Genomic DNA, 72,089 nt, shown 5'->3' on the forward strand with positions numbered 1-72,089 from the left:
CTCTCCGTGTTTCTCCGTGTCTCTGTGTCTCCGTGTCACTCCTTGTCTCTGTGTCACTCAGTGGCTCCATGTCATTCCTTATCGCCATCTCCGTGTCTCTCCATGTCTCAGTGTCTCTCTGTCAGCAGAGCTGACGATTTTAAAGCATAGCTCATAATTTTCTTACAACAAACTAATATTGTTCCTCTGGTAGTTGGATAGGCATCCCTCTCAAAATATCTATGGCAATTATATATTACATCTGCTACATTACAGAGGTTGGAATTCCATCAATCTCTTCCCATTTTACTCCTGCTTTTAGTAAGGCCGTAAATAATTCTCGCCTAGACAATCTGCTTTGACTGCTGTTAGTTGGCTTGGACCAATAATCATTGCCTGTAGGAGCAAGCCTGAACTCCCCCAGATTTTTTGAGTTATTTTATCTATTACTGTCCCTTAAATTTTCTCCCATGGCTACCAACAGCCAAGTGAGCATGACACGTTTGTAAGCAGGAAGTGCACTTTTAATTACTGGGTTGTGATGGAGAGCTATTATGGGACTGTTAGTGTCTATGTACCAGTGTCTCCCTTCATTATAGCAGTTCTCATGACCTCCTCTTCTAACCTCTGAATATCATCTTTCAGGGGGTACCAAGCTCTCTATTTGGCCACATTTTAGTATCAGGATATTGGTTCTTCAAACCCTCACAAACTATCTCCAAAAGGGAAGTGATTATGGGAGCACTGGCAGCATCATTTGTATTAGCACAGTCTCTAAATGCGTGTTGTACAAAGGGACTAGAACACATACTTTGATGCAATTTTTGGAGTCCAGCTGAATTCCTCCCGCTCCTCCATCACTAAGATGGACTACCCAGGTAATTAAGGACTCTCCTGACTTTTGGGAGAAGTAGGCAATAATTTCAGTTAACCTCTTGCTGTGTAAAATCCTCAGTGACCTTCTTAGTCCTTTGAGCCCTATTTGGGCCCTCTTCTAACCTCCTCCTATATAATTGCCATGCAGTCAAATCATCTGGGTATTTTCCTCATGCTCTTTCCATGCTTCCTCTTCTAAATCATCCTCCTCACTTTCATCCCATACATCACCATCCTATTTATGTGGACCCCAGTTAATTGGGGCTGAAGCTATCACACACACCATGCACTTCCCCTTCCTTTTCTTATATTTATAGTCTCCCTTACTACAGCCTTTTCTGCTATGTTCTGATAATTTCTAGCTTGATCTCCCAACATAAAGTTTTGACACTGCAACATAGATAACTCCCTTTGTAACTCAGCAAGTTCTTGTTCCAATTCCACTTTCTCTAATATTTTCTGGTCCCTATCATCACAAACGGTATGGTAGGCAGTTAACAGAGCCCAACCCCTCCTACAAATACCTGCCATTTCTTTCCCTTTTTCAACAGGAATTTGTTGCAAACATTTTGTTACCTGTGTTTGGGATTCTTTCTTTACAGGAGACCCCCAGTCCCCACATGTTCCAGTTCCCTGTGCCTAAACTTTGCTCAGGGACAAATAAGGCAAATCGTCCCAACTGGGAATAGATATCTTTTTTCTCCCAATCTTATCTTTTTGAAAAGCAGCTTGCTATTCAGCAAATCAATCATGTTTGTGACACCAATCATGTTAGGCTAAGATTTATGATTTGCTCCTACAGAATGGCTCACTCCCAAAACAAGACCTAAGATAACAGGTTGTATGAAAATGTTTAATATCACAATGAATTATAAAAAAGGAAAACAAGAATTGACAGTGCAGGTCTTATAACAAAAGCACTTAATGCATCCTATGATAAATATAATTAGTACAATACAAAGAGATTGAGTAGAGGAAGAGAGAAGAAAGAATACATCACCAATTCAGGGAGGGTCCCAGGCAGAACGTCCTCTCCATGGGTGAGATTTCAATTTGGGTATCAATCTATCATGACTTAACCAACCCAGGGAACAAAAGTGGCTAAATGCCACCAATACAGACTTCACTTCCTTGAGTGAATCCAGAAGGGGGGGCAATCCTGCCAAAGTCTGTCAAGAGTGAAGCTTTGCAGTAATGAATTGAAGCAGATACACCCAGTGAAAGAACTCTGGGAGATGAGTATGAACCATTACATAGAATTCACAATACCTCTATTTTTGTCCACCTACATTTTTCATTTCCTTCACAGGTTAATTGTACACTGTTTCAAAGTCTGATTCTTTTTGTACAGCAAAATAACTGTTTGGACACGTATATATATATTGTATTTAATTTATATTTAATATATTTAACATGTATTGGTTAACCTGCCATCTAAGGGTGGGAGTAGGGGGAAGGAGGGGAAAAATTACCCATGCATATATCATGTAAATAAAAAGCTATTAAAATTTAAAAAAAGAAAATATACCAATAAAGATTTACTACAGTGGATAGAGCGGAAAAAAGAGTGAAAGTTTACTCCTGAATGGCTAGTGCCAGTATATAGGAAACACGTCCCTGGTGGATTGGGCCAGAATCCACTCAGGATCATGTTCTTTTAACTATAATTGTTTCCAGGGTTAATCAGCAGCTGTAAAACAGGGGTGAAAAATAGTTTACTGTCCTGCAATTATCCATGAACATGGAGAGAAACTGAAGTCCAAGACCTGCAGACTCTTATTGTTCTACCTGTATCTTTCAGGGACTTCCACAGAAGGAACATCTCGCCACATTTTCAAGTCAGCCCAAAGTCTGTCTCCCTGGTCTGGAGAGACTAGTAACCATGGTCTTCTACTTGGATAACAGAGAGGCAGCCATGTCAGAGGTGACAAGCAGGTGAGTCCAAAAAAAGTAGAAGGAGCCAAGCCCAGAGGCCATGCACCAAGCAAAATTTTAGTGTTGGCCATTGACTAAACATGGAGGAAATATGTACAAGAAAAAGGCTGTTCAGAGCTAGGAAAGAGATCTGTTAAAGAACTAGCCAGTTTGGGCCAGAACTTTCCCAGGGTCAAATCAGAAATGCCCGGGCCTGGTGTAAAAGAAAACTTACCCTTGCAGTATACAGAAAATCAGACACTGAGGAAGACTTGAGATGTATCTTTGTGTCAGTTGTAGAGCTGGAACTCCAAGCTAGCTCCTCTAATTCCATATACACTAATCTTGCCACTGAACCATGGTCTCCTCCCAAACAAAGCTTCCCCTTCAAGTCTCTTATGAGTGTGCTATATCTGCTGCCTCAATTGTCTCTTCACCCAGTTTTTACTTCAAGCCACCAAATGGGTCCAGAGACGCCAGAATGGTGGTGGGAGGTGTCTGAGGTCACACAGCAAGCTAGTGTCCACTGCATGTACAAAAGGAAGTCAACCCAGATTTTGCCCACTCAAAATGGACCAGTTTGGCCATTGAGTTCTGTTGACTCTTATTCTCCCATCTCCCTAGTGTACCCTGTACCCTCATCTCTCTGTTTTTTGTTGTAAGACTAGAAGTATGAGGGGTTTCTTTTCAAATGTCATTTCCAAAATAGTACCCACTTTCACCTCATGAATGTTCAACAGTCACTTGTTGCCCTGAATTCATGTCTTTGGCAGAATTCCTGACTACATCCTAGGCTTTCTCAATCAACTGGAGAATGGCTGAATAAATTGTGGCATATGAATATTTTGGAATATTATTGTCCTATAAGAAACGACCAGCAGGATGATTTCAGAAAGGCCTGGAGAGACTTACATGATGTGATGCTGAGTGAAATGAGGGGGACTAGGAGATCATTATATACTTCAACAACAATACTGTATGAGGATCAATTCTGATGGACAAGGCCCTCTCCAACAATGAGATGAACCCAGTAAGTTCCAATAGAGCAGTTATGAACTGAACCAGCTGCACCCAGAGAAAGAACTCTGGGAGATGACTATGAACCACTACATAGAATTCCCAATTCCTATATTTTTGTCCACCCGTATTTCTGATTTCCTTCATAGGCTAATTGTACACTATTTCAAATTTCGATTCTTTTTGCACAGAAAAACAACTGTTTGGACATGTATACATATATTGTATTTAACATATACTTTAACATATTTAACATGTATTGGTCAACCTGGCTTCTGGGGGGAGGGGTAGGCGGAAGGAGGGGAAAAAGTTGTAACAAAAGGTTTTCCAATTGTCAATGCTATAAAATTAACCATGCATATATCTTGTAAATAAAAAACTATAAAAAAATAAATTGAAAATTAAAAAAAAATATATACAGAGAATTGACTCTAATTTATAAGAAATCAAGCCATTCTTCAATTGATAGATGGCCAAAGGCTATGAACAGACAATTTTTAGATGATGCAATTGAAAGTATTTGTACTCATATGGAAGAGTGTTCCAAATCACTATTAATCAGAGAAATGCAAATTAAGACAGCTCTGAGATACCACTACACACCTGTCAGATTGGCTAAGATGACAAGAAAAGATAATGATGAATGTTGCAGAGGATGCAGGAAAACTGGGACACTGATGCATTGTTGGTGGAACTGTGAACGAATCCAACCATTCTGGAGAGCAATTTGAAATTATGCCCAAAAAGTTATCAAACGAGCATACCCTTTGATCAAGCAGTGTTACTATCGGGCTTGTATCTCTCTGGGATATCTCCCAGAGAGATATTAAAGAAGGGAGGGACCTGTATGTGCAAGAATATTTGTAGCAGCCTTCTTTGTAGTGGCTAGAAACTGGAAAATGAATGAGTGCCCATCAATTGGAGAATGGTTGGGTAAATTATGGTGTATGAATGTTATGGAATATTAGTGTTGTGTAAGAAATGACCATCAGGATGAATACAGAGAGGCTCGGAGAGACTTACATGAACTGATGCTAAATAAAATGAGCAGAGCCAAGAGATCATTATACACTTCAACAACAATACTGAATGAGGATACATTCTGATGGAAGTGGATATATTTGACAAAGTGAAGATCCAATTCAGTTCCAATTGATCAATGAAGGACAGAATCAGCCACACCCAGAGAAAGAATAATGGGAAATGAATGTGGACTACTTGCATTATTGGTTTTTTTTTTTTCCCCCAAGTTATTTTTATTTTCTGAATCCAATTCTTCTTGTACAACAAGAGAACTGTATGGATCCGCACACATATATTGTATTTAGGATATACTATAACATATCTAACATGTATAAGACTGCCTGCCATCTAGGGGAGGGGGTGAAGAGAGTGAAGGGAAAAGTTGGAACAGAAATGAGTGCAAGGGACAATGTTGTAAAAAATTACCCATACATATGTTCTGTAAATTAAAAAAAAAACTATAATTTAAAAAGGTGCTCTAATCTTAAGGGAGGGAAAGGGACCCACATGGCCAAAATGTTTGTGGTGGCAAGAAACTGCAAACTGAGTGGATGCCCATCAGTAGGAATGTGGCAGAATAATTTGTGGTATATGAATGTTGTGGAATATTATTATTCTATAGGAAATGACGGGGAGTCTGATTTAAGGGAGGCCTGGAGACACTCACATGAACTGCTGCTAAATGAAATGATCAGAACCAGGAGATCTTTATACATGGCAACAAAATTGTATGATTCTAACGGACATGACTTTTTCCAACAATGACAAGAACACTGTGTGATTCTGATTGACGTGTATTTTTCCAGCAATGAGATGACTCAGGCCACTTCCAATGATCTTGTGATGAAGAGAGCCATGTACAACTAGAGAGAGGACTACGGGGACTGTGGATCACCACGTAGCATTTTCACTCTTTTTGCTGTTGTTTGCTTGCATTTTGTTTTCTTTCTCATTTTTTCCCCTTTTTGACCTGATTTTTCTTTTGCAGCACGATAAATGTAGAAATATGCATAGAAGAATTGCACATATTTACCATATATGGGATTACTAGCCATCTAGGGGAGGAGTTGGGGGAAAATTTGGAACACAAGATTTTGCAAGGGTCAATGTTGAAAAATTCTCCATGCAGATGTTTTGAAAATATAAAAGCTTTAATAAAAAAAGAAATTTTTCATCTCTCTTGAAATCTCCTGAAATCTCCTTCCCACTCATCCCCATGGTCTCAGTTGAGAACTTGTCTGATATTTTCCTGAAAATATGTAGGTCATTCTGAGAGCTCCCTCTTGTTCCCTCCTCTTCCTCACAAATCACTCAGAGAGCCTCTGCCACTGTCTCCTCCTCCATGCTTTTTTCACACCTAAAGATGAGCTTACAGCTTACTGATCCAAATTCCTCTCTACCTGCATGATGGGCCCTTCCAACCCATTTCCTCCAGGAGACCACTTCCTCTAGCATGTCTATTCTCTCAGATCAGTATCTCCCTGGATATTGGCTACTTCCCCCTGCCTGTAAACCTGTCTTGGTCTCTCCTTCCCCTGTGATTATCCTCCCATTTATCAGAGTCACCTCTGCTTGTTCTCCCTTCTCACTTATCAACAATCTATGTTCTGCTCTCACATTGGTCATCATCTCTTTGATGGCAAATCCCATGTCCTTTTCTTCATCCTCACCTTTCCTCATTACTTTGCAGCCTTTGGCACTGTTATTAGCCCTTCTCTTGATACTTTTCTCTAAGTTCTTCTAAAATTACACCTTTTAATCATTAAACAAAACATTCATGAAGTGCCGATTATGTGCCAGGTTCAGAGCTAAGCCCTGGAAACATAAGAAAGCTAAAAACAGCACCAGCTGAGTACCCCCTAAACTCCTCAATGTCCTCAGTAGGACCCCCATCCAGGTCGTTCCTAGTGTCCCACTGGGGCAGTCCTGGGCTGCCTTCCATTCTATCCTAATGGCCCTATTCCCAACAGCTCCTTTATCTTCAATTCTTACCACTTCCTCCTGTTGTCCCTTACTCTTTAGGTGTTTGTTTCTTAGTTCCTTTTTTTGCCTCATTTTTCCCATTATTTGCTTCTTCCCCCTTTTGCATCCTCAAGTAGATTCCTCCTTCCACTACCAAAACAAGGCCTCTCCCATTCCCTTTTTAAATCTTTCCTCCCTCGACATCCTCTCCCATCCCCTGAAGACTCTTCAGTTCTTGAGACTACAAGGCTTCACTTGCCCTCCTTGTCAATGCTGTTTGACCGACAGGCATCCCACACTCCCTTTTATTCTCTTCCCATTTACCATCCCTTCTGTTCTCCCACCAATATCACCGATTGGCATGAATTATTAAATTCCAACAAGATGTGTCTTGGGAATTGCACCCTTGCTGTTTCTTCTCCAGAGGTCATCTGTGTGTTTGGTTACTTGGTATTTCATTAGTTGTCTCAGGAATGTCTGCAGAGGTATCAAGTATATCTTCCTGTATTACACTTTTGGGTTTTGTTTTTATTTTTAAAGCTTTTGTTTTCAAAAGATATTTATGGATAATGTTCTATTCACCCTTATCGACCTAGCTGTTGTATTATTTGTTGAAGGTAAATCAGAAAGGATTTCAGTGGGGTTTGGAGAAGAGACTTTTAGGGCTCTCAGTTTTCTTACAAGATGTGGCCCACAGTGACCACTCAGCCTCCACAGACCACCTCACTCTCAGGGCTGGCCCCTCTCCTCTGGAGCCCCTTCATTACCACCACCTGTGGTTTCACTGCTGCCAAGGATCCTGTCCATCTCACCATGTCTAATGGGACTGGGAAGCCTGAGCACATTCTCATTGCAAAAGATATGGTTTTGATGAGCAGGGGTGACTCCACTGTAACCCCAACACCCCCAGTTTTAATTTCATAAGATTTGTGTCTTCCAGACTTGCCTCAATGACTTTTCTCATGGCCTTGCAGGAGGGATGTCACTGCATGCCTCAGCCTCTACAGGGGACACTTCACCTTTGGATGCTAATTGGGCACATGCACATCCATCTCCACCCTTATCAGTCAGGAGCTGTTGTGGATGAGGATGAGTCCTCCATCTCTAGCCCCAAATGAATTTGGGTCTCACTTCTTTGGGATGGGAATGATGGAGTCACAGCATCTGCCCCAGCCCAGATATCCTGTCCCTGGAACTTCACTGGACCAACAGGACCCTTTAGCTTTTCCATGCACAGGTAGCTTCTGCTTCGGCCCCAGAAGAATGCCTACCCCATCCAACCCCAGGGACATTTCCCACGCATGCCTTACCCGAGATTGTCCAAAGATGCACAACCTTCTGAGATCCTCAGATTTCCCTGCTCTGCCCAGTTCTCCCAGATGAGCCACGAAAACTGGGTGGGTCAGAAGTCCATTAAAAAGAGAGGTATTGCAATGCAGAAAACCGAACCTTTATTTAATCACATCTCAGGAGAACTGGGCATCAACCCTGACCAGGGAGGACTGGCAGTAAGAAGAGACAGTGTACAGAAAACAAACAGAGGGTTATGTACCCAAACATAACAAATCTGGTTGGACAGATTTGTAGCTCACATTGAACTATGAACAAGGAAATATCTCTTACCCAGTCCTAACAAAGAAATCTTAAGAGATTTAGTATTGTTTCAAGCATTCTCCTTTTCTTTTTCTTTATTCTTGTCCTCTACCTCTTTAACAACCAATTTACTTAATTCAGTACTCAGACAATCTTCCAAGGCCTCCTGAGCATTATGTATCTCCCTGACCATTGAATTCATAATTTCATACTGAGAGGACCTCTCACTTGGGCTCACTTCTGAGTAAGGAGATGTTTGTTGCAAATGCTTCAGAAAAGCGGTGTTTGTCTCTCTAACGTTCTCAACTAATGCTTTTGTCTGCTCAATCAGTGCTTCTGACATCTGTAAGGTAGAAAGAGGCCTTGGTGCAGTATCAGGGGAAGGATTATCCACCTGCTGTGCCTCTTCAGCAGAGCTTCCCTGTTTTAATTTCTCAGATTGGTCACACTTGTTACCACTCTTGTCACTTACTAACTTCCTCTTTTTAGCCTGCTGATCAAAGAATGCTAAATTCTCAAATATACAATCACATATGGCAACCAAATCCATTAAAGGCTCTGGCTGACAAATGTAACAACTCCACTTAGTGTTTTTATCCATCACTCTTGACAGCTCTTTTTCCCCTAGATTGCGACGAATACATTTTGTACAGAAACTATTATTACAGAAATCACAGAAAATGAGACGTCCACTTTCTGCACACCATCTGAAAGGTAAAAAACAAATAAAAACATTGAAGCATCATTCTTAGTCAACTAATTAAAGACTTTAAAAAAAGTTAATCAGGAACAAAAATTTACTAATGAAAGAAAATTTAATATACCTTAATATAACTAAATATACCTCAACATATATTCTTTTACATTATTCATGAACTTATAAAAGTAAAAGCAGGAACTCATCCCAATCTCTGTTAATGGAACATCTTTACAATTTTAAAATCCTGCCCCAAATTAATTGTGGAATGGAAAGAACCAACAAATGAAAAGGTTAAAACCAACATAATGTGGCCATTCCTGGGTCTCCCACACAAGACCTTGAAAGGCAACTGAATCAGCAGCAGCTGAGGCTTCCAGGGCTCTCAGCAAGGACTGAGAAACTCGTCAGAAAGTGGATCATTAGCCGGCACTGGGCCCAGGACTCTGTTGCATTGGCCATATGGAGGTCCCCATTACCATCCTAAGGCAAGAAGACTAGCAGCCAAGGGCGTGGTTCACAGATCCAGTTCAGCAAAGAGAGCTTATGGTCACTCACAGATTTCTAAAAGTTCAGACCAGAAAACCAGTGACTACACCTCTCCTTAGACCATAACACCTTAGAAAAGCAGAAAACCTACAGATGCTCAGGAACAGCTCTGAACCAATAGAACAAAAACTTGAAGCTTGGGGCAATGCTCTCTTCATTCAGTACCCAATTTTATTATAAATGTACAACTTTTTTTTTTTTTTTCTTTTGAGGCTGGGGTTAAGTGACTTGCCCAGAGTCACATAGCTAGGAAGTCCAAGTGTCTGAGACCAGATTTGAACTCAAATCCTCCTGAATTCAAGGCTGGTGCTCTATCCACTGCGCCACCTAGCTGCCCCTATAAATGTACAACTTAAAATAGGCTGGAAAGATCAATCAGTAAACAAGAAAAAAGAACATGACCATAAGAAATTACTCTGGTGACAGGGAAGATCAAAGCACAAAATCAGAAAATATCAACACTCAAAACTTCCACATTCAAGGTTATAAAGAAAAATGTGAATTAGTCTCACACTCCAGAAAGAATCACTGAAAAATGCTTGAAAAAAAAAAGATCCCAATAGAAAGTAAAGAGATAGAAGAAAAGTTGGGGAAAATAATGAAAGTGATGCAAGAAAATCATGAAAAAAGTTAACATCTTGGTAGCAAAAAATGCATTTATGCGAAAAAAGATTTTAGAAAGCAAAATTGGGAATTTCACTAAAAAATAAAACATAAAAAGTTCACTGAAGAACAGAATGCACTGAAAATTGCAATGGGCAAGTGGAAATGAATGAAAACAATGTGATTTTTCTGAAAAGAAAATGAAAGTAGGTTTGTTCATTATGAAGCAGACATTTGTGAGTACCTTTGTGGCAAAGAATAATACGGAGCTTTGCCTTTAGTCCAGTAAATTCTGAGTTCAGATTCAGGCTCACTGACTAGCCATACATCCATGAACAAGCACTTTACCTGGCTAGTTTGGACAAGGTTATTGTAAGCTCAGGAAGAAGCTTATCTGACTCTTATCAGATAGAATAATTCCATTAAGAGTATTCTGTTTATAGAATGATTTTGAGGATGAAACTCCTTTGTCCATCCCTGAAACCTTGTGCATCTTTAAACAACCTTTAGAGATTTGATTATCCCATCTTTAGACAGGTCCTGGCCCTGGCCTGTCAGGTGTACTCCATCTAGTTCCTGGATTCCCCCCACCTTTAAGCTCCCAACACTTCCTTCTCCTCCTTGATCCTCACCCCCTTGAGTTCCTGCCTTTATCCCTGAGATATCCCCAAGGTTATATTATATTTCCCCTATCAAAGATCTGCTTATGATAAAAGTCTCTGCCAAGTTTTCTTCCTGACTAAGCCCACCAGGAGGTTCTTCTTTCTCCCTGCTCATAGTGTCTTCTCTCTAATAGTGCCATCCTCCTTACCCTAACTCACTCTGCTGAATCTACTAAACTCTTGTTATGGGACAGAAGTCTGAAACAAGGATTCTTACAAGGTGTTAAGTCAGGGAATTGACTTAATAGTTCTCTAGTCCAATACATGTACTAAATATAGTTCCCCAAGATTCACACCTATCACATAAAAAAATCCGAGTCACAAAAAAGCAGAAAGGAAATGTGAGATAAATAAAAATAAAAAAGCAGGGGGGTAAAAATTCCTTTCTAAAGATAATGAAAAGTTAGTGTAGTAACAGGGAAGATTGAGGTATATTTATAAAAGGACAACAGTATCGGTGGGGTCACATTTGGAGCCTCAAAAAATGTAATTTGTTTTCACGTCCTTAAAAAAAATCTCGCAAGAGCTTAAAAGGTATTTTTAAAAGTGTAAACTAGAAGAGAACAAATCTAATGCCCTAAATTGAGAGGAAATTAAGGAAGTAAGTAGTTAGCTACTGAAAAGAGAGGAAGCCAAGAAGGTCAGAGTGAAAAAATGCCAAAAGACTTGACTTAGGTACATCCCAAAAGGGGAGACAGAAAACAAACTGGGATAACCAGACTGTCATCCTTCCTGAACCTGTTTCCTGGTCCCTCAGATATGATGTACTAGAGGCCCCAATGTGACTTACCCAGGGTCACACAGCTAGAAAGTGTTAAGTGTCTGAGATAAGATTTGAACTCGGGTCCTCCTGAATTCAAGGCTGGTGCTCTATCCACTGCGCCACCTAGCTGCCCCCTGACCCCAGCTCTTTTCAAGAAATCTCAGGACAAACTTTGAGTAGATGCTCATCATTTGGTAAAAGGTTGAACAAAGTGGGATATGAAAGTAACAGAATGTTGTTGTGATATAAAAGATGGTGATCAAGCTGATTTTAGAAAGACCAATAAAGATTTACAAGAAGTGATGCTGAGTGAAACAATCAGAACCAGGAATGCATTGTACACAGTAACAGCATCAATATGCAATGACCAACTATGAAAGACTTGGTCCTTTTCTGTGCCTCAGTGATCCAAAGTACTCCCAATAGATTTTGGACAGTAAATGCCATCTGCATCCAGAAAAAGAACTATGGAGATGGAATGTAAATCAACCCATGTTATGTTCACATCTTTTTTCAGTGTTTTTTTTCTCTCCCATGGTTTTTCTCTTTTATTCTGATTCTTGTCTCCCAACATGATTCAAAAAACAATGCGTATTAAAAATTAATAAATTTATTTTAAAAAATTTCAGAGACAACTGAAATGGCTCAACAACAAAGAATAGGATTGTGGCAGTTATGTTGAAAACTGAGTATAAACTAGACTTTGTATTTTTTTTTTTGACTTAGCACAAAGGGGAGACAGAAAATAAAATGAGATAACCAGACTCTCGTCCTTCCCAAATCTATTTCCTGGTCCCTCAGATATGATGCAGCCCTTGCACACTATGTACTAAAGACCCCAATAGTGGTAGAGAGCCCAGGTGTTATGGACACCTTTGGGGTACAATGGTGTCTTTAGCCCGAAATTTTATTTTAACTTCTTAAAATGATTTATTTTTAAACAGCAAGTACAACCAATGTATAAATTTCTTCAGCGTCTAAGTTCCGAGATATCATGAAATTTACTAAAAGCAACCAGGTTAACAATGTCTGGTAAAATCATGGGCAGCTCAAGAAGATCTGAATCCAAATGAAAAATTAAACCATAACAAGTTGCATGCCTCTTTCTCTTCAATGAGAAAATATCGATAGTTATAAATTTAAAATTAGTATACCTTTCATTTTGAATATATGCTGTAATCTCTGACATTTAACACAATATGGACTGAGAGAATAAAATAAATGAATTATAAATAAATAAAACTATTTAAGAGATCCCCCAAAGAGGAATGCTTTCTATTTTGTGAGATATCTTCCTACCTGCAGTGCTGAGGAGGTCCAGTAGAATCAGAGCTTATGTCATCACTCATAAAAATGTAGCAGCTCTAAAAAAGGAATGAAAATTCAATTCTAAATGTTCTAAATCTGTTAAATTAATATTCATAAAACAAAAATTTTAAAATGCTTAAATCCACTAAGCATACACTACATTTAAATATAAAACTGGGGTGATACATTTAGTTGCAGTGAAAAAATGAAACATTTTGCAAAAGTAAAGAACTGCGAACAAAGTAAAGATATATCATGGGGAACAGAAGAACAAAATGTCTATGAACAATTCATTTTGCTATCTGATAAGCTGATTTAAAGGAAATTCAAAACATGTGCAAAGGAAAAAATTACCTAACCTGATAAAGGGAAAATAAACAGCGTCCAAGGAACAACAGAAAACATTATTAGTACACTCAAAAGTAACTTTACTTGCACTCAAGCACACTCTATATGGTGATAAGAGTCTGAAAGAGCTCACATGAACTCCTTTCTCAACTTATTCATTCTCAGAGTTAATTAGCAAAACATATTATAATAATAGAGCTACACAGGGTTATTGTGCATCAAACAAGTTTGCATGTGTACAACCCTTTATAAATCTTAAAGTGCTAAGGAAAAGAAGCTGGTTTTAAAACTACTTTTATTATTTCAATAAATAATGATCTCTAAAGAGGTAATTTGAAATGTTCTCCTCTCAACAGAAGTAGGAATTATTGAAAGCAAAATATTCCATATACGGTCAAACATGAATAAGACTGAGTTGTTTTTTAATTAATCATGTTCTTAATAAGCAAAGAGGGTGAAAATTACCTCACTATGATAGGGTCAAGACTCTTTGGCAGCCACTAGGACTGATCAGAACAACTCCCAGGTCGCGCACACATAGTCTTTATGTTTGTCCCCATGTGTATGAGAAACTTAAGTTTATCTAAAATAACCTATTTATGAATCAAGTCTGATGTTATAAGTTCAGCACTTATTGGATCTCACTTCTAAAGAGAATCTTCACTTTGAAATAAATCATTAGAGAATTCATAAAAATAAAAAAAGATGTCTTACTCTAAAAGGAGAATTTGTTCTTTATTCCCAAACAAAAGGCATAATAGTTTACAGATAACAAAATCATCATCTACTTCATAACTTACATACCTTACAAACAAGAACATTCAGTGCAGGATGTCTATACACTGCCTCCTCATAATGGTTCACCTGTCGTCCACAAGCGGTACAACACACAATCTCATAAAGTTTTTCCCCTAAACAAATAAATTATAAACATAGTCTGTCCACAAATAAAATTTAAAATTCAATAAAACCTTGGAAACTGCATTTTTATATCGCAATATCTTTTTGGCCATGTCCTATTTGCTTAATCAATAGGAATTTTCAAAGATATATGTATTCACATCATTTTACTGTTGCACATTTACATAACATTATGGATAAGTTTTATAAATTTCACAAAAAAAAACAACTTTTGTAACTGGAAGACATCTAATCATTAGTTTTCTGAATTCACTTCTCCCTCGGTGTTCTCATTTTTAAAGTGGACTAGAAAAGGAAACAGTAAACCACTCCAGAATTCTTGTCAAAAAAGCCCCGAATGTGGTCATGAAGAGTCAGACACCACTAACATGACAAAAACTTTCACAGAAGACAGATAGCGTGGGAACAACAATCACGATGAAGGAACAGACACAGATGAACCATGAGTATGAGAAACAGGAGGCCAGCTGGGGAAGGAAAGCAAGTATAGTTAGAATGGAAAATATTGCAGGACGTTAAAAATCAAATAGATGGGTCTGTATTTTTTTGTTAGAGACTAATTAGGAAAAGAAATAACAGAGCTAAACCAATCGCTAAGGAAAATTATTATAGCAACAAAGATGTGGAGGGCTTGAATTAGAGTGCTCAATCTAGGCAATTGCTCAATGGTTGTAAACAAATATTTGAAAAAGATTAGGACAGAAATTACTTCTCATGTTTCTGCACTGTTAAGCTAGTTAAAAATGAAAATGAGGAGAACACAAGAGAATGGAGAGGTATAAAAAAAAGGATGGCTAAGGAGTAAGGATAAGCCGGGGGGCATAATTAGATAATTGTAATGGAAAAGCAGACACCAAAGAAAGAACATCCCACAGAAGTCATGTGATTATCTTCACAGGTGCAGGAAAAGACCTTCCCAAAACAAAGGACCTGTTCCTATTAAAAAGCCCTAGGGCATAATAATAAATGCAGTTTGCATTGAAGTGATAAGTAAAATTTATAACTGTCATCAGCAAGGATTACCTGCAATGGGGATAAACTAAAAGCTTTCTCCATACAATTAGAACACAAGCAAGCCTTGCCCTAATCAAGCTCAGCAAAGAACACAGGATGATTTCTTTTCTAGCCCAGGGCAGCTTAGGGAGAGAGACAGAAAGGTCTGGGGAGCCTCAGGAGGGATCTAGCCACCAGCAAATGACAGTATTGAAAGAAAAGCAGCGTCATGTCCAAGGAAAAGCCAAGACAGAAGAGATCCTGGGAGATCCACAAGCATTTGCTGGGTGGAGGAATGAGGGCCCTCTGACAGAGATCACCACATGTCTCCAGATTACAAGACTTGTGAGCAATGGCTGAGTGTGAAATGTGTGGCCCTGGTCCAAGCAATAAGAGGAGGAAGAAAACTGCAAATGCAAAGTATCTTTACAGAGGAAATACCATAGAGAGAGAATTCTGGGAAGACAGGAAAGCCCTTCAGAAAATCAAATTTCCTTTACAAAGAAAAGACAGAATATTGCCTCAGAGAAGGCAGAGAGTATAGGAAAACAAGTCAAACAATTGTTCTAAGACAATTACAAAATATCCCAAGAAAGGCTCAGTCTCCAAGGAAGAAGGAGAAGGGAGGAAATTATTTTACATCAAAGTGGAAAAGAAGAAGAGCTTTTACAATGAGGAATAATGCTTGCACCTCCCTCCTGCTGGAAGTGGATCAGAGGGAATAACAGCCTGAGATGGGTACAGGAACGTGTTTAGTTCTAAAAGTAGGGAAGAGAGAAGGGAAAGAGGGTTGGAGGAGGTGAGCATAAACTTAGAGGACATGATGAAAAAAAGAGATAAAAGGGTAAATGAGGGAAAGATATTTTGAAGGGAACTACATAGTAACCTAACTGCAAATAGGAATGGGACAAACCTAAACACAAAACATAAGTGGATTAAAACATAAGAAATACATTGGAAAGCAAAGAGATACACAACAAATTAAAGGTAAGGCCTGGGACAGAGGGCAGTAATTATGATTCCTGATAAAGCAAAAGCAAAAACATGTCTAATTGAAAGAAATTAGAAAATGACTTTTCACTCAGAATTACCGTAAAAAATGAAATAGTATCAACACTATACACATGCACCAAGTGATGCAATATCTAAATTAATTAAGAAAAACTTAAAAGAGTTATAAGGGAAAAGCAACAACACCAAGCAAATGGGGGCCCTTAACTTTCCCTTTTGGGAATAAGTTAATCAAAACAAACAAACAAGAAGTTTAAGAGATGATCAATATTTTTAAAAAGATAGAACTCTAGAGAAAATGGAATGGTAGAATTGAATGCATGTTCCCTCAGTGGTACAGGGCTGCACAAAGCAGAACTGAAGGGGCCCAGGAGAGAGGCGAGAGATGGGCAAACCAAACATGACACTGCCATAACGAGAACCACACAGCGGCTGCTCTAAGAGACTATGGGTCCTGGGACAGTATATGTCAAGGATGGAAAGAAGTGGGATTGCAGCCAAAACTTTCACATCCGGCAAGTGAAGGATAACTCTGAACTAAGGGAAGGAATATCCCATGAGCTGCCAGGCTTTCAAGTTTTTGTCGAAAGAGACACATAAGATCCAAGAAAAACATCCCAGAAGCATCAAGGATGAATTACAAGGGACTCAATCAGGGAGACTATGTGTTTCTTGTGTGCAGATGTACACCCTATGTCTGTGACTGCCATTAGTAATTATTGTGAGAGAAAACCAGAGGCAGAGAAGAGGATAATGTGGTTCTGAAACGCAAAATGATGAAGGACAAGTTAGAAAGAATAACTCCATTTAACAAATGAGGGACAAGAGCAAGGAATTAGACAAGTGAGGAGGACTGAGGGTGCTGGAAGCCCACTCATATCAGAAATGGGTTAAAGAAAGGATGGTACATGTACATGTATAAAGGGATAAACTCTTTTATATCTATAAATAAATGAGATGGGCTGGGAAGAAATGTATTACATTAGTCAAAAAGCAATAAAGAGAGAGGGAAAAGGGGGAGAGTGGGGAGAATAAGGGAGGGATCCTCAGGCAGGTTAAGTGCTAGCAAGGTCAGGGGGCAGGTAGTAATACAGCAGAGGAGTCAGGGGAGATTAAAAATAAGAAATGAAAACAAAAATAATAATGAACAGGAGCAGGTTATTAGAGAACCAAGGAAGGGGTTGTAATCATTTATCCTACATCAGGCCAAAATCTTGAAAGATTCAGTCAAAATACAGAAATCTTCATTACATGCCAGCCGTGTTAATCTGTTTTATACGTATGTGTATATACTTATATGTACATATATCAATACATGTACATATATAAACATAAATATATACATACTTACTGCAGCCTGCTTGACTGAATGTGCAAGGGAGGAAAGGTGGGAAAAAATAAAGTAAAAAGTACACAACCGAGAACAAAAGAAAACCTACTAGGAAACAGACAGTTACAAATACAATGCCCTCATTATTATATAGGCTTTCTTGAAATTGAATTTATTATTACATATTTTGAACCCTCCCTTACATTCTGATATGAATATGACTTTTTTTAATGATCTTTTTAACATTTAAGTTTTAAACATTTTTTTTTTTTTAAAGAAAGGCTTGGGCTACATAGCATTTCCAGTCCTTCTGTTAATGCCTGCTTGCATTTTGGTTTTTTTCTCAGGTTATTTTTACCTTCTTTCTAAATCAGATTTTCCTTGTGCAGCAAGATACCTGTATAAATATGTATACATACATTGCATTTAACATATACTTTATTTAACCTGTATTGTTCTACCTGCCAGCTAGGGGAGGGGGTGGGGGGAAAGAGGGGAAAAGTTGGAACAGAAGGTTTTGCAAAGGTCAGTGTTGAAAACTTATCCTTGCATATGTCTTGTAAATAAAAAATAATAAAAAAAAAGGCTTGGGCCAAACTGAGGACAAAGGTTCAAGTCTAAAAAAATAAAACTGTGTAGGGAGAGATAAAAAAAAATCATTTAATTCAAATGAGAAACAAAAGGAAGAACTGATAAGCTGGGGGGAGGCAGATACTGAAGGAACCTCACTGTTTTTCCAGAAAGGAAAGAAAAAGCCTGAGAGGGGACAAGGAGTAGGAGGGCAAGGTGGCAGGGAGAAGTAAAAGAGCAACAAGAAGACAGAAGGCAAATAGGGTGAGGAGGAGAGTGGGGGAAAGAGGAAGGAGGAAAATACCCAAGTATTAATTTACTCTTAAGGCAGAAACAGAGAAACAGACAAAGTTAAAGTCAACAGCTTCTTGCTTTCAACCAAAAGGAGACACATGTGTATGAGTATATAATACCTATCAAATAAAAATGAGATATACACAGAGAAAATAAAGAGTAGGGGCAGCAGAATGTGTTATATTTAAAAAGCTGGGGTGTTAATCATGATTTCTAATATATTTACTATAGGAAGAGAAACAAAAAGAAAACCCCACAGACAGCAGGGTCACAGAGTTTGGAAAGGAATTAACAAAAGGGATCAACAAGAAAGTAAAGGTGAATTCCCAACAGCAGGAGCTAAAGCAAACAAAGAGATTTTTAAAAATGTAACCTAATTTCTAACAAGTTCAAATAAAACAAAAAACACTCATCATCATTGTGGCAAGACTACTGTTAGTTCAGAATGAAGCAAGCTCCCGATGAAAAAAATTTAACCTCTTTCTAATCACAAACCCTCCAGAAATAATTCTTGGTCTCCAACATTTGACTATATTTGTTCATAATAATGAGCTGTAACTTTAGAGAAAGACAGCAAAGCACTTTGCTTATGGTGCTGTATGAAACATTTGGATAGAAAGGCCAACTGACAGAACACTAGACTGGATTACAGGCTGCATGGTTAATATCAATTTGCTCATATCAAACTGTTGAGGGCGGTAGCCCCTTGATATTCCTTGTTTGACCTCCAACTTCCTTTGGGACTTGGACCTTTGATACAAGATCTGGTCAAACTAGTCTGGGCTTGTACCCAGCCCCCCACTGGATCTGAGCTGGCTTGGATAAAGCCTGCCAAAAATTTGGCCTTCTAGGAATTAACCTGAGCTCCGCCCATTACTTCTTCAAGCAGATAAAAAGAGCAAAGCTAGAACCATCTTTGGTTCAGAGATTTGAAAGATGCCAGCCAAGATGCTTGCATCAGAGATTCTCTGTCCCCGCCGCTTTCGGTGTATATCTTCCTCTATCTAATGCCTTTTACTAACCAGACCTTAACCTTGCTTCCAAACCCTGCAATAAACCTTCTTTTTTCAATCTAGGTTTTCGGCCTGTAAATTCATTTACAGGGGACTCTCGCGGCCACTAGATCTGATTTAACTTTGTATCCTTGCGCAGAATCCTAAGGGGGTTGCAGGGGAGCTCCATGTGACTCCCTGTACCCCGGATCCTGCCACTAGACCTCACTTAATCCTATTGAGGTATATACCTCATTATTAGGTATTTATCTCATGATTTGGTTCAAGTTACCTCATCATTTTGAGGTTCCCTATTACCTCATCAAAACCACATCAGTAGTTGGCCACAAACAAGGGTTTTAGGACCATTTCAAATCTTATGGATTAAAACTGATATTTATTTGACTAGTTAAATTTTAAGGAAGAATTCTGGGAGCAAAGGGAGAAGAATATTGAAGTATTAAAACAGTTACATAAAGGTAGATTGCAAGTTACTTCCCCTTTAGACTATGATATATTTTTCAGAGAAAAGGATTGTTTTATCTTTCTTTGCATTCTTAGTGCTTAGCATGACACCTGGTAATAATAGGCGCTTCATAAATGTTTATTAATCGACAGTTTGTTTTAGCTTCAGTTACACAGCTTCTTAAGTCCAATAGTTTTTATCCTTCCTTGACTCTCTAAAAATGTTGGCGCTTCATTGCTCCCTCTTTCTGATTATTTCTTCTTTTTTTTTTCCTGTCACATTATTTTGTCATCATTCTCCTATTCCTAATCCTCTTATTACTTTGCAAGTGTTTCCCCTCTCTCTGACCATTATTTCTCCTATTTTGCTCACTGGCCATTTCCCTAAGCAAATTAGTTCTCCATGTTTCTGTTCCTTTTTTTCTCATGATAATGGACACCTTCCACCTGAGGCACCATCAGCTAAGGCCCCATACCTGAATGTCACCATCTCCACTCCACTTGTTCTGGCCCCCCACCCCCGCCCCCCACCCCAGGGAATAACATTAACCTGAACACTCCTGGTCTGTTTGCAGAGAAAGACCTCTCACCAGGGTCTTAACACCTCCATCACAGGCACAGGAATTGTCACTCCATTTTTGTCTCCATCACAGGAAGAATATACTTTCCCTCCATTCTTTATGGTTATAAAAAGTGGTCAATTTCTTTTTCAGTGTTCTTTCCAATAACAATATTGAAGTCTCTTTATATGAGTGCAGATCTTTCAATGATTTTCAATATTCTTTATATAATTTTACAAAATATACTTTGAAATTAATTTTAAACTAAACTACTTACCAACACGTCTTTTGAAAACTTTAGTCCTCAGTTTGCTTTTTGGCCTAACTTCAACCTGTTGAACATCATCTTTGTCTTCCTTCTTCTTCTTTGGTTCTGGTTGTTCAACCACATTACCTACAATTTGATAACATTCATGATGCTAATTATGCAAAAATACTGAAGCCACCCTGAATATCAGAATTAAAAACAAAGTTTTAAAAAGCACCGGATAAAATAAAATCCCAAGTTTGTTCCAAGATGCTAAGGGACTTCATCACAACCTCTTCCCTGCAATCAGAAATTTTTAAAACCAGAACTGTGATATTCAAAATGAAATTTTTTAAGGAAAAAGCCATGGGAGGAAGATGGAGCATTAATATTCTGCCTTTATTCTTCTTTCCATACTAAAGCCTCAGAGGGAAAAACCATTCCAAAGATTTAGAATTTCCCATGTCCTTTTAGAATCTTAAGCTTTATTCTCCAAGACCAAAGGTTCAGAGTATTACCTGCCCTCTGGCACAGGTTTAGAGCACTGAAAACAAAAATAAAAAATCAAGTCCCTGATCTCAAGAAGCTCTCATTCTCATTAGTGACAGCACACAAAGGCGCCTGTATCTATAAATCAGACATTTAGCTTCTGTTCTGCCTCAGTTTCCTCATGTGTAAAATAGGAGCAATACCAGACAGCTGATGTGGGCCGGGAAAAATTCAACAGTTACAGTGTGCTTTTTATACATAGCTCGGGGTGTCCACTGTATATTGGTGAAATCACAGCCTTTAATGTAGAATAATCTCCAAGACAAATGAAAGGTCCCAAGGCCAAGAAGTAGTTTGCAAAATGTAAACAAAAAAAAGAGAGAGAGCGAGCAAGAAATAGACAGAGGCAGGAAAATAAGTCCAAGAGAAGATGAAATACTATAACATGTGTATGAAGTGCAGCACAGAGATAAAAATAGGATTAGGACTGAGGTGGAGGGTAGAAGGATAACTATTAGATTTGGCAGATCAAGTGCCCATGGATACTTTGGTAAGAGCATTTAGGGGTCTAGGTCTCAAACTGGAGGAAAATAAGGCAAAACCTGAATGAACTAGAAGGCCAAAGCCTTGAGGCAAAAAGAAATGAGCAGGAAGTGAGGTGGCTCTCCCTCCTGAGGTAAATTAAGAGCTCACGTATATGGCTGATGCAGCCCAAGGTCAGTGTCTAAATGAACAGTGGGTAGAAAATGAAGATAAATATTGGAAGCATATACCAAGGTTAGGAGATAAACCAAGAAGTGGCAAAAAAAGGTCAAAATTTCCCCATCATAAAAGTCAGCAGCTTTTAACTTAAAAAAAACAAAAATGATCTTTAGAAATAAACCTCCCTATATCAAAACCATTTCAAAAATTACTAATTTGAAGGTAGTTTGAATTAAGGGCCTATATACCAAAGAAGCTATTAATGACAAATGAGAAATGATTTGGAGTAAGCCATGTTATTTTTAGTACCTGTTTCCTAATCTGTACTATCAGGGATTTAGATGAATTCTAAAATCTCGTCTGGCCATGAATCTAGTTCTTCTACGACAATGAAATGTAATTTTATACAAAGAAAACCAAATTTTCTACCCATAATTAGGAGTGTTAATTTTCAAGTATGTAAATCATTAAGATACAATATACCTTCTGCAAAGCTTTTTGTCACAACTATATGTGACTTTTCATGTATATGACGTGGATTCATAGATTCATGCACCATCTGTCCATCATCACAGGCCACATGTTCTTTCCTAAAGGAAATTTAAAATCTATGTTTATACTTAAAACAATTGAAATTTTTCAGAAAACCAGCTTCCTTGGTGACTGTTAGTAAAGTTGAAATCGTTTCAATATTCCATATACACAGTCATTTTTCATAATTCCATACACAACTCAGTACTAACTTGCATCACTTCATTCCTTGTATCTTTCACAAAGATATAGAAGGAGAAATAACAGAAGACACAGATATAAAGACAGCAGTTAGATGGACAACATCCTTGATGTTTTTGTACTTTTAAAATAAATCCATATACTTTGGCCAGAAACACTAACTTACCTCTCAGGGCATGATGGCTTTGGTTCTTCAAAATGGCCACCACCCTAAAAAGACAAACCAAATACAAGTGTTAGCGAATCCACGGTGTTTGTTTTTCAGCTGTACACAACCCTTTGTGACCCTCATGTGGGGGTTTTCTTGGCAAAGATACTGGAGTGGTTTGCCATTCCTTCTCCAACTCATTCTACATGGCAGGACACTAAGACAAGCAGGGTGAAGTGACTCGCCCTGAGTAAATTTCTGAGGTCAGATTGAACTCAGGAAGATAAGATTTTCTGAATCCAGGCCATTCTGTACTAAGTCACCTAACCATCCAAAAATGTTATTGTTCAGTCATTTTTCAATTGTGTCAGATTGTTTGTGACATCAACTAACAGATCCCAGAGTTTACTTCAATAAATTACAGATCACAATTTCCAAACGATTTGAGATAAGCACAAGAGATGCAAAAAGATGATCCCTGTACTCATGAAGCTGACTAGCTTATATACCAAGATAACAAACAGATTAAAAGAAGCTATACACTGGATAAATGGGAAAAGTTCACAAAAGGAGACAATGGAATTATGAGGGGCTAGGGAGGTTCCTGAGAAGGCCGGATTTTAGTTCAGACTTAAAGGAACAGAATCAGTGGCTAGAAATGAGTAAGGAGGTCATTGCAGGGATGGGGGGAAATGGGAAAATGGCCAGAAATAAAGGGTCTTGTTCAGAGAATGGCCAGGCCAGTGTCACTGTATCATAGAGGGTAAGGTAAGAAGAATATGCAAGACAGAAGAGTGGTAGGTATGATGGGTTTTGAATGGCCAAGCATTTTGTAGTTGGTCTTGTCACTGGAGTTTATTGATATGAGGTGGTGGGTGGGAGAGCTAAAGGAACAGAGAATGACATCATTGAAAAGGTGTTTTAGGAAAATCACTGTAGTGATTGAAAGGTACTAGAGTAGAGTGGGAAAAACTCAAGTCAGGATCTTGCCATAGTCTACCTGTGAAATTATAACCAGGGCCTGTATGAGCGGGAGAGAAAGGGAGTATTTGAGAGGGGTTAAGAAGGTGAAATCAATATGCTGGGACAACAACTTGGATATGGAGGGTAAGAGACACTGAGAAGTTCAGAATGAGTCCTAGGTGTAAGCCTGAGGGACTAGAAAGATGGTGGACATCCCTGTCAGAAATAGGGAAGATAAGAAAAATAATCTTACATATACTAGGCTTAAGAAGTTTCTTTCCCATGCAGTTTTAGATGTTTCAAAGGCAGGTGGAGGTAGAAAGGGAGTTTACTCTTTTGTCACGTTATAGAATCTATTCTCAGGAAACATGTTTTTGCTGAGTGCCTGAGCTGTTTCCATTTTTTGTTTTTTTTTTTTCATCCATTTCCCAGTCTTTTCCCTATTTCAACTAGAAAATGGTGCAAGGGAAGCAAATCTAGTAACATATAAGTGTAAGGTCCCTACACATCTTATCTAATATTTCCTGGATCAAAGGAATTTGCAGATCTCTCCCTCTCCCACCCTCCTACCCCCCCCAACTTTTGTCTCTTTTCTGTTGTTCTTTCTTTCCTTATGAATAAATTAATAACTAATTATTTTTAATATTCCTCTGTATCTAAAAAAGTTTCTTCTTTGTCCATGCATATATTTATCTTCAACTTAATAATTTGGTGGTTTTGTTTGTTTGTTTGTTTGGTTTTTTTGTTTATCATAATTGCAATTAAATGCTTTATTTTCCACAGGAATGGTGGTTTTGCTCAACTTAATAATTTGACTAATAGTTAGCATTTCTGGCATGGCTGCATCATAGCACTGAAAACAAGCATTACTCCTGTAATTTATGTCTTAATTTGAAAAACAATTAATTTTTATTTTGAATATATTTTCTTTCATATTTAGACTTACACTGTTTATAACAATTTATTCCTTATGATCGTCAAGGACACCATCATACTCCCGATTCGCCATTTTTCATTCAATCATTAATTCTTATACACTTTATTTTTTAAAAAATACTTTATTTTAAAACCATACTAATAAAAGAGAAAAATCAAAAAGAAATATGAAACAAAACAAAACCAAAAAAGAACACTGCCATGTGCTCAGGAGAACATCAGGGAGGATTCAAAATATCTACCAAAAATTACCAGTTTAAGAAAGTGTATATACACACACATATTAGTATCAGAAATTATATTAATAAGTCTCCATGTTTTCTTCACTTCCTAAATTGTTCTTTTGTTCTCTGTTGTGAGCCTTTTTTAATTCTTTTCCTCCTTTCCTTTCCCCAGTTACCCTCAAGCAGGGTATAATTAGGAAAGGACATATTTACACTAAAAATAATATATTTAAAAGTGAATTTATGTCAATAAGCATTTCTATGAACACAGAACAAGCGTTTATCAGGAAACATGGATTTTTATTACACGTACTGTATTGCCTTAATGGTAACTAGGCCCGAGTCAAATAGAATCTCAGGGAGTTACACGTCACAAAAGGCTTTTTTCCCTGTGGCCAAAGAATTCAGAATGAAAAACACCCAACCAGTGATTAAAATCCACTTTTCTCTGCCTGGGTCGTTTATTTAGATTCATAAACTATTTTACCACAAAATCGGAAACGATGAGGATTTTTTTTTAATGCTTAAAATTCATTTACAGTAGAAGAAATCACACGTACCTCGTCTTTCGGAGTATCCATTGAGAAAGATCGCTGTGTTTTCCGCAGTTTATCTAGAAAAAAAATATAAGATCAAAATAAATCGTTTGCATTACCCATAACTTCAATGAAAGAAAATCAACATACAATAACCGAACATTTTAAAAGTCAGTTAAACGGTTCAAGAGCACTTAATTCCAACAATATAAAAAGCGGAAAAATGTAGCAAATCCTGTCTAGGGGAATCAAATAATATGACATTTTCAATTCTGAGAAAGATACTGAAAACGCTAAATGGGTGAGGAAAAGGGAAAAACTAAACGAGGCCAAGTCGAAGGGGGGGGGGGGAAACCTAAAATAACGCACTGAAAATAAGGGGAAATTCTTCAAAAAAACACAAAAAGGACTTATGTTCACCAACTTATTAAAGGAAATGTCGATAAGAGAAAAATAAAAGTAAAAAACATGTCTTTAAAAGGAGAAATATCTACCTCACGAGCCGGAGCTCAGGAGACGCCATCTCACTTCTCATAAAATGGCACCCACGCACCGAGCAGCCAGTATCAGCGAAGATGATTGGACGAGCAGTAAGCCAATTATTCTAACCGGAAACCAATCGGGCTCGAGATTCTCAAGACCACCTCGGGACTCCAGGATTGTGCGTTTTCATAGAAACTGCTGCTCCGCCTTCTCATTCGCTATACTTTTATACATTCCCTCACACTTTCTTTCCCCATATCTCTCATTTTCTCTTCTCCTTCTGCCTCTCACTCTCTCTCCCCATTTCCCCTTTTTTTCCTTTACATCATTTCTCCTTTTTTTTTTTCTTTTGCACTTATTATGCTACTGTCTCATTTTAAAACTGTAGTCAAAATTATCATTGATGAATATGGAATTGCAAGTATTTCACCCATTTCGGATCACTTCCTGACTAGGGAGCAGAGAGTGGAGGAAGGAAGGAGAATAATTAGGAACTTGCAAAGGTGAATGTTGAAAACTATCATTGTATACATTTGGAAAATTAAAATACCTTAATAATAAAGTAAATTTGATTTTTAAAATCACCATTAAATTTTTATTGCAAATATTCAAATAATTGCTACATTTATTTCCATATCATCCTCTTTTCATCACAAATACAGCTGATCCAGGTAGTACTTTAGCACTTCATTCATCTTTCCATCTTCTTCATTGCTGCCAAATTATCTTTTTCTAGTGCATTTCCCATCATCTTCTCTCATTCTTATAATCCTCTTCCTACTGACAGTAAGCTATTTAAAGATCTCCTCAGACTGCCGGTCAAGATGACGGGGAAGGGGCACACAGCTGCTTGACCTCTGCATTTTCTCTCAGAATTTACTTCATGATAAGCCTCGGAATTAATGCTTGACTGGAAAAAACCCCCACAAATAATTACCAACAGAAGACATCCTTGAAATTAGACAGAGTGCTGGGCCTAGAGTCAGGAATACAACCCCTGTGTGATAGGACCATCGTCTACCAGTATTATTCCACAAAACAGGTTTGACCCATGCCTCTTGTCTACTTATAGAACAATTATTTTGCCACAAAATTGAACAACCTTCTACTGCAGCCCCCAAAATATCTTTATTTACTTTTCTAATTATCTGACTCTCCTACTAACCACAGTGGCTCTTCAGAAAAATTTCATCTCGAAGAAATTGAAACCAATTCTAGTCACATGAAAAGGTGTTCTACATCTATTTAAAATCATGAGTAAGCATCATATGTAATGGGGATAAATTGGAATCATTCCCAGTAAGTTCAGGAGTAAAACAAGATTTCCCACTATCACCATTATTATTCAATATTGTATTAGAAACGCTAACTTCAGCAATAAAAGTTGAAAAACAGATTAAAGGAATTAGAGTAGGTAATAAGGAAAACAAAATTATCACTCTTTGCAGATGATATAATGGCATACATAGAGAACACTAGAAATTCAATTAAAAGGTATAAGAAATAATTCATAACTTTAGCAAAATTGCAGGATACAAAATAAATTCACATAAATCCTCAGCATTTTAACACAGCATCAACAAAACCCAAAAAACAAAAGATACAAAGAGAAATTCCATTCAAAATAACTGTTGATAGCATATAATATTTGGAAGTTTATCTACCAAAGGAAAGTCAGGAATCAGATGAGCAAAATTACAAAACACTTTCCACACAAATAAATTCAGATCTAAGCAATTAGAAAAATATTTAGTGCTCTTGGATAGGTTGAGAGAATATAATAAAGATGACAATACTACCTAAACTAATCAGTTTATTTTGTGCTATACCAATCAGGCTACCAAGAAAATATTTTAATGACCTAGGAAAAAATAACAAAATTCATCTGGAAGAACAAAAGGTCTAGAATTTCAAAGGAACTAGTGAAAAAAAAAAAACCCAACACATTAAAGTGGCCTAGCTGTACCTGATCTAAAACTATATTATAAAGCAGTGGGTCACCAAAATCACTAAGAAATAGGCTAGTTGATCATTGGAATAGATCAGATTCACAAGACAAAATAGCCAATAACTATAGCAATCTAGTGTTTGACAAACCCAAAGGTTCCAACTTTTGGTTTAAGAATTCACTATTTGACAAAAACAGCTGGGAACACTGTAAATTAGTATGGCCAAAAGTAGGCATGGACCCACATTTAACAATGTACACCAAGATAAGATCAAAATGGGTCTATGATGTAGGCATAAATAATGAGATTACAAATTAGAGGAACATAGACTTGTGGAGGAGGAAGGAATTTGTGACCAAAGAAGAACTAGAGAACATTATTGATCACAAAATAGTAAATTTTGATTATATCAAGTTAAAAAGCTTTTGTACAAACAAAACTAATGCAAACAAGATTAGAAGGGAAGCAATTAACTTGGAAAACATTTTTACAGTTAAAGGTTCTGATAAAGTCCTCATTTCCAAAACATATAGAGAATTGACTCTGCTTATAAGAAGTCAAGACATTCTCTAATTAATAAATGGTCCAAGGAGATGAAGAGAAAATTATCAGATGAAGAAATTGAAAGTATTTCTAGCTATATGAAAAGGATGCTCCAAGTCATTATATATCAGAGAAATAAAAACTAAGAGAATTCTGAGATACCACTACATAAATGTAAGAATAGCTAGAATGACAGGGAAAGGTAATGCAGAATGCTGGAGGGGATGTGGGAAAACAGGGACACAGATACATTGTTGGTGGAATTGTGAATACATCCAGCCATTCTAGAGAATGATTTGGAACTATGCTCAAAAAGTTATCAAACTGTGCATACCCTTTGATCGAGCAGTGCTTCTACTGGGCTTATATCCCAAAGAGATTTTAAAGAAGGGAAAGGGACCTGTATGTGCCAAAATGTTTGTGGCAGACATATTTGTAGGGCTAGAAAATGGAAAATGAATCCATGCCCATCAATTGGAGAATGGTTTGATAAATTGTGGTATATAAATGTTGTGGACTATTAGTGTCCTGTAACAAATGACCAGCAGGATGAATACAGAGAGGCCTGGAGAGACTTACAGGAACTAATGCTGAGTGAAATGAGCAGAGCCAGGACATCATTATACACTTCAAAAATAATACTGTATGACAGTACATTCTGATGGAAGTGGATATATTTGACAAAGTGAAGATCCAATTAGGTTCCAATTCATCAATGATAGACAGAATCAGCCACACCCAGAGAAAGAATAATGGGAAATGAATGTGGACTACTTGCATTTTTGTTTTATTCCCAAATAATTTTTACTCTCTGAATCCAATTCTTCCTGTACAACAAGAGAACTGTATGGATCCGCACACATATATTGTATCTAGGATATACTATAACATATTTAACATGTATAAGACTGCCTGCCATCTAGGGGAAGGGGTGAAGGGAGTAAAGGGAAAAGCTGGAATAGAAGTGAGTGCAAGGGACAATGTTGTAAAAAACTTCCCCATACATATGTTCTGTCAATAAAAAAGCTATAATTAAAAAAAAAAAAGGTGCTCTAATCTTAAGGGAAAGCAAGGGACTGACAGGGCCAAAATGGCAAGGAATTGCAAACTGAGTGGATGCCCATCAGTAGGAATGTGGCAGAATAATTTGTGGTATATGAATGTTATGGAATATTATTATTCTATAGGAAATGACTGGGAGTCTGATTTAAAGGAGGCCTGGAGACATTTACATGAACTGCTGCTAAGTGAAATGATCAGAACCAGGAGATTCTGATGGATGTGACTTTTCCCAACAATGACAAGAAGACAGAATAATTTTGATGGACATGACTTTTTCCAACAATGAGATGACTCAGGCGACTTCCAATGATCTTGTGAAGAAGAGAGCCATGTACAACCAGAGAGAGGACTACGGGGACTGTGGATCACCACGTAGCATTTTCACTCTTTTTGCTGTTGTTTGCTTGCATTTTGTTTTCTTTCTCATTTTATCCTCTTTTTGACCTGATTTTTCTTTTGCTTCACGATAAATGTAGAAATATGTATAGAAGAATTGCACATATTTACCATATACGGGATTACTAGCCATCAAGTGGAGGAGGTGGGGGAACATTTGGAACACAAGATTTTGCAAGGGTCAATGTTGAAAATGTTTTGAAAATATAAAAGCTTTAATAAAAAAAAAGAGATGACATGATGGTATACTTAGAGAACCCCAAAGACTCTGCTAAAAAGCTATTAGAAATAATTCAGAATTTTAGCAAAGTCGCAGGATACAAAATAAATCCACATAAATCCTCAGGATTTTTATACATTACCAACACAATCCAACAGCAAGAGATACAAAGAGAAATTCCATTCAAAATAACAGTCGATAGTATAAAATATTTGGGAATATATCTACCAAAGGAGAGTCAAGAATTATATGAGCAAAATTACAAAACACTTGACACAAAAATAAAGTCAGATTTAAATAATTGGAAAGACATTCAGTGTTCTTGGATAGGCCGAGCGAATATAATAAAGATGACAATACTCCCCAAACTAATCTATTTATTTAGTGCTATACCAATCAGACTCCCAAGAAACTATTTTAATGACCTAGAAAAAATAACAACAAAATTCCTATGGAAGAATAAAAGGTCGAGAATTGCAAGGGAACTAATGAAAAAAAAGTCAGAGGAAGGTGGTCTAAGTGTACCTGATCTAAAGCTATGTTATAAAGCAACAGTCACCAAAACCATTTGGTATTGGCTAAGAAATAGACTAGTTGATCAGTGGCATAGGTTAGGTTCACAGAGCAAGATAGTGAATAAAAATAGCAATCTAATCTTTGATAAACCCAAAGATCCCAAATTTTGGGATAAGAATTCATTATTTGACAAAAACTGCTGGGAAAACTGGAAATTAGTATGGCAGAAACTAGGCATGGACCCACATTTAACACCACATACTACGATTAGATCAAAATGGGTCCAAGATTTAGGCATAAAGAACGAAATCATAAATAAATTAGAGGAACATGGGATGGTTTACCTCTCAGACTTGTGGAGGAGGAAGGAGTTTGTGTCCAAGGTAGAACTAGAGACCATTATTGATCACAAAATAGAACATTTTGATTACACCAAATTAAAAAGTTTCTGCACAAACAAAACTAATGCAAACAAGATTAGAAGGGAAGTAACAAAGTGGGAAAAAAATTTTTACAGTTAAAGGTTCTGATAAAGGCCTCATCTCCAAAATATACAGAGAATTGACTTTAATTTATAAGAAATCAAGCCATTCTCCAATTGATAAATGGTCAAAGGATATGAACAGACAATTTTCAGATGATGAAATTAAAACTATTTCCACTCATATGAAAGAGTGTTCCAAATCACTATTGATCAGAGAAATGCAAATTAAGACAACTCTGAGGTATCATTACACACCTGTCAGATTGGCTAAGATGACAGGAACAAATAACGATGAATGTTGGAGGGGATGTGGGAAAACTGGGACACTGATGCATTGTTGGTGGAGTTGTGAAAGAATCCAACCATTCTGGAGAGCAATCTGGAATTATGCCCCAAAAGTTATCAAAATGTGCATACCCTTTGACCCAGCCATACTACTACTGGGCTTATACCCCAAAGAAATACTAAAGAAGGGAAAGGGACCTGTATGTGCCAAAATGTTTGTGGCAGCCCTTTTCATAGTGGCTAGAAGCTGGAAGATGAATGGATGTCCATCTATTGGAGAATGGTTGGGTAAACTATGGTATATGAATGTTATGGAATATTATTGCTCTGTAAGAAATGACCAACAGGAGGAATACAGAGAGGCTTGGAGAGACTTACATCAACTGATGCTGAGTGAAATGAGCAGAACCAGAAGATCACAATACACTTCAACAATGATACTGTACGAGGATGTATGCTGATGGAAGTGGATTTCTTCAACATAGAGAAGAGCTAATCCAATTCCAATTGATTAATGATGGACAGAACCAGCTACATCCAGAAAAAGAACACTGGGAAATGAGTGTAAACTGTTATTTTTACCTTCTGAATCCAATTCTTCCTGTGCAACAAAAAATTCGGTTCTACACACATATATTGTATCTAGAATATACTGTAATATATTTAACATATATAAGACTGCTTGCCATCTGGGGGAGGGGGTTGGGGGAGGAAGGGAAAAAATCTGAATAGAAGTAAGTGCAAGGGATAATGTTGCAAAAAATTACCCATGCATATGTACTGTCAAAAAAATGTTATAATTATAAAATAAAAAAAATAAAAAAATAAAAAAAAGAAATTTTTCATCTCTCTTGAAATCTCCTGAAATCTCCTTCCCACTCACCCCCATGGTCTCAGTTGAGAACTTGTCTCATATTTTCCTGAAAATATGTAGGTCATTCTGAGAGCTCCCTCTTGTTCCCTCCTCTTCCTCACAAATCACTCAGAGAGCCTCTGCCACTGTCTCCTCCTCCATGCCTTTTTCACACATAAAGATGAGCTTATAGCTTATTGACCCAAATTTCTCTCTACCTGCATGATGGGCCCTTCCAATCCATTTCCTCCAGGAGACCACTTCCTCTAGCATGTCTATTCTCTCAGATCAATATCTCCCTGGATATTGGCTACTTCCCCCTGCCTGTAAACCTGTCTTGGTCTCTCCTTCCCCTGTGATTACCCTCCCATTTATCAGAGTCACCTCTGCTTGTTCTCCCTTCTCACTTATCTACAATCTATGTTCTGCTCTCATCATTCCACTGAACCTTTTCTCACATTGCTCATCATCTCTTTGATGGCAAATCCCATGTCCTTTTCTTCACCCTCACCTTTCCTCATTACTTTGCAGCCTTTGGCACTGTTATTAGCCCTTGATACTTTTCTCTAAGTTCTTCTAAAATTACACCTTTTAATCATTAAACAAACATTCATGAAGTGCTGATTATGTGCCAGGTTAAGAGCTAAGCCCTGGAAACATAAGAAACCTAAAAACAGCACCAGCTGAGTACCCCCTAAACTCCTCAATGTCCTCAGTAGGACCCCCATCCAGGTCGTTCCTAGTGTCCCACTGGGGCACTCCTGGGCTGCCTTCCATTCTATCCTAATGGCCCTATTCCCAACAGCTCCTTTATCTTCAATTCTTACCACTTCCTCCTGTTGTCCCTTACTCTTTAGGTGTTTGTTTCTTAGTTCCTTTTTTGCCTCATTTTCCCCATTATTTACTTCTTCCCCCTTTTGCATCCTCAAGTAGATTCCTCCTTCCACTACCAAAACAAGGCCTCTCCCATTCCCTATTTAAGTCTTTCCTCCCTCGACATCCTCTCCCATCCCCTGAAGACTCTTCAGTTCTTGAGACTACAAGGCTTCACTTGCCCTCCTTGCCAATGCTGTTTGACCCACAGGCATCCCACACTCCCTTTTATTCTCTTCCCATTTACCATCCCTTCTGTTCTCCCACCAATATCACCGATTGGCATGAATTATTAAATTCAAACACGATGTGTCTTGGGAATTGCACCCTTGCTGTTTCTTCTCCAGAGGTCATCTGTGTGTTTGGTTACCTGGTATTTCATTAGCTGTCTCAGGTACATCTGCAGAGGTATCAAGTATATCTTCCTGTATTACAGTCCTTGTTTTTTTTTTTAATTTTTAAAGCTTTTTGTTTTCAAAAGATATGTATGGGTAATGTTCTATTCACCCTTATCGACCTAGCTGTTGTATTATTTGTTGAAGGTAAATCAGAAAGGATTTCAGTGAGGTTTGGAGAAGAGACTTTTAGGGCTCTCAGTTTTCTTACAAGATGTGGCCCACAGTGACCACTCAGCCTCCACAGACCACCTCACTCTCAGGGCTGGCCCCTCTCCTCTGGAGCCCCTTCATTACCACCACCTGTGGTTTCACTGCTGCCAAGGATCCTGTGCATCTCACAATGTCTAATGGGACTGGGAAGCCTGAGCACATTCTCATTGCAAACGATATGGTTTTGATGAGCAAGGGTGACTCCACTGTAACCCCAACACCCCCAGTTTTAATTTCATAAGATTTGTGTCTTCCAGACTTGCCTCAATGACTTTTCTCATGGCCTTGCAGGAGGGATGTCACTGCATGCCTCAGCCTCTACAGGGGACACTTCACCTTTGGATGCTAAATGGGCACATGCACATCCATCTCCACCCTTATCAGTCAGGAGCTGTTGTGGATGAGGATGAGTCCTCCATCTCTAGCCCCAAGTGAATTTGGGTCTCACTTCTTTGGGATGGGAATGATGGAGTCACAGCATCTGCCCCAGCCCAGATACCCTGTCCCTGGAACTTCACTGGACCAACAGGACCCTTTAGCTTTTCCATGCACATGTAGCTTCTGCTTCGGCCCCAGAAGAATGCCTACCCCATCCAACCCCAGGGACATTTCCCACTCATGCCTTACCCGAGATTGTCCAAAGGTATGCACAACCTTCTGAGATCCTCAGATTTCCCTGCTCTGCCCAGTTCTCCCAGATGAGCCGCGAAAACTGGGTGGTCAGAAGTCCACCAACTCCATTAAAAAGAGAGATATTGCAAAGTAGAAACCAAAGCCTTTATTTGATCACATCTCAGTAGAACTGGGCATCTCCCCTGACCAGGGAGGACTGGCAGTAAGAAGAGACAGTGTATAGAAAACAAACAGAGGGTTATGTACCCAAACATAACAAATCTGGTTGGACAGATTTGTAGCTCACATTGAACTATGTACAAGAAAATATCTCTTATCCAGTCCTAACAAAGAAATCTTAAGACTTTTAATATTGTTTTAAGCATTCTCCTTTTCTTTTTCTTTATTCTTGTCCTCTACCTCTTTAACAACCAATTTACTTAATTCAGTACTCAGACAATCTTCCAAGGCCTCCTGAGCATGATGTATCTCCCTGACCACTGAATTCATAATTTCATACTGAGAGGACCTCTCACTTGGGCTCACTTCTGAGTAAGGAGATGTTTGTTGCAAATGCTTCAGGAAAGTGGTGTTTGTCTCTCTAACATTCTCAACTAATGCTTTTGTCTGCTCAATCAGTGCTTCTGACATCTGTAAGGTAGAAAGAGGCCCTGGTGCAGTATCAGGGGAAGGATTATCCACCTGCTGTGCCTCTTCTTCAGAGCTTCCCTGTTTTAATTTCTCAGATTGGTCACACTTGTTATCACTCTTGTCACTTGCTAACTTTCTCTTTTTAGCCTGCTGATCAATGTATGCTAAATTCTCAAATATACAATCACATACGGCAACCAAATCCATTAAAGGCTCTGGCTGACAAATGTAACAACTCCACTTAGTGTTTTTATCCACTGCTTTTGTCATCTCATTTTCCCCTAGATTGCGCCGAATACATTTTGTACAGAAAAGATTGCCACAGAAATCACAGAAAATGAGACGCCCACCTTCTGCACACCATCTGAAAGGTAAAAAACAAACAAAAACATTTAAGCATCGTTCTTAGTCAACTATTTAAAGACTTTAAAAAAATTAATCAGGAACAAAAATTTACTAATTAATGAAAACTTAATATACCTTAATATAATTAAATATAACTCAACATATTTAAATTTTAAATTATTCATGTAAGTATAAAAGTAAAAGCAAGAACTTGTCCCAATCACTCTTAATGAAACATCTTTACAATTTTAAAATCCTGCCCCAAATTAATTGTGGAATGGAAAGAACCAACAAATGAAAAGGTTAAAACCAACATAATGTGGCCATTCCTGGGTCTCCCACACAAGACCTTGAAAGGCAACTGAATCAGCAGCAGCTGAGGCTTCCAGGGCTCTCAGCAAGGACTGAGAAACTCGTCAGAAAGTGGATCATTAGCCGGCACTGGGCCCAGGACTCTATTGCATTGGCCATATGGAGGTCCCCATTACCATCCTAAGGCAAGAAGGAAGACTAGCAGCCAAGGGCGTGGTTCACAGATCCAGTTCAGCAAAGAGAGCTTATGGTCACTCACAGATTTCTAAAAGTTCAGACCAGAAAACCAGTGACTACACCTCTCCTTAGACCATAACACCTTAGAAAAGCAGAAAACCTACAGATGCCCAGGAACAGCTCTGAACCAATAGAAAAAAACTTGAAGCTTGGGGCAATGCTCTCTTCATTCAGGACCCAATTTTATTACAAATGTACAACTTAAGATAGGCTGGAAAGATCAATCAGTAAACAATAAAAAAGGGCATAAGAAATTACTCTTGTGGCAGGGAAGATCAAAACACAAAATCAGAAAATATCAACAAGGTCAAAACTTCCACATTAAAGGTCATAAAGAAAAATGTGAATTAGTCTCACACTCCAGAAAGAATCACCGAAAGATGCTTGAAAAAAAGAGATCCCTATAGGGAAGTAAAGAGAACGAAGAAAAGTTGGAGAAAATAATGAAAGTGATGCAAGAAAATCATGAAAAACGTTAACATCTTGGTAGCAAAAAAATGCATTTATGCGAAAAAAGATTTTAGAAAGCAAAATTGGGAATTTCACTGAAATATAAAACTTAAAAAGTTCACTGAAGAACACAATGCATTGAAAATTGCAATGGGCAAGTGGAAATGAATGAAAACAATGTGAATTTTCTTAATAGAAAATGAAAGTAAGTTTGTTCATTATGAAGCAGAAATGTGGCAAAGAATATGGAGTTTTGCCTTTAGTCCAGTAAATTCTCAGTTAAGTTCTTCATGCTTACCCCCTTGAGTTCCTGCCTTTATCCCTGAGATATCCCCAAGGTTATATTATATTTCCCCTATCAAAGATCTGCTTATGATAAAGGTCTCTGCCAAGTTTTCTTCCTGACTAAGCCCACCAGGAGGTTCTTCTTTCTCCCTGCTCATAGTGTCTTCTCTCTAATAGTGCCATCCTCCTTACTCTAACTCACTCTGCTGAATCTACTAAACTCTGTTATGGGCCAGAAGTCTGAAACAAGGATTCTTACAAGGTATTAAGTCAGTGGAATTGACTTGATAGTTCTCTAGTTCAGTACATGTACTTAATATAGTTCCCCTAGATTCACACCTATGAAGATGAAATATATAGCAGCCAAAGCCGAGACAGATTCATGCCATCGTCCACCTTTGTGGTGGCCGGACGCTGAAGCACAAACCTTTGGACTCAGAGAAATTCATTGACTTCATCTCACACGGCCTTCTTGGCAGGCTCTCCTCCTTCACTCCTCCACTGAAACCAAGACTCCAGGAGGCCTTCAGAAAACTAGCCACCCCCAAGTGAAGGAGATAGGACTTGGAAGGAGACAATAAAGGATTTGGACTTCAACACCTGGCTATTCTTGTGGTGATCACTGAACTGAAATGAAGGCTGCTCCCAAGACCCCCAGAGACCCCCCCCAAGGAAACCAAAACCAAGAACATTACAAAACTCCTCTGTGAATCAAACATGCCAATCAATGACACACTTAGGCCTCCTGGAATATTCTTTTCATAGATTCTTCCAAATTCCTTTCCTTTCTAGCTATATGCTTTCCCATATTTATTCCATATTTGCCACTTCAGGGGCCTATTTTATCTCGACTTTGTAAACTCTTCTCTTAAGTAAACCTTCCTTTTGATAGAGCATAGTCATTGTCAATTTGTCTCGTGCTTATTCTGAACCTGTTCTTGACTTTACCACTGGCTGTTTGACCTTGGGCAAATCACTTAATGAAATTTTGCTTTGGTTTCTCAACTGTAATAATAATATCTCTTTTTTAGGACTGTTGTGACTTAGCTGAGCATCCCATCCATCCATCTATCCATCCATCCATCCATCCATCCATATATATATATATATATATATACACACACATATACATTATATATTTATATGTATATGTATATATATATGTAATAGTTATCATAATCATCATTAACATCATTATCATACTATTATTATTAGTCTAAATGTTTCTTCTCCAGAGCAGTGATGCTAGGGTCCAAAATTTTAAGATATTTGCAAATACTAAATGTTTAATAAATACCTTTTCAATATAAAAATGGTCAAATACACTCTCTTATTGAAGCTAAATTGCACAAAGGGCAAAATGTGTCTTGTAGGAAGAAAAACAAAAGCACTTATTGAATTTAGGGAAGACTTTGTGTTAGTTATTAATAAAACAAAAGACATATTTATAACAGGCTTTACCTTCAAGGAAAAAGAGGAGACAAAGCACACACACATGTAAATATGGGATAAATGTGAAGTAATAGTGAAGGAGAAACTAGAATCTAGATACAGTAAAATATATTGCCCTCTACCAAGAAACACCTAAGGTTTGAGTGCAAAGTTTGATTTCAAAGATTGATTTGAGACAAGTGATGGAGGACATTCAGAAGCTCCTAAATCAAAAATAAGGACTCCACAGATAGATCAACAGGATAGTTTGTCCAAGTCTAAGAAAATAGTTAATTACTGAAAAAAGAGGAAGCCAAGAAGTTCAGAGTGAAAAAATGCCAAAAGACTTGACTTAGGTACATCCCAAAAGGGGAGACAGAAAACAAACTGGGATGACCAGACTATCATCCTTCTTGAATCTGTTTCCTGGTCCCTCAGATATGATGCAGCCCTTGCACACTATGTACTAAAGGCTGTAATAGTAGTAGAGTCCACAGGTGTTATGGACACCTTTGTGGTACAATGGTGTCTTTAGCCTGAAATTTTATTTTAAGTTCTTAAAAAAATTTACTTTTAAACATCAAGTACAACAAATGTGTACATTTCTTCAGCGTCTAAGTTCAGAGATATTATGAAATTTACTAAAAGGAACAATGTTAACAATGTCTGGTAAAATCATGGGCAGCTCAAGAAGATCTGAATCCAAATGAAAAATTAAACCATAACAAGATGCATGCCTCTTTCTCTTCAATGAGAAAACATCAGTAATTATAAATATGCTGTAATCTCTGACATTTAACACAATAAAGACTGAGAGAATAAATAAAATAAATTATAAATAAATAAAACTATTTAAAAGATACCCAAAAGAGGAATGCTTTTTATTTTGCGAGATATATTCCTACCTGCAGTGATTATGAGGTCTAGGAGAATCTGGGCTTATATCATCACTTATATAAATGTAGCAGCTCTAAAAAAGGAATGAACATTCAATTCTAAATGTTCTAAATCTGTTAAAATATTAATATTCACAAAACAAAAATTTTAAAATGTTTAAATCCACTAAGCATACATTTAAACATAAAACTGGGGAGATAACTTTAGTCACAGGCAAAAAATGAAATATTTTGCTAAATAAAGAACTGCCAACCAAGTAATAACACATATCATAAGGAACAGAGGGACAAATATGTAGGAACAATTCATTTTGTTAACTGATAAGCTGATTTAAAGAAAATTCAAAACATGTTCAAAGGAAAAAATTACCTAAATTGATAAAGGGAAAATAAACAGCATCCAAGGAACAACAGAAAACATTATTAGTACACTCAAAAGTTACTTTAGTTGCACTTAAACACAGTCTATATGGTGATAGAGTCTGAAAGAGCTCAGATGAACTCCTTTCTCAACTTATTCATTCTCAGAGTTAATTAGTAAAACATATTATAATAATAGAGCTGCACAGGGTTATTGTGCATCAAACAAGTTTGCATGTGTACAACCCTTTATAAATCTTAATGTGCTAAGGAAAAGAAGATGTTATTAAAACTACTTTTATTATTTCAATAAATAATGATCTCTAAAGAGGTAATTTGAAATGTTCTCCTCTCACAAGAAGTAGGAACTATTGAAAGCAAGATATTCCATATACGGTTAAACATGAATAAGACTGAGTTGTTTTTTAATTAATCATGTTCTTATTAACCAAAGAGAGTGAAAATTACCTCACTATAATAGGGTCAAAACACTTTGGCAGCCACTATGACTGATCCGAACAATATTAGCTCACAGGTTGGGCATAGATAGTCTTTGTTTGTCTGCATGTATATGAAAAACATAAGTTTATGTAAACTAACCAATTTATGAATCAAGTCTGATGTTATAAGTTCAGCACTTATTGCATCTCACTTCTAAAGAAAGAATCTTCACTTTTGAAATGAATCATTAGAGAATTCATAAAAATAAAAAAGATGTCTTACTCTAACAGGAGAATTTGTTCTTTATTCCCAAATAAAAGGCATAATAGTTTACAGATAACAAAATCATCATCCACTTCATAATTTACATACCTTACAAATAATAACATTCAGGGCAGGATGTCTATATACTGACTCCTCATACTGGTTCACCTGTCGTCCACAAGCGGTACAACAAACAAAATCATAAAGTCTTTCACCTAAACAAAAAAATTATAAACATAGTCTGCTCAGAAATAAAATTTAAAATTCCAAAAAACCTTGGAAACTACATTTTTATATCTCAATATCTTTTTGTCCATGTCCTATTTGCTTAATCAATAGGAATTTTCAAAGATATATGTATTCACATCATTTTACTGTTGCATACTGACGCAAAATTATGGTTAAGCTTCACAAATTTCACAAAATAACAACTTTTGTAACTGGAAGACATCTCATCATTTAGTTTCCTGAATTCACTTCTCCCTCGGTGTTCTCATTTTTAAAGTGGACTAGAACAGGAAACAGTAAACCACTCCAGAATTCTTGTCAAAAAAGCCCCGAATGTGGTCATGAAGAGTCAGACACCACTAACATGACAAATGAGGGAAAGATAATTTGAAGGGAACTACATAGTAACCTAACTGCAAATGCAAATGGAAATGGGACAAACCTAAACACAAAACATAAGTGGATTAAAAAGTAAGAAATACATTGGAAAGCAAAGAAATACAAAACAGAGTAAAGGTAAGGCCTGGGACAGAGGGTAGTAATTATGATTAAAAATGATAAAAGCAAAAGCAAAAACATGTCTAATTAAAAGAAATTAGAAAATGACTTTCACTCAGAAGTACCATAAAAATGAAATAATATCAACACTATACACATGCACCAAGTGATGCAATATCTAAATTAATTAAGAAAAACTTAAAAGAGTTATAAGGGAAAAGCAACAACACCATACAAATGGGGGCCCTTAACTTTCCCCTTTGGGAATAAGTTAATCAAAACAAACAAACAATAAGTTAAAGAGATGAACAATATTTTAAAAAAGATAGAACGCTAGAGAAAATGAAATGGTAGAATTGAATGCATGTTCCCTCAGTGGTACAGGGCTGCACAAAGCAGAACTGAAGGGGCCCAGGAGAGAGGCGAGAGATGGGCAAACCAAACATGACACTGCCATAACGAGAACCACACAGCGGCTGCTCTAAGAGACTACGGGTCCTGGGACAGTATATGTCAAGGATGGAAAGAAGTGGGATTGCAGCCAAAACTTTCACATCTGGCAAGTGAAGGATAACTCTGAACTAAGGGAAGGAATATCCCATGAGCTGCCAGGCTTTCAAGTTTTTGTTGGAAAGAGACACATAAGATCCAAGAAAAACATCCCGGAAGCATCAAGGATGAATTACAAGGGACTCAATCAGGGAGACTATGTGTTTCTTGTGTGCGGATGTACACCCTATGTCTGTGACTGCCATTAGCAATTAGTGTGAGAGAAAACCAGAAGCAGAGAAAGGATGATGTGATTCTGAAAAGCAAAATGATGAAGGACAAGTTAGAAAGAATAACTCCATTTAACGGATGAGGGACAAGAGCAAGGAATTAGACAAGTGAGGAGGACTGAGGGTGCTGGAAGCCCACTCATATCAGAAATGGATTAAAGAAAGGATGGTACATGTACATGTATAAGGGGATAAAGTCTTTTATATCTATTAAGAAATAAGATGGGCTGGGAAGAAATGTATTACATTAGTCAGAATGGAATTAAGAGAGTGGGGAGAATAAGGGAGGGATCCTCAGACAGGTTAAGTACTAGCAAGGCTGGGGGCAGGTAGTAATAAAGCAGAGGAGTCAGGGGAGATTAAAAATTAGAAATGAAAACAAAAGTAATAATGAACAGGAGCAGAAGTTATTAGAGAACCAAGGCAGGGGTCGTAATCACGCATCCCAGACTAGGCCAAAATCTTGAAAGATTCAGTCAAAATACAGCAATCTTCATTACATGCCAGCCGTGTTAATCTGTTTTATATGTATGTGTATACACGATAGATATACATATATCAATACATGTACATATATAAACATAAATATATACATACTTACTGCAGCCTGCTTGACTGAATGTGCAAGGGAGGAAAGGTGGGAAAAAATAAAGTAAAAAGTACACAACCGAGAACAAAAGAAAACCTACTAGGAAACAGACAGTTACAAATACAATTCCCTCATTAGTATATAGGCTTTCTTGAAATTGAATTTATTATTACATATTTTGAACCCTCCCTTACATTCTGATATGAACATTACTTTTTTATAATCTTTTTAATATTTAAGTTTTAAATAAAAAAATTTTTTTTAAAGAAAGGCTTGGGCTACATAGCATTTCCACTCCTTCTGTTAATGCCTGCTTGCATTTTTGTTTTTTTCTCAGGTGATTTTTACCCTCTTTCTAAATCAGATTTTCCTTGTGCAGCAAGATACCTGTATAAATATGTATACATACATTGCATTTAACATATACTTTATTTAACCTGTATTGTTCTACCTGCCAGCTAGGGGAGGGGGTGGGGGGAAAGAGGGGAAAAGTTGGAACAGAAGGTTTTGCAAAGGTCAGTGTTGAAAACTTATCCTTGCACATGTCTTGTAAATAAAAAGCTATAATAAAAAAAAAGAAAGGCTTGGGCCGAACTGAGGACAAAGGTTCAAGTCTAAAAAAATAAAACTGTTTAGGGAGAGATAAAAAAGAAAATTTATTTAATTCAAATGAGAAACAAAAAGAAGAACTGATAAGCCGGGGGGAGGCAGATACTGAAGGAACCTCACTGTTTTTCCAGAAAGGAAAGAAAAAGCCTGAGAGGGAACAAGGAGTAGGAGGGCAAGGTGGCAGGGAGAAGTAAAACAGCAACAAGAAGACAGAAGGCAAATAGGGTGAGGAGGAGAGTGGGGGAAAGAGGAAGGAGGAAAATACCCAAGTATTAATTTACTCTTAAGGCAGAAATAGAGAAACAAAGTTAAAGTCAACAGCTTCTTGCTTTCAACCAAAATGAGATACATGTGTATGAGTATATAATACCTATCAAATGAGATATACACAGATAAAATAAAGAGTAGGGGCAGCAGAATGTATTATTAAAAAATTATTTTAAAAAAGCTGGTGTGTTAATGATGATTTTTTAATTTATTTACCAAAGGAAGAGAAACAAAAAGAAAACCCCACAGACAGCAGGGACACAGAGCTTCAGACACAACTGAACAGCAAATTAAGAAGGGGGAGAAAGGAAAGGAATTAACAAAAGGGATCAACAAGAAAGTAAAGGTGAATTCCCAACAGCAGGACCTAAAGCAAACAAAGAGATTTTAAAAAATGTAACCTACTTTCAAACAAGTACAAAAAAACCGAAAAACACTCATCATCATTGTGGCAAGAATACTGTTAGGTCAGAATGAAGGAAGCTCCCAATGAAAAAATTTCATCTCTTTCTAATCACAAACCCTCCAGAAATAATTCTTGGTGACCAACATTTGACTATATTTGTTCATAATAATGAGCTGTAACTTTAGAGAAAGACAGCAAAGCACTTTGCTTATGAAACATCTGGATAGAAAGGTCAACTGACAGAACACTAGACTGGATTACAGGCTGCATGGTTAATACCAATTTGCTTATATCAAAGCAGATTAGTAGTAGGCCACAAACAAGGGTTTTAGGAACATTTTAAATCTTATGGAATAAAACTGATATTTATTTGACTAGTTAAATTTTAAGGAAGAATTCTGGGAGCAAAGGGAGAAGAATATTGAAGTATTAAAACATTCACATAAAGGTAGACTGCAAGTTACTTTCCCTTTAGACTATGATATATTTTTCAGAGAAAAGGATTGTTTTATCTTTCTTTGCATTCTTAGTGCTTAGCATGACACCTGGTAATAATAGGTGCTTCATAAATGTTTATTAATTGACAGTTTGTTTTAGCTTCAGTTACACAGCTTCTTAAGCCCAATACTTTTTATCCTTCCTTGACTCTCTAAAAATGTTGGCGCTTCATTGCTCCCTCTTTCTGATTATTTCTTCTTTTTTGCCTGTCACATTATTTTGTCATCATTCTCCTATTCCTAATCCTCTTATTACTTTGCAAGTGTTTCCCCTCTCTCTGACCATTGTTTCTCCTATTTTGCTCACTGGCCATTTCCCTAAGTAAATTAATTCTCCACGTTTCTGTTCCTTTTTTTCTCATGATAATGGACACCTTCCACCTGAGGCACCATCAGCTAAGGCCCCATACCTGAATGTCACCATCTCCACTCCACTTGTTCTGGCCCCCCACCCCCGCCCCCCACCCCAGGGAATAACATTAACCTGAACACTCCTGGTCTGTTTGCAGAAAAAGACCTCTCACCAGGGTCTTAACACCTCCATCACAGGCACAGGAATTGTCACTCCATTTTTGTCTCCATCACAAGAAGAATATACTTTCCCTCCATTTTTCATGGTTATAGAAAGTGTTCAATTTCTTTTTCAGTGTTCTTTTCCATTACAATATTGTAGTCTCTTTATATGAGTGCAGATCTTTCAATGATTTTCAATATTCTTTATATTATTTTACAAAATATACTTTGAAAATAATTTTAAACTAAACTACTTACAAACACGTCTTTTGACAGTTTTAGTCCTCACTCTGCTTTTCGGCCTAACATCAACCTGTTGAACATCATCTTTGTCTTCTTTCTTCCTCTTTGGTTTTGGTTGTTCAACCACATTACCTACAATTTGATAACATTCATGAGGCTAATTATGTAAAAATACTGAAGACACCCTGAATGTCAGAATTAAAAACAAAGTTTTAAAAAGCACCGGATAAAATAAAATCCCAAGTTTGTTCCAAGATGCTAAGGGACTTCATCACAACCTCTTCCCTGCAATTGGAAATTTTCAACACCAAAACTGTGATATTCAAAATGAAATTCTTTAGGAAAAAGCCATGGGAGGAAGATGGAGCATTAATATTCTGCCTTTATTCTTCTTCCTATACCAAAGTCTCAGAGAGAAAAACCATTCCAAAGATTTAGAATTTCCCACGTCCTTTAAGAATCTTAGGCTTTATTCTCCAAGACCAAAGGTTCAGAGTATTACCTGCCCTCTGGCACAGCTTCAGAGCACTGAAAACAAAAATAGAAAATCAAGTCCCTGATCTCAAGAAGCTCTTATTCTCATGTGTAAAATAGGAGCAATACCAGACAGCTGAGAGATAAAAATAGGATTAGGACTGAGGTGGAGGGTAGAAGGATAACTATTAGATTTGGCAGATCAAGTGCCCATGGACACTTTGGGAAGAGCATTTAGGGGTCTAGGTCTCCAACTGCAGGAAAATAAGGCAAAACCTGAATGAACTAGAAGGCCAAAGCCTTGAGGCCAAAAGAAATGAGCAGGAAGTGAGGCGCCCCTCCCTTCTGAGGTAAATTAAAAGCTCACCTATATGGCTGATGCAGCCCAAGGTCAGTGTCTAAATGAACAGTGGGTAGAAAATGAAGATGAATATTGGAAGCATACACCAAGGTCAGGAGATAAACCAAGAAGTGGCAAAAAAAAAAAAAAAGGTCAAAAGTTCCCCAGGATAAAAGCCAACAGCTAAAATAAAACAAAAATGATCTTTAAAATAAACCTCCCTATATCAAACCATTTCAAAAATTGGTAATTTGCAAGATAGTTTAAATTAAGGGCCTATACCAAAGAGACTATTAATGACAAATAATGACAAATGATTTGGAGTAAGCCATGTTATTTTAGTACCTGTTTCCTAATCTGTACTATCAGGGATTTAGATGAATTCTAAAATCCTTCTGGTCATGAATCTAGTTCTTCTATAACTAAAGTTTTAGGACAATGAAAAGTAGTTTTATACAAAGAAAACCAAATTTTCTACCCATAACTAGGAGTGTTAATTTTCAAGTATGTAAATCATTATGATACAATATACCTTCTGTGAAGCTTTTTGTCTCAACCATAGGTGATTTTTCATGTAAGTGAGGTGGATTCACAGAGTCAGGCACCATCTGTCCATCATCACAGGCCACATGTTGTTTCCTAAAGGAAATTTAAAATCTATGTTTATACTTAAAACAATTGAAATTTTTCAGAAAACCAGCTTCCTTGGTGACTGTTAGTAAAGTTGAAATCATTTCAATATTCCATACACACAGTCATTTTTCATAATTCCATACACAACTCAATACTAACTTGCATCACTTCATTCCTTGTATCTTTCACAAAGATATAGAAGGAGAAATAACAGAAGACACAGATATAAAGACAGCAGTTAGATGGACAACATCCTTGGTGTATTTGTACTTTTAAAAATAAATCCATATACTTTGGTCAGAAACACTAACTAACCTCTCAGGGCATGATGGCTTTGGCTCTTCAAAATGGCCACCACCCTAAAAAGAAAAACCAAATACAAGTGTTAGTGAATCCACGGTGTTTGTTTTTCAGCTGTACACAACTCTTTGTGACCCTCATGTGGGGTTTTCTTGGCAAAGATATTGGAGTGGTTTGCCATTCCTTCTCCAACTCATTCTACATGGCAGGACACTAAGACAAGCAGGGTGAAGTGCCTCGCCCTGAGTAAATTTCTGAGGTCAGATTGAACTCAGGAAGATAAGATTTTCTGAATCCAGGCCATTGTGTACTAAGTCACCTAGCTATCCAAAGATGTAATTGTTCAGTCATTTTCAGTTGTGTCAGATTATTCGTGGCATCAACTAACAGATCCCAGAGTTTACTTCAATAAATTAGAGATCACAATTGCCAAACGATTTGAGATAAGCACTGGAGATGCAAAAAGAGGCCAACAGATGGTCCCTGTACTCAAGAAGCTGGCAAGCTTATAACAAGCAAACATTAAAAGAAGCTATACACTGGATAAATGGGAAAAGTTCACAAAAGGAGACAATAGAATTATGAAGGGCTAGGGAGGTTCCTGAAAAGGCCGGATTTTAGTTCAGACTTAAAGGAACAAAATCAGTGCGTAGAAATGAGTAAGGAGGTCATTGCAGGGATGGGGGAAAATGGGAAAATGGTCAGAAATAAAGGGTCTTGTTCAGAGAATGGCCAGGAGGCCAGTGTTACTGTAGAGGGTAAGGTAAGAAGAATATGCAAGACAGAAGAGTGGTAGGTATGATGGGTTTTGAATGGCCAAGCATTTTGTAGTTGGTCTTGTCACTGGAGTTTATTGATATGGGGTGGGGGGAGGGGGAGCTAAGGAACAGAGAATGACATCATTGAAAAGGTGTTTCAGGAAAATTATTGTAGTGATTGAAAAATTACTAGAGTGGGAAAAACTAGTCAGGATATTGCCATTTTCTACATGTGAAGTTATAACCAAGGCCTGTATGAGCGGGAGAGAAAGGGAGTATTTGAGAGGGATTTTACCTTAGTAAAATCAATATACTGGGACAACAACTTGGATATGGAGGGTAAGAGACACTGAGAAGTTCAGAATGAGTCCTAGGCTGTAAGCCTTAGGAAGTAGAAAGATGGTGGATATCCCTGTCAGAAATAGGGAAGATAAGAAAAATAATCTTACATATACTAGGCTTAAGATGTCTCCTTCCCATGTCGTTTTAGATGTTTGAAAGGCAGGTGGAGGTAGAAAGGGAGTTTACTCTTTTGTCACATTATAGAATCTAATCTCAGGAAACATGTTTTTGCTGAGTGCCTGAGCTGTTTCCAGTTTTTGGTTTTTTTCATCCATTTCCCAGTCTTTTCCCTATTTCAACTAGAAAATGGTGCAAGGGAAACAAATCTAGTAACATATAAGTGTAAGGTCCCTACACATCTTATCTAATATTTCCTGGATCAAAGGATTTTGCAGATCTTTTCCTCTCACGCCCCCTCCTCCTTTTCTCTCTTTTCTCTTGTTTTTTCTTTCCTTATGAATAAATTATTAACTACTAGTTTTTAATATTACTCTGTATCTAAAAAAGTTTCTTCTTTTTCCATGTATATATTTATCTTCAACTTACTAATTTGGCTAATATAGTTAGCATTTCTGGCATGGCTGCATCATAGCACTGAAAACAAGCATTTCTCCTGTAATCTATGTCTTATTTGAAAAAGAATTAATTTCTATTAATTAATTAATTAATTGATTTCTATTGTGAATATATTTTCTGCCATATTTAAACCTACACTATATACAACAATTTATTCCTAATGATTGTCATGTACATCATCATACTACTGAGTCACCATTTTTTCATTCAATTAATCATCAATTCTTATACACTTTATTTTTTAAAAAATATTTTATTTTAAAACCATACTAATAAAAGAGAAAAACCAAAAAGAAACATGAAAAAAAACAAAACCAAAAAGAACACTGCCATGTGCTCAGGAGAACATCAGGGAGGATTCAAAATATCTACCAAAAATTACCAGTTTAAGAAAGTGTATATATATATATATATACACACACACATATATTAGTATCAGAAATTATATTAATAAGTCTCCATGTTTTCTTCACTTCCTTATAAATTGTTCTTTTGTTCTCTGTTGTGAGCCTTTTTTTATTCTTTTCCTCCTTTCCTTTCCCCAGTTACCCTCAAGCAGGGTATAATTAGGAAAGGGCATATTTACACTAAAAATAATAATTTAAAAATGAATTTATGTCAATAAGCATTTCTATAAACACAGAACAAGCGTTTATCAGGAAACATGGATTTTTATTACACGTACTGTATTGCCTTAATGGTAACTAGGCCCGAGTCAAATAGAATCTCAGGGAGTTACACGTCACAAAAGGCTTTTTTCCCCTGTGGCCAAAGAATTCAGAATGAAAAACACCCAACCAGTGATTAAAATCCACTTTTCTCTGCCTGGGTCGTTTATTTAGATTCATAAACTATTTTACCACAGAATCAGAAATGATGAGGATTTTTTTTTTAATGCTTAAAATTCATTTACAATAGAAGAAATCACACATACCTCGTCTTTCGGAGTATCCATTGAGAAAGATTGCTGTGTTTTCCGCAGTTTATCTAGAAAAAAAGATATAAGATCAAAATAAATCGTTCCCATTATCTATAACTTCAAGGAAAGAAAATCAACATACAATAACGGAACATTTTAAAAGTCAGTTAAACGGTTTAAGAGTAATTAATTTCAACAATATGAAAACAGGAAAAATGTAGCAAATCCTGTCTAGGGGAAATCAAATAATATGACATTTTCAATTCTGAGAAAGATACTGAAAACGCTAAATGGGTGAGGAAAAGGGAAAAACTAAACGAGGCCGAATCGAAGCGGGGGGAAAAACCTGAAATAACGCACTGAAAATAAGGGGAAATTCTTCAAAAAAACACAAAAAGGACTTATGTTCACCAATTTATTAAAGGAAATGTCGATAAGAGAAAAATAAAAGTAAAAAAACATGTCTTTAAAAGGAGAAATATCTACCTCACGAGCCGGAGCTCAGGAGACGCCATCTCACTTCTCATAAAATGGCACCCACGCACCGAGCAGCCAGTATCAGCGAAGATGATTGGACGAGCAGTAAGCCAATCGTTGTAACCGGAAACCAATGGTGCTCGAGATTCTAGAGACCACCTCGGGACTCTAGGATTGTGTGTTTCCATAGAAACTGTGTCTGACTTCCTCTTTGCTCTTCCCGCCCCCCCTTCACTGTTTTTTTTTTTTTCTGATTTCCTCACAATTTCCTTCCTCATATCTCTCATTTTCTCTTCTCCTTTTCTTGCCTCTCACCCTCTCTCCCCATTTCCCCCTTTTTTCCTTTTCGTCCTTTCTCCTTTTTTTTTCTTTTGCACTTATTATGCTACTGTGTCATTTTAAAACTGTACTCAAAATCATAATTAATGAATATGGAATTGCCCGTATTTCACCCATATCGGATCACTTCCTGACAGGGAGCAGAGAGTGGGGGAAGGAGGGGGGGGAAATTTGGAACTTGTAAAAGTGAATGTTGAAAACTATCACTGTGTACATTTGGAAAATTAAAATACCTTAATAATAAAATAAATTTGATTTTTAAAATCACCATTAAACCTTTATTCCAAATAGTCAAATAATTGTTACATTTATTTCCATATCATCCCTTTTTCTTAACAAACACAGCTGACCCAGGCAGGACATTCGCACTTCCTTCATCTTTCACCCTTCTTCATAGCTGCCAAATTATCTTTTTCTAGCACATCCCTGTGTGGGAAAAGGTGAAGAACTTACAGCCCATATTGATCAGAGACTGTTAACTAAAGTAGATCAAGCCTATTGGGCCTCAGTTTCCTGTTCTGTGGAGTCATGTGATTTTAGATAAGGCCTGGACTACATCCCATTGTCCAAGGAAGGGATTATGTGGCCAAAGAAGCTGTATGTTACCTTGTCTGCTACATTCCACTGACCAACTAGGGGGACAGTAGACTTATGTGACCAATCACCACACATAGAGGGCGGGATTTTGGAGGTTCTTTGTCTGAAATGTAGAACAGCTGTAAGCATTTTCAAGGCTCTGGACTTATCCTGCTGTGAGATTGGGCTCACAGACCAGGATGGGGTCTGCTTCTTGAGATTCTAATAAAGCAGTCTGCTTTCTATGAGTGATTTCTGAGTGGTCATTTTGGGTAAGGGTCTTCTATATCCCTCACTATTGGGGCTCTCTGAGATGGGGTCTTTGGGGGAGACGGCTGTGTGCACCCAGAACATGGACAGGCGCCCACAGAGCAGTTTTCTCCATGGTGTCTGGCTCTGGGTGAGCAGCCTCCCTCCCCTCTTAGACAATGACCCGAGGCAGGGATGCTCAGTGGAAAGTAGAATTGAAGATTGAAGAAAGAAGACAATGGACAAGTCCTGACCACCAGCACAGTCTACAAGATCTACTAGTAGCTGGAGAGGTAAGTGCGAGTCGGAGCCTGGGGTCTATGGGCCGAGGGACAGACAAGCTCTCTAAAAGAACCGGAGGACTGCTCAGATCCCAAGGAAAGGGCTTTCCAGAGCGCTCTAGGGTGACTGTTGGTGTAAGGGTGACCTACACCAGTCCTGAGAATATGGGGAGACAGCAGTCCATGGATTTGTGTCAGGATGTTCGCTAGGGAATTCAAGAAAAATAGATCTCTGTGTCTTTCTGTGTGTGTATGTTTCTCTGCTTTGCATTTTTTTAGTCTGGGTTAAAACTTAGCAAGCTCATAAGAGATATGAATTCAGCCTCTGTGTTACAGGCTTAGAAAAATATCAGGCTGAATTGTGGGAACTGGAATTCATTCAGAGTACTAATTTTTTCAGAGTGGCTCAGGTAGAAAAAAAAAAGTTTGAAAAATATTTTTTCCTCTTTCTCTCCCTCTGCCTCTGGCTTTGCAGGAAGAGGGAGAGAAGGGAGAAAATAAATTTTGGAAAGTTTTGAGAAAATAGAAGAACAGTGGTTATCACTCCTGTAAACAAGGAGCCCTGTTATCAGAACCCAGCTTGTGGGAATCTTGCCAAAATATATATATATATATATATATATATATATATATATATATATATATATATATATATATATATATATATATTTTTAAAGGTGAAATAATTGGTGCTTAACTCTTTCCTGGCTTACTAAAGAAAAGATGTTTGAATGGAATATCTAGGTAGATTTTAGGAAATTTCACAAACTAAAGTATTGCTTAATTTTAAAATAACTTTAAATTAGCATGTGTGTTAAGATTGGAAATAAGAAGTTGCACATATTAGAAGGGAGGAATAAAAATAGAGTAAGAGAGGTAAATAGCTGAACATGCGGGCTCTCTGGGCTGTTGGAGCTGTGGGAAAATTAGGCATACTTCTAAAAAAATCATTATTAGAAAGTTTGTTTTCATGGAATTAGAGAACAGCACGGTAAAGAAGGCTAAACTGGGTAATTGTCTGCAACATTTGATTAAGAATTTAAGAACAATGGTTAAGAAATTTGGCAATTGGTTATTTTCATCTTGCAACTATGCTTGGTATAAAATTTTGTGATTTTCATGTAAAATGTATGGGATTGCCTGTCATCTAGGGGAGGGAGTAGAGGGAAGGAGGTGAAAATTTGGAAAATTTGGAAAAAATTTGGAAAAAACAAGGGATAATGTTATAAAAAAATTACTCATGCATATATATGTCAAAAAATTTTATAATTATAATATTAATACATTTTTTTGTGATTTTAAACTTTTCAACCTGTTATATCAATTTGTAAGTAAAAGAAAAAAAAAACTTGACTATTTTAAACTGGTGGGGAAGTTTTCCTTGTAAAGCAGGTTTTCAAATCTGTTAGAGAGGAGTAAGGGCAATAAAACCTTGTGTGCTTAATGCCACTTGGAAAAAAGAAGTTTCTGCTAGTGGACTTGAAGCACTCAGGCAGAAAGAAGGAAGAGGAAAAAAAAACCTATTTGGTTTGCTTCTGAAACATTGGGTAATTTGTTACCATTATGGATTATGTTTATTGGACATGTGAGCTTTATAGAGTTATTAACTATTTACTGTATTATGAATCTTAAAGTTTAAATTTTTGTTTTTTTTTTTTTTTTTAAGAAAGGTGATTTAAAGAAAAGGGACAAGAGAGATTGATTTACAAAATTAATTAATAGTTTAAATGGAGCATCTAGTCAGAAGAGTTATTGGGTTTGGGAGTGTTTAAAATATGTCAGAGAAGGTTTGAGTAAGTAAGCATTGGGAGGAGAGAGACAGAGAAATGGGACAGGAGAATCAATGTGATTTAAGAAGGATTGATTAGTGGGAGCAAATGATTTCAAGAAGAAATCAGTGGGGGAAAAAAGGAACTGTTTCAAAAGGGTCGTCACAGAGAGATGGCTGTGAGACAGGATGTGTTTTTGGAAGGAGAGAGCAACAGTGGAAAGCTGCAGCCATTTTTGGCTGAAGAAAGCAAACTGATTTAAAGGGTCAGGCTGCTCTTACAAGATGTTAATTGATTGAACATTTGTTTCTTTAGAGACATAATGATTTTTGTGTTTAAAGAATATGATCAGAAATGGGACATATAGTTTGAAAGGATTATTTTAAAAAAGTTTAATTGATGTTTTTAAGAACTTTTCAGATTCTTTTATGTGAAAATAGGAAGTTTTAATTAACTGTATTAATGCCAATTATTAGGGGGACTCCAAGGATAATATTTTTTGCATTTGTCCTTTTGAAAATATTTTTGTTATAGACAATATGTAGTTTGGGATTTTTCTGTGTATTGGATATTTTAAAAAAAGTAACATGATTGATATAATATCCAATTTATGGAACATCTACTTGGGTGTATAAGAATTGTGTGAACATTCTGGGATAAATTTCTTATTGTTAAAAGTCTTACAATATATAGATGATCTTCTTGTGTCAGGGAGGAAAAAGAGTGACCTTGTCCAAGTCCCTATCAGTTTGTTAAATTATTTAGGAGCACAGGGACTGAGAGTTTCTTAAGACAAATTGCAATTTGTGAAATTTGAGGTAAAATATTTAAGTCTTTGTATAAGTGAAGGCAAAAAGAAATTAGATCCTGTAAATTACTTGCAGGAAAATAATGGAAACAGTAAAGGTAAGGGATTGGCACACAGAGCACTGGTCACTGAAATTTTGACTAATCTTATGTTACCTAAAAACGTTGCAGTGATTCATGTGCAGGGGCACCAAAGAGAGGATTCATTTGAGAGGAGGGGAAACTGCTTTGTGGATGAAGAGGTGAAACGGGCTGGAGAAGAGGAATCTGTAAGTATGGAGGAGATGATGGTGCTAATTGTGGCATTTCTGCCTCCAATGCCTCCACCTTCCCTTACCCCAGAAGAGAAGCAGGAAATCCAAAGCCTTGGCTCTCAGGAGAATAAAGAGGGGCACTGGTTCCTCCCTGACGGCAGAGAGGTACTGACCACAGCAGGTATGAGACATGCACTCCAACATTTACATCTGGGCAGTCATTGAGGTGTCTGAGGCCTGTGTGACGTGGTGCTGACTAGGCTGGTGGCACTGGCTTGTACACAATAGCAGGCAACTGGTCAGCGGGTGTTCTGTTTATCAGAGGATGAATAGGGCGGTCCAATGACAAGCCCAAAAAGGAGGAAGGCCCTCTGGTATCAGGCCTTTCCAAAGCATACAGGTGGACTTTACCAAGCTGCCATCAGTGGAGCGTCTCAAATACTTGTTGGCCATAGTGGACCATCTGACCTCATGGGTGGAGGCCTTTCCCCTTTCCTGGGCAACGGCCTCAGCAGTCTAAAAGTACTCCTTGAGGTAAGGGTTGGTGGAGCAGGTAGATTCAGACCAAGGCAGCCCTTTCACAGCTAAGATCCTCCTGTCTGTGGCCCAAGCTCTACAAATATCATGGGACTTACATACCCCATGGCATCTGCCCCATCAGGTAAAGTGGAAAGGATGGATAAGGAAATTAAACAGCAACTGACTGAATTGGCTGAGACACAATCGCCCTGGACCAAGTGCCTTCCCTTTGCCTTATCAAGAATAGAACAAAACCCTGAAGGGATGTGGGATTGTCACCTTATGAATTATTGTATGGTCACCCTTATCCAAAAGGGATTCAAAATTCTTCCTTTGATCCAATATTTGAAACCAAGGATTTGTTTTTAAGAAAATATGTTATGTCTTTACTGTAACATCTGAAAGCTTTATAACTAAAAGGGCTTATTGCTCAGACTCCTCCTTAGGATTCACAGTGCATAAGTTCTAGCTTGGAGACTTGGTCCTGGTTTGGACGTGAAAGGAGGACAAGCTGACCCTGAGCTGGAAAGGACCGATCCAGATCCTCTTGACATGAGATACAGCGGTGCTACACAGGAAGGAGGGTGGGCTCAGCACACCAGAATTAAAGGACAGGTAGATACTCCCAGGGTGTGGACCTTGAAGCTGAATGCAGAGAACGAGCTGAGACACACACTAAAAAGGAACTGGTGAACTGCGCATGTGAAATCTTGATAGTGGTATTGATCTGGGGTACCTGGTTGGGGCACTGCCTAAATCAAACAGGGGCAGGGCCATGGGTGGGAGAGAGTAAGTGTGAATGGACTTTTCCTCATCCACCAGAGAGGGGAGATATCACAGACTGTGGTGAGCACAGAAACAGATGGAGCAACTTCCATATTGTTTGTGATGATGGGTCAGTGCTTAATTGTGTCTACCATATATATATATATAGGGAAAAACTAAACGAGGCAGAATCCAAGGGGGGGGGGGAAGGGGAGGAACCTAAAATAACGCACTGAAAATAAAGGGAAAATTCTTCAAAAAAATCACAAAAAGGACTTATGTTCACTAACTTATTAAAGGAAATGTCGATAAGAGAAAAATAAAAGTAAAAAACATGTCTTTAAAAGGAGAAATATTTACCTCAGGAGCGGGAACTCAGGAGACGCCATCTCACTTCTCCTAAGATGGCACCCACGCACCGAGCAGCCAGTATCAGCGAAGATGATTGGATGAGCAGTAAGCCAATCATTGTAATCAGAAACCAATGGTGCTCGAGATTCTTTTCCTTTTTGTTTTTTTTTTTTCCCAGAAACAATATTTATTTAACATTTTAAATATTCTTTCCTGCTTGGCAGATTGATAATGAATTTTTTACATCTCTATTTACAATGACTTAAAAAATATATATTTTATTTATCTCTGGCAGATATTTACAAGGTCAACAGTAAATATATTTCACATTTCAACAACAGTCAACAGCATTAACCAGTTTCAGTAAGACAATTATTAAAATAATGGCTCACATGCACATGATCTTCAATGTGTGTGCTACCCTCAGTTCTAAAAGAATGAAGATTTTTACTGGTCCTAGGTTAAGAGACATCACACAGCAAAGATCTCATTTTTTAGATATTTATCTTGTTTAAACTTTCACCAGCAATAAATCTTAAATAGTTGGGCAGGGTAGTGCAACCATCAATTTAATGCTGGTGAAAAAAATAAGGTTTCTTTTTTGTTGTTGTTTATTTATTTTTAACATGGTCCACATCTTTTCATCTACTAAACATATTCTCAGCAAGGGTTTATTTACTGCTTCCTTTTCTATTAAGACAGAGAGGACTATACAATGCCAAAGTCATAAAAATCCTTCAGAAACCTTAGCTCAGAAGAGCCAAACTAGCATGAGAAACAAGTATGAAAATAATCTTTTAACCATTAAAGATTGTATCTCTTAGCTAGTCAAACTGAATGTAAATCCAGTATAATTTCAAGGATAAGAATCAAAAAGATTCATTGTAAAGTATATGAATTTATTACAAATGTTAAAAAGACCATATGAGGGGCATACTTCTCAGTACAGTTTTCTTAATAAAACTTAAAAAAAACCCTCCTAATGTCTAGAAAACACTTATTTATATAGCTTCAACATGGTCTAGTTAAACTTACCAAACCATTAATCATCTTTCTAATTTCGCTGTTAAGGAAAAACAGTATGCAGAAGTGAATTGAGTACAGCATCTTATTTTCTTGATCACATTTCTTATTTTTAATAAAATGACTAGTTAAAATGGCAGATTTAAGAGTAATAATCCAATCAGCTCACATTATACATAAATAATTCTGAGCTCAAGATAACTATAAAGGAAAAAAATCCTGAGTAGTTACTCATATAGGTGAAGAAATCACCCATTTTACCAATTACATTCCCCATATGCCACAAACAAATCTAGCAGAAATGTTTGCGAGTGCTAATTTAAAAGAGGTCTATTTCTGTGACTCTCCTGTACCATGTCACATTAATAAGGTGTTTTGGGTCCAGATCTGATTTCAATCAGTATTGTGATGAGGTATCAGTACGGATGAGGTACATGGATGAGGTATTTATTATCTTTCATTGAAAATGGCTTTATTTTCTATCTTTCTTATGAAAAATATTTCTAATTCTTACTTTGTTTCACAGACATTATCAGATCTTCTATTATATATATTTTAAGTTACCTTAAAATTAATAGAAATCACCATTAGAATAGGGACAAAATTCAATTTATTTCAAGTAAAGAAAAGGAATAGAAACTTCTAACTTCCAAGTGTAGTATATATCTACAGATAATCTACATTTCAAAGAATTTATTCTGTTTAATTTTTTTCCAAATTTAAAAAAAAGGAAAGGAAGAACTGTACAAATCCAAGATAATTTAAAAATCATATTTGGTTTGTAAATTTCTTTGGTAAAATAATGAAATCAGGGAAGACAAAAAGGCAACATTGAACTAAAAATCTAGAAACAATGCAACCTAGAATGAAATCAGTCTTTTAGTAGAGAATGAAGTAGTCAATTAAGTTTTTTGGGGAAAAATGATTTTATGACAGTTTCCTACATTGAAACAATTTTAAAAAATTAGGCAATCTCACTGCTATTGTCCAAGTTACACTTATTTCTACATACCATTCTTTTTATAAGTCATATTCAACATCATAATAGTGTACCTTCAAGAATTCATTTATATAACAACTGTAAACAGTACCAATACATTTTTTCAAATTAAGAAGCAAAAAAACTTTGCTCACATTTCCAGCTCTATACTACTTATTATTTCATCCAAATCAGCTTTTCAAACTGGGACAATGCTAGTTTTAGTTTTTTCAAATAACTTAACTACTAATTAGTACTGTGGAAGTAGTATCTCTCTAAAATAAAAACGCTGTCTAGTTCAAAATAAATTCTCCCAAATGGGGGGGCAGTGAAAAGGTGAACTCTTTAATTCTAGTGACTCAGAATGACCACTCATCTGTTACTCATTTTCTTGAACATGCAAATCTATCAAGATGATAATTTTGGCAAAGGCTAACTGTACCAATTTTGATGACTATTTAAGATTTCATTAACATCATTAACCCGATTTTACTATTCTGTAATCTGACAAATTCTATGGATAATCTGAGTACTTTGTATTAGGAAATAATTTTTTAAGGAACATATGTCTTTAAGGCAAACCATAAATTAATCATTACAAATGCTTGTCAAATGATTTTTTAATACTCTGAAACATAAAACAACCAACTATCTTGAAAGATGAAAAATAACTTGTATATAGGCTGTTTAACATGGCCTTAAATTTAAAAAGGCTCTAAAGCTTATATGGAATTTCCTGATTTACTCATTAGCTCTGACTTAGAAAATATATGGTGCTTGAGATTCTCCAGACCACCTTGGGATTCCAGGATTGTGTGTTTCCATATAAAGTGCTGCTCCGCCTTCTCATTCACTCTCCTTTTTTTCATTCCCTCACACTTTCTTTCCCCAAGTCTCCCATTTTAACTTCTCCTTCTCCTGCCTCTCACCTTCTCTCCCAATTTCCCCCTTTTTTCCCTTTCCATCCTTTCACCTTTTTTTCCCCTTTTGCACTTATTATGCTATTGTGTCATTTTAAAATTGTAGTCAAAATTATCACTGATGAATATGGAATTGCCTGTATTTCACCCAAAGCGGTTCACTTCCTGACTAGGGAGCAGAGAATGGGGGAAGGAGGGAGGAACATTTGGAACTTGTAAAGGTGAAGGTTGAAAACTATCACTGTATGCATTTGGAAAACTAAAATACCATAATAATAAAATAAATTTGATTTTTTAAATCACCATTAAACCTTTATTCCAAATAGTCAAATAATTGCTACATTTATTTTGATATCATCTCTTTTTCTTAACAAACACAGCTGACCCAGGCAGTATATTCACACTTCCTTCATCTTTCCATCTTCTTCATAGCTGCAAAATTTTCTTTTTCTAGTGCATCCCCAATCATCTTCAATCATTCTCATTACCAAAAAGTTATATAATCCTGCTCCTACTGACAGGAAGCTATTTAAAGATCTCTACAACTCTGAAGAGGCTCCTGTTATAATTTGTCACTTCACTCATGTGACACTGTAAAGAGGTGTCTTTTTTTTTAACTTTTTTATTTATTAATTTTATAATTATAACTTTTTTTTGACAATACAAATACATGGATAAAATTTTAAAACATTATCCCTTGCACTAACTTCTATTCCGAATTTTCCCTCCTTTCCTCCACTCCCTCTCTTAGATGGCAAGCAGTCCCATATATGTTAAATGTGTTATATTATATCCTGGATACAATATATGTGTGCAGAACCAAATTTCTTGTTGCACAAGAAGAATTGGATTCAGAAGGTAAAAATAACCTGGGCAGAAAAACAAAAATGCAAACAGTTTACACTCATTTCCCAGTGTTCCTTCTCTGGGTGTAACTGATTCTGTCCATCAATTGGAACTGAATTAGATCTTCTCTTTGTTGAAGATATTCACTTCCATCAGAATACATCCTCATACAGTATTGTTGTTGAAATGTATAATGATCTCCTGGTTCTGCTCATTTCACTCAGCATAAGCTCATGCAAGTCTCTCCAATCCTCTTTGTATTCATCCTGCTGATCATTTCTTATAGAACAATAACTTTCCATAACATTCATATACCATAATTTACCCAACCATTCTCCAGTTGATGGACATCCATTCATTTTCCACTTTCTAGCCACTATGAAAAGGGCTGCCACAAACATTTTGGCACATACAGGTCCCTTTCCCTTCTTTAGAATTTCTTTGAAATATAAACCTAGGAGTAGCACTGCTGGATCAAAGGGTATGAATGAGGGAGTTTCTTGTAAAACATTCTGGACTAATTTTTCATTTTCTTCTCCACCTCATTTTACAAATGAGGCAAATGAAGTAAAACTGACTTGTCTAGGGTCATTCAGATAGTACTAAAGCAACATTCTTATGTCCTTTTACAAGTAGTGTTCAATTTCCTGTCCTTGAACCTTTGCACAGATATGAAAAAAAATTGTTAGTCTGTGCTTCAAAATCCCTATTTCCCATCAAAATTTATCTGAAGCATGTCTGCTTCACTGGGCTGGGAGAGAAGTAAGTGTCCAAAGCAGCAATAGTAGTAGTGCTGGTGGTAGTGGGAGGAGGAGGAGGAGAGGGGGGCAGGAATAAAGCCAGCTCTCAGCAGGGAGCCAAGTAGAGTTGAAGCCTTGGGCAATTCATTTCTGAAGACCCACAGGCTCCCAAAACTAGTCTCCTTAGGCAGGGCAAAACATCAACTTAGCCCTAATAGGTTTTTAACAAACTTTTTTTTTCTTTTAGTTGTTCAGTTCATAGCATTCAAGTTGTTCAAGACAAGCCAAATCGGGCTTCTACAATCTCAGAAAGTAACCCTGTGAGATAAGAGCTATGAGACAGCCTCACAGACACACCCTAACCTTGGAGGCAGGAAGACTTGGGTTCGAATCCTTTCTCAGACATTTTCCAGCTTCACGAATATCTCAGGCAAATCTCGCCATCTCCCTTGGCCTCTGTCAAATGACGGATTCAGACTAATGGCTTTAGCATTTCCTCTGGGGCTCAATCTGTTACTAGGAGCCCCATTTATTCACATTGAAGACCCTAAGGGGTGATTGGGAGAGAGGGAATTGAGGCTGCACATGTCAGAAGCTGGGCAAGGACTGAAAGGAATCAGGAACAGCTTTGTTCAGGATGGAGAGTTGGGACAGGGATGGAGAACACAGTCCATTGCTAAGAACGCTGCCATTGGAGGGAGAGGGGCCGAATCCAAATCCCAGTTGAGCTCCTTAATACACTGACTACAGAAGTCACCTAACTTAATAAAATATCAGCTTATTTATGAAATAATACAGCATAAAGTCTTAATCACTCAGCCCTGGATGTCTGGACAGATATTCCTCTGCAGGCCTGATTTAATTATGGTCACATAAATCAAACTTGTCATATTAATTTTATCATTTCTTTCAAAATTAAGAACTGTTAATGAAAAGATCAGCTGCTTTCCTTGTATTTATTTCAACTGAGATTTGCTCTTTTGGATAGGCAATAGGTGCATCAGGGACTGAAATCAGCTCCGTGCTGTCCCTGCTTCTATGGGATCGAATCTCATGGCCAGTGACCTTTTATAGGGAAAGGATAAACTGGACAGGGTGAAAAACAGTTCACTGTAATGTAATTATCCATGAACAAGGAGGGAATCTAAAGTCCAAGACCTACAGACTCTTGTTCTTATACCTGTATCTTTCAGGGACTTCCACAGAAGGAACATCTCGCCGCATTTTCAAGTCAACCCAAAGTCTGTCTCCCTGGTCTGGAGAGACTAGTAACCATGCCCTTCTACTTGGATAACAGAGAGGCAGCCATGTCAGAGGTGACAAGCAGGTGAGTCCAAAAAAAATAGAAGGAGCCAAGCCCAGAGGCCATGCACCAAGCAAAATTTTAGTGTTGGCCATTGACTAAACATGGAGGAAATATGTACAAGAAAAAGGCTGTTCAGAGCTAGGAAAGAGATCTGTTAAAGAACTAGCCAGTTTGGGCCAGAACTTTCCCAGGGTCAAATCAGAAATGCCCGGGCCTGGTGTAAAAGAAAACTTACCCTTGCAGTATACAGAAAATCAGACACTGAGGAAGACTTGAGATGTATCTTTGTGTCAGTTGTAGAGCTGGAACTCCAAGCTAGCTCCTCTAATTCCATATACACTAATCTTGCCACTGAACCATGGTCTCCTCCCAAACAAAGCTTCCCCTTCAAGTCTCTTATGAGTGTGCTATATCTGCTGCCTCAATTGTCTCTTCACCCAGTTTTTACTTCAAGCCACCAAATGGGTCCAGAGACGCCAGAATGGTGGTGGGAGGTGTCTGAGGTCACACAGCAAGCTAGTGTCCACAGCATGTACAAAAGGAAGTCAACCCAGATTTTGCCCACTCAAAATGGATCAGTTTGGCCATTGAGTTCTGTTGACTCTTATTCTCCCATCTCCCTAGTGTACCCTGTATCCTCATCTCTCTGTTTTTTGTTGTAAGACTAGAAGTATGAGGGGTTTCTTTTCAAATGTCATTTCCAAAAAAATATCCAGTTTCACCTCATGAACATTCAACAGTCACTTGTTGCCCTGAATTCATGTCTTTGGCAGAATTCCTGACTACTACCTAGGCTTTCTCTATCACTTCAGCAACAAAGACCCTGGAAAGCTCTGCCAGGCATGTTCTCTGCAATCCACCTGCTCTAGGAACACTCACTTCTGCATCAAAGGGCACCCAAGGGGACAAGACAGCACAACCACGGGCAGCTGGGTGGCTCAGCAGACAAAATGCTGGGCCTAGAGTCAGGAATACAACCCCTGTGTGATAGGACCATCGTCTACCAGTATTATTCCACAAAAGAGGTTTGACCCATGCCTCTTGTCTACTTATAGAGCAATTATTTTGCCACAGAAGTAACCAACCTTCTACTGAAGCATTAAAAATATCTTTATTTACTTCTCTAATTATCTGACTCTCCTACTAACCACAGTGGCTTTTCAGAAAAATTTCATCACGAAGAAATTGAAACCAATTATAGCCACTTGAAAAGGTGTTCTAAAACTATTTAAAACCATCAGTAAGTATCATATTATTAGGGATAAACTGGAATCAATCCCAGTAAGATCAGGAGTAAAACAAGGTTTCCCACCATCACCATTATTATTCAATATTGCATTAGAAATGCTAACTTGGGCAATAAAAGTTGAGAAAGAGATTAAAGGAATTAGAGTAGGTAATAAGGAAAACCAAGTTATCATTCTTTGCAGATGATATGATGGCATACTTGGACAACACCAGAGATTCTACTAAAAAGCTATTAGAAATATTTCACAACTTTAGCAAAGTTGCAGGATGCAAAATAAATCCACAAAATCCTCAGCATTTTAACACATCACCAACAAAATCCAACAGCAAAAGATACAAAGAGAAATCCCATTCAAAATAACTGTCAATAGCATAAAATATTTGGGAATTTATCTACCAAAGGAAAGTCAGAAATCATATTAGCAAAATTATAAAACACTTTCCACAGAAATAAATTCAGATCTAAGCAATTAGAAAAATATTAAGTGCTCTTGGATAGGTTGTGCAAATATAATAAAGATGACAATACTATGTAAACTAATCTATTTATTTAGTGCTATCCCAATCAGGTTCCCAAGAAACTATTTCAGTAACCTAGAAAAAAATAACAACAAAATTCATATGGAAGAACAAATAGTCAAGAATTTCAAAGGAACTAATGAAAAAAAAATCCAACACATTAAAGTGGCCTAGCTGTACCTGATCTAAAACTATATTATAAAGCAGTGGTCACCAAAATCACTAAGAAATAGACTAGTTGATCATTGGAATAGGTCAGGTTCACAAGACAAAATAGCCAATAACTATAGCAATCTAGTGTTTGACAAACCCAAAGGTCGCAACTTTTGGTTTAAGAATTCACTATTTGACAAAAACAACTGAGAAAACTGGAAGTTACTATGGGTGCTGAAAGTAGGCATGGACCCACATCTAAAAATGTAAACCAAGGTAAGATCAAAATGGGTCTATGATTAGGCATAAATAATGAGATTATAAATTAGAGGAACACAGGATAATTTACCTCTCAGACATGGGGAGGAAGAAGGAATTTGTGACAAAAGAACTAGATATCATTATTGGTTACAAAGCAGAAAATTTTGATATAATCAAATTAAAAAGGTTTTGTACAAACAAAACTAATACAAACAAGATTAGAAGGAAAGCAATTGACTTGGAAAACATTTTTACAATTAAAGGTTCTGATAAAGGCCTCATTTCCAAAACATATAGAGAATTGACTCTACTTATAAGAAATCAAGCCATTCTCTAATTAATAAATGGTCCAAGGATATGAAGAGAAAATTCTCAGATGAAGAAATTGAAAGTATGTCTAGCTATATGAAAAGATGGTCCAAGTCATTATATATCAGAGAAATAAAAATTAAGAGAATTCTGAGACACTACTACATGTACCTGTCAGAATAGCTAGAATGACAGGGAAAGATAATGCAGAATGCTGGAAGGGATGTGGGAAAACAGGGACACAGATACATTGTTGGTGGAATTGTGAATACATCCAGCCATTCTGGAGAATGATTTGGAACTATGCTCAAAAAGTTATCAAACTGTGCATAACCTTTGATCCAGTCGTGTTACTACTGGGCTTATATCCCAAAGAGATTTTAAGGAAGGGAAAGGGACCTGTATGTGCAAGAATGTTTGTGGCAAACCTCTTTGTAGTGGGTAAAAACTAGAAAATGAATCCATGCCCATCAACTGGATAATGGTTGGGTAAATTGTGGTATATGAAGGTTATGGAATATTATTGCTCTGTAAGAAATGACCAGCAGGATGAATACAGAGAGGCTTGGAGAGACTTACATCAACTGATGCTGAGTGAAATGAGCAAAACCAGGACATCATTATACACTTCAACTACAATATTGTATGAGGATGTATTCTGATGGAAGTGGATATATTTGACAAAGTGAAGATCCAATTCAGTTCCAATTGATCAATGATGGACAGAATCAGCTACACCCAGAGAAAGAACACTGGGAAATGAATTTGGGCTACTTACATTTTTATTGTTTTCCCCAAGTTATTTTTAACTTCTGAATCCAGTTCTTCCTGTGCAACAAGAGAACTGTATGGATCCACACACATATATTGTATTTAGGATATACTATAACATATCTAACATGTATAAGACTGCCTGCCATCTAGGGGAGGGGGTGAAGGGAGTGAAGGGAAAAGTCGGAACAGAAGTGAGTGCAAGGGACAATGTTGTAAAAAATTACCATACATATGTTCTGTCAATAAAAAAGCTATAATTAAAAAAAAATAAGGGAAAGAAAGGGACCGACATGACCAAAATGGCAAGAAATTGCAAAGTGAGTGGATGCCCATCAGTAGGAATGTGGCAGAATAATTTGTGATATATGACTGTTATGGAATATTATTATTCTACAGGAAATGACGGGGAGTCTGATTTAAGGGAGGCCTGGAGAGACTTACATAAACTGATGCTAAGTGAAATGAGCAGACCCAGGAGATCTTTATACATGGCAACAAGACTGTATGATTCTGATGCATGTGACTTTTTCCAACAACGACAAGAACACTGTGTGATTCTGATTGACGTGTATTTTTCCAGCAATGAGATGACTCAGGCCACTTCCAATGATCTTGAGATGGAGAGCCATGTACAATTCACTCTTTGCTGTTGTTTGCTCACATTTTGTTTTCTTTCTCATTTTCCCCTTTTTGACCTGATTTTTCTTTTGCAGCACGATAAATGTAGAAATATGTATAGAAGAATTGCACATATTTACCATATACGGGATTACTAGCCATCTAGGGGAGGAGTTGGGGGAAAATTTGGAACACAAGATTTTGCAAGGGTCAATGTTGAAAAATTCTCCATGCAGATGTTTTGAAAATATAAAAGCTTTAATAAAAAAAGAAATTTTTCATCTCTCTTGAAATCTCCTGAAATCTCCTTCCCACTCACCCCCATGGTCTCAGTTGAGAACTTGTCTGATATTTTCCTGAAAATATGTAGGTCATTCTGAGAGCTCCCTCTTGTTCCCTCCTCTTCCTCACAAATCACTCAGAGAGCCTCTGCCACTCTCTCCTCCTCCATGCCTTTTTCACACATAAAGATGAGCTTACAGCTTATTGATCCAAACTCTTCTCTACCTGCATGACGGTCCCTTCCAATCCATTTCCTCCAGCTGACCACTTCCTCTTTCACGTACATTCTCTCAGTTCAGGATCTCCCTGGATATTGGCTACTTCCTCCTGCCTGTAAACCTGTCTTGGTCTCTCCTTCCCCTGTGATTACCCTCCCATTTATCAGAGTCACCTCTGCTTGTTCTCCCTTCTCAGTTATCTACAATCTATGTTCTGCTCTCATCATTCCACTGAATCTTTTCTCACATTGCTCATCATCTCTTTGATGGCAAATCCCATGTCCTTTTCTTCATCCTCACCTTTCCTCATTACTTTGCAGCCTTTGGCACTGTTATTAGCCCTTCTCTTGATACTTTTCTCTAAGTTCTTCTAAAATTACACCTTTTAATCATTAAACAAACATTTATGAAGTGCCGATTATGTGCCAGGTTCAGAGCTAAGCCCTGGAAACATAAGAAAGCTAAAAACAGCACCAGCTGAGTACCCCCTAAACTCCTCAATGTCCTCAGTAGGACCCCCATCCAGGTCGTTCCTAGTGTCCCACTGGGCCCAGTCCTGGGCTGCCTTCCATTCTATCCTAATGGCTCTATTCCCAACAGCTCCTTTATCTTCAATTCTTACCACTTCCTCCTGTTGTCCCTTACTTTCTAGGTGTTTGCTTCTTAACTAATTAACTGCCTCATTTTTCCTATTATTTACTTCTTCCCCCTTTTGCACCCAAGTAGATTCCTCCTTCCACTACCAAAACAAGGCCCCCAAATTCCCTTTTTAAATCTTTCCTCCCTCGACATCCTCTCCCATCCCCTGAAGACTCTTCAGTTCTTGAGACTACAAGGCTTCACTTGCCCTCCTTGCCAATGCTGTTTGACCGACAGGCATCCCACACTCCCTTTTATTCTCTTCCCATTTACCATCCCTTCTGTTCTCCCACCAATATCACCGATTGGCATGAATTATTAAATTCCAACAAGATGTGTCTTGGGAATTGCACCCTTGCTGTTTCTTCTCCAGAGGTCATCTGTGTGTTTGGTTACTTGGTATTTCATTAGTTGTCTCAGGAATGTCTGCAGAGGTATCAAGTATATCTTCCTGCATTACACTTTTGGGTTTTTTTATTTTTAAAGCTTTTTGTTTTCAAAACATATGTATGGATAATGTTCTATTCACCCTTATCGACCTAGCTGTTGTATTATTTGTTGAAGGTAAATCAGAAAGGATTTCAGTGGGGTTTGGAGAAGAGACTTTTAGGGCTCTCAGTTTTCTTACAAGATGTGGCCCACAGTGACCACTCAGCCTCCACAGACCACCTCACTCTCAGGGCTGGCCCCTCTCCTCTGGAGCCCCTTCATTAACACCACCTGTGGTTTCACTGCTGCCAAGGATCCTGTGCATCTCACCATGTCTAATGGGACTGGGAAGCCTGAGCACATTCTCATTGCAAACGATATGGTTTTGATGAGCAGGGGTGACTCCACTGTAACCCCAACACCCCCAGTTTTAATTTCATAAGATTTGTGTCTTCCAGACTTGCCTCAATGACTTTTCTCATGGCCTTGCAGGAGGGATGTCACTGCATGCCTCAGCCTCTACAGGGGACACTTCACCTTTGGATGCTAATTGGGCACATGCACATCCATCTCCACCCTTATCAGTCAGGAGCTGTTGTGGATGAGGATGAGTCCTCCATCTCTAGCCCCAAATGAATTTGGGTCTCACTTCTTTGGGATGGGAATGATGGAGTCACAGCATCTGCCCCAGCCCAGATATCCTGTCCCTGGAACTTCACTGGACCAACAGGACCCTTTAGCTTTTCCATGCACAGGTAGCTTCTGCTTCGGCCCCAGAAGAATGCCTACCCCATCCAACCCCAGGGACATTTCCCACGCATGCCTTACCCGAGATTGTCCAAAGATGCACAACCTTCTGAGATCCTCAGATTTCCCTGCTCTGCCCAGTTCTCCCAGATGAGCCGCGAAAACTGGGTGGGTCAGAAGTCCATTAAAAAGAGAGGTATTGCAATGCAGAAAAACGAACCTTTATTTAATCACATCTCAGGAGAACTGGGCATCTCCCCTGACCAGGGAGGACTGGCAGTAAGAAGAGACAGTGTACAGAAAACAAACAGAGGGTTATGTACCCAAACATAACAAATCTGGTTGGACAGATTTGTAGCTCACAAATCACAAAAACTATGAACAAGGAAATATCTCTTAACCAGTCCTAACAAAGAAATCTTAAGACTTTTAATATTGTTTTAAGCATTCTCCTTTTCTTTTTCTTTATTCTTGTCCTCTACCTCTTTAACAACCAATTTACTTAATTCAGTACTCAGACAATCTTCCAAGGCCTCCTGAGCATGATGTATCTCCCTGACCACTGAATTCATAATTTCATACTGAGAGGACCTCTCACTTGGGCTCACTTCTGAGTAAGGAGATGTTTGTTGCAAATGCTTCAGGAAAGTGGTGTTTGTCTCTCTAACGTTCTCAACTAATGCTTTTGTCTGCTCAATTAGTGCTTCTGACATCTGTAAGGTAGAAAGAGGCCCTGGTGCAGTATCAGGGGAAGGATTATCCACCTGCTGTGCCTCTTCAGCAGAGCTTCCCTGTTTTAATTTCTCAGATTGGTCACACTTGTTATCACTCTTGTCACTCACTAACTTCCTCTTTTTAGCCTGCTGATCAAAGAATGCTAAATTCTCAAATATACAATCACATATGGCAACCAAATCCATTAAAGGCTCTGGCTGACAAATGTAACAACTCCACTTAGTGTTTTTATCCATCACTCTTGACAGCTCCTTTTCCCCTAGATTGCGACGAATACATTTTGTACAAAATATATTACTACAGAAATCACAGAAAATGGGACGTCCATCTTCTGCACACCATCTGAAAGGTAAAAAACAAATAAAAAATATTGAAGCATCATTCTTAGTCAACTATTTAAGGACTTTTTAAAAAGTTAATTAGAAAAAAAATTTACTAATGAAAGAAAATTTAATATACCTTAATATACCTCAACATACATTCTTTTACATTATTCAGCTAATTATAAAAGTAAAAGCAAGAACTTATCCCAATCTCTCTTAATGAAACATCTTTACAACTTTTAAAATACTTCCCCAAATTAATTGTGGAATGGAAAGAACCAACAAATGAAAAGGTTAAAACCAACATAATGTGGCCATTCCTGGGTCTCCCACACAAGACCTTGAAAAACAACTGAATCAGCAGCAGCTGAGGCTTCCAGGGCTCTCAGCAAGGACTGAGAAACTCGGCAGAAAGTGGATCATTAGCCGGCACTGGGCCCAGGACTCTGTTGCATTGGCCATATGGAGGTCCCCATTACCATCCTAAGGCAAGAAGACTAGCAGCCAAGGGCGTGGTTCACAGATCCAGTTCAGCAAAGAGAGCTTATGGTCACTCACAGATTTCTAAAAGTTCAGACCAGAAAACCAGTGACTACACCTCTCCTTAGACCATAACACCTTAGAAAAGCAGAAAACCTACAGATGCCCAGGAACAGCTCTGAACCAATAGAAAAAAACTTGAAGCTTGGGGCAATGCTCTCTTCATTCGGGACCCAATTTTATTACAAATGTACAACTTAAGATAGACTGGAAAGATCAATCAGTAAACAACAAAAAAGGCCATAAGAAATTACTCTTGTGGCAGGGAAGATCAAAACACAAAATCAGAAAATATCAACACTCAAAACTTCCACATCCAAGGTCATAAAGAAAAATGTGAATTAGTCTCACACTCCAGAAAGAATCACTGAAAAACGCTTGAAAAAAAAAAGATCCCAATAAGGAAGTAAAGAGAACGAAGAAAAGTTGGGGGAAATAATGAAAGTGATGCAAAGAAATGTTAACATCTTGGCAGCAAAAAAATGCATTTATGGTTTAGAAAGCAAAATTAGGAATTTCACTAAAAATAAAACTTAAAAAGTTCACTGAAGAACACAATGCACTGAAAATTGCAAGGGGCAAGTGGAAATGAATGAAAACAATGTGATTTTTCTCAATAGAAAATGAAAGTAAGTTTGTTCATTATGAAGCAGACATTTGTGAGTACCTTTGTGGCAAATAATAATATGGAGCTTTGCCTTTAGTCCAGTAAATTCTGAGTTCAGATTCAGGCTCACTGACTAACTATACATTCCTGAACAAGCACTTTACCTGGCTAGTTTGGACAAGGTTGTTGTAAGCTCAGGAAGAAGCTCATCTGACTCTTATCATATATAATAATTCCATTAAGAGTATTCTGTTTATAGAATGACTGTGAGGATGAAACTCCTTTGTCCATCCCTGAAACCCTGTGCATCTTTAAACAACCTGTAGAGAGTTTGATTATCCCATCTTTAGACAGGTCCTGGCCCTGGTCTGTCAGGTGTACTCCATCTAGTTCCTGGATTCCCCCCACCTTTAAGCTCCCAACACTTCCTTCTCCTCCTTGATCCTCACCCCCCTGAGTTCCTGCCTTTATCCCTGAGATATCCCCAAGGTTATATTATATTTCCCCTATCAAAGATCTGCTTAAGGTCTCTGCCAAGTTTTCTTCCTGACTAAGCCCACCAGGAGGTCCTTCTTTCTCCCCGCTCATAGTGTCTTCTCTCTAATAGTGCCATCCTCCTTACCCTAACTCACTCTGCTGAATCTACTAAACTCTTGTTATGGGCCAGAAGTCTGAAACAAGGATTCTTACAAGGTGTTAAGTCAGTGCAAGGTGTTAAGTCAGTGGAATTGACTTAATAGTTCTCTAGTTCAATACATGTACTAAATATAATTCCCCAAGATTCACACCTACGAGGATGGAGCATATAGCAGCCAGCCAAAGCCGAGACAGATTCATGCCATCGTCCACCTTTGTGGTGGCCGGAGGCTGAAGCACAAACCTTTGGACTCAGAGAGATTCATTGACTTCATCTCACACGGCCTTCTTGGCAGGCTCTCCTCCTTCACTCCTCCACTGAAACCAAGACTCCAGGAGGCCTTCAGAAAACTAGCCACCCCCAAGTGAAGGAGATAGGACTTGGAAGGAGACAATAAAGGATTTGGACTTCAACACCTGGCTATTCTTGTGGTGATCACTGAACTGAAATGAAGGCTGCTCCCAAGACCCCCAGAGACCCCCCCCAAGGAAACCAAAACCAAGAACATTACAAAACTCCTCTGTGAATCAAACATGCCAATCAATGACACACTTAGGCCTCCTGGCATATTCTTTTCATAGATTCTTCCAAATTCCTTTCCTTTCTAGCTATATGCTTTCCCATCTTTATTTCATATTTGCCACTTCAGGGGCCTATTTTATCTCGACTTTGTAAACTCTTCTCTTAAGTACACCTTCCTTTTGATAGAGCATAGTCATTGTCAATTTGTCTTGTGCTTATTCTGAACCTGTTCTTGCTACCTTGACTTTACCACTGGCTGTTTGACCTTGGGCAAATCACTTAATGAAAATTGCCTTGGTTTCTCAACTGTAATAATAACATCTCTTTTTCAGGATTGTTGTGACTTAGCTGAGCATCCAATCTTATATACACAATAGGTATCATCCTCATCATTAACATCATTATCATACTATTATTATTAGTCTAAATGTTTCTTCTCCAGATCAGGATCCTAAGGTCCAAATTTTCAAGATATTTGCAAATACTAAATGTTTAATAAATACCTTTTCAATTTTAAAATGGTCAAATACACTCTCTTATTGAAGCTAAATTGCACAAAGGGCAAAATGTGTCTTGTAGGAAGGAAACCAAAAGGAATTTAGGGAAGACTTTGTGTTAGTTATTAATAAAACAAAAGATATTTATAACAGGCTTTACCTTCAAGGAAAAGGAGGAGACAAAGCACACACACATGTAAATATGGGATAAATGTGAACTAATAGTGAAGGAGAAACTAGAATCTAGATACAGTAAAATATATTGCCCTCTACCAAGAAACACCTAAGGTTTGAGTGCAAAGTTTGATTTCAAAGACTGGTTTGAGGCAAATGATGGAGGAAATTCAGAAGCTGCTAAATGAAAAATAAGAACTCCACACATAGATCAACAGGATAGTTCATCCAAGTCTAAGGAAATAACATCCAATTGCATCAAAAGTAAAATAAATAAAATATCCAGTATTTTGTTGCTGGCTGGGCCCTCCTCCTGGGTTGCTATTGGAAACAAGGCCTCCCTGTACCCAAGTAGCAAGGGGGCTTCTCTATATTGATCAGCAAAGGGGTCAAGATCTGGCTGGTCCTTTGTTCTGAGGGTGAGGGTCTACTTTGAGGTCTTCTTTTGAAGAAGGTGACTGCTCACCTGCCTAAGAGACTGTTGTTTAGGGAGAGGTTGGTTCCTCACTGGTGAACTGCCCTAAACTTGGAACTCTGCTTGGCCTCCTGCTGTGAGGTCTGTTTACTACTATTACTACTACTACTACCACCTAGTACCACTAATACCTTCTAGTACTACCACCTACTACTACCTACTACTACTAGTAATTACTATTACTGCTACTACTGTTAGGATTCTTACAACATACTTATGCACTGCGTTTACATACTATTACTACAAG

At 37.6% G+C, this 72,089-nt stretch overlaps 3 protein-coding genes and 1 long non-coding RNA gene across 6 annotated transcripts in view; 1 reads left to right on the forward strand and 3 right to left on the reverse strand.

The window, feature by feature from the left end:
• Positions 1-8,202: 8,202 nt before the first annotated feature.
• Positions 8,203-25,492, reverse strand: LOC141549247 (transcriptional regulator ATRX-like). Its single transcript, XM_074278688.1, has 7 exons — positions 25,432-25,492; positions 22,767-22,810; positions 22,352-22,458; positions 20,708-20,824; positions 14,099-14,205; positions 12,938-13,002; positions 8,203-9,071 (listed from the first exon to the last, which is right to left on the reverse strand). The coding sequence occupies exons 1-7, from the start codon at positions 25,450-25,452 to the stop codon at positions 8,435-8,437; spliced, it is 1,098 nt and encodes a 365-aa protein (XP_074134789.1). The 5' UTR covers positions 25,453-25,492; the 3' UTR covers positions 8,203-8,434.
• Positions 25,493-34,437: 8,945 nt separating this feature from the next.
• LOC141548217 (transcriptional regulator ATRX-like) lies at positions 34,438-49,474 on the reverse strand. Of its 2 annotated transcripts, XM_074276939.1 has the most exons (8): positions 49,421-49,474; positions 48,950-49,002; positions 46,355-46,398; positions 45,939-46,045; positions 44,608-44,724; positions 40,072-40,178; positions 38,908-38,972; positions 34,438-35,306 (listed from the first exon to the last, which is right to left on the reverse strand). In XM_074276939.1, exons 2-8 carry the CDS (start codon positions 48,968-48,970, stop codon positions 34,670-34,672), a joined length of 1,098 nt encoding a protein of 365 aa, XP_074133040.1. In that variant the 5' UTR covers positions 48,971-49,002; positions 49,421-49,474; the 3' UTR covers positions 34,438-34,669. The 2 variants fall into 2 exon arrangements, with proteins under 2 accessions (XP_074133040.1, XP_074133041.1); XM_074276940.1 differs by lacking the exons at positions 46,355-46,398; positions 48,950-49,002; positions 49,421-49,474 and adding an exon at positions 46,199-46,284.
• Positions 49,475-50,508: 1,034 nt separating this feature from the next.
• LOC141548392 (uncharacterized) lies at positions 50,509-53,695 on the forward strand. The gene is made up of 3 exons (XR_012483926.1): positions 50,509-50,598; positions 50,752-50,868; positions 53,604-53,695. It is a non-coding gene; the product is annotated as an uncharacterized LOC141548392 (long non-coding RNA).
• A 13,839-nt stretch (positions 53,696-67,534) lies between these two features.
• The window catches only part of LOC141548402 (transcriptional regulator ATRX-like), an 18,534-nt gene continuing 13,979 nt past the window's right edge, over positions 67,535-72,089 (reverse strand). For both annotated transcript variants that reach the window (XM_074277259.1, XM_074277260.1), the window contains exon 8: positions 67,535-68,409. In XM_074277259.1, the coding sequence (XP_074133360.1) occupies positions 67,773-68,409 (637 nt within the window). In that variant the 3' untranslated portion in view covers positions 67,535-67,772. The remainder of the gene's footprint in view (positions 68,410-72,089) is intronic.

This window comes from Sminthopsis crassicaudata, chromosome X, assembly GCF_048593235.1.
Source record: "Sminthopsis crassicaudata isolate SCR6 chromosome X, ASM4859323v1, whole genome shotgun sequence".
In the NCBI taxonomy this organism is placed as follows: Eukaryota; Metazoa; Chordata; class Mammalia; order Dasyuromorphia; family Dasyuridae; genus Sminthopsis; species Sminthopsis crassicaudata.

Bases quoted from the DNA above. Each gene is read 5' to 3' on its own strand.
- LOC141549247 (XM_074278688.1), bottom strand. From the start codon at position 25,452: ATGGATACTCCGAAAGACGAG. The intron at 22,811-25,431 runs GTACGTGTGATT...TTGTCTTTTTAG, and splicing joins TGGATACTCCGAAAGACGAG to GGTGGTGGCCATTTTGAAGA. The intron at 9,072-12,937 runs GTAGGAAGATAT...TTTACCTTTCAG, and splicing joins GGACCTCCTCAGCACTGCAG to ATGGTGTGCAGAAAGTGGAC.
- LOC141548217 (XM_074276939.1), bottom strand. From the start codon at position 48,970: ATGGATACTCCGAAAGACGAG. The intron at 46,399-48,949 runs GTATGTGTGATT...TTTTCTTTTTAG, and splicing joins TGGATACTCCGAAAGACGAG to GGTGGTGGCCATTTTGAAGA. The intron at 35,307-38,907 runs GTAGGAATATAT...TTTACCTTTCAG, and splicing joins AGACCTCATAATCACTGCAG to ATGGTGTGCAGAAGGTGGGC.